General features: G+C 41.9%; 2 protein-coding genes across 3 annotated transcripts; one reads left to right on the top strand and one right to left on the bottom strand.

Moving 5' to 3' along the window:
- Positions 1-27,379: 27,379 nt before the first annotated feature.
- On the top strand, positions 27,380-34,541 carry mmadhcb (metabolism of cobalamin associated Db). The gene is made up of 8 exons (XM_024005263.2): positions 27,380-27,547; positions 30,130-30,178; positions 30,293-30,443; positions 30,591-30,811; positions 30,940-31,048; positions 32,690-32,820; positions 33,686-33,772; positions 33,983-34,541. The coding sequence occupies exons 2-8, from the start codon at positions 30,170-30,172 to the stop codon at positions 34,175-34,177; spliced, it is 903 nt and encodes a 300-aa protein (XP_023861031.1). The 5' UTR covers positions 27,380-27,547; positions 30,130-30,169; the 3' UTR covers positions 34,178-34,541.
- Positions 34,542-45,627: 11,086 nt separating this feature from the next.
- On the bottom strand, positions 45,628-71,187 carry lypd6 (LY6/PLAUR domain containing 6). Of its 2 annotated transcripts, none has more exons than XM_024005248.2 (5): positions 71,042-71,187; positions 50,940-51,113; positions 47,779-47,877; positions 46,903-47,033; positions 45,628-46,314 (listed from the first exon to the last, which is right to left on the bottom strand). In XM_024005248.2, exons 2-5 carry the CDS (start codon positions 51,055-51,057, stop codon positions 46,141-46,143), a joined length of 522 nt encoding a protein of 173 aa, XP_023861016.1. In that variant the 5' UTR covers positions 51,058-51,113; positions 71,042-71,187; the 3' UTR covers positions 45,628-46,140. The 2 variants fall into 2 exon arrangements, with proteins under 2 accessions (XP_023861016.1, XP_023861023.1); XM_024005255.2 differs by lacking the exon at positions 71,042-71,187 and adding an exon at positions 60,191-60,271.
- Between the last annotated feature and the right edge of the window lie 902 nt (positions 71,188-72,089).

Below are 72,089 nucleotides of genomic sequence, written 5' to 3'. Positions count from 1 at the left end.
CATTTTTTTTTTACTCGAAGTTAACTCTTGCTCACACAGGAATGAGGAAGGTGGGTGGTTAAATTACAGTTTAACAGAAATTGAAAATAATGTTTGGTTACTTTATAAAAGTGTTTGTTTCAACAGGGTCCCTGTTCCCAAGCTTTTGTGAATAATGACTACCAGTATTTCTCCACAGCAGAGACCCAGATATGTCAAGTACTGTCAATGTGAGCCATTGACCAAAAGTTCATTTTCTCGTAGCAGAATTCTCTCTCATTTCTCCCTGGGTGATTCTAAGTAGAGGGACTTGTCACATTGTGTAGGCATGAAGGATGTTTTCCCCTGGAGTCTGGTGCCTCTGTGGTGCCAGGACAGGGAGGTTTCCTAGGAGGGGCTGGATGCTGATAATGTCACAGCGACACAGGAGTGTATCAAGGGTGTCGAGGGACACGAGGTGAAGTCATCTAAAAGTGTCTGACACACTGGGATGCCTGACACCTCCCAGTTCTATGTTGGTTGAAAAATATGAACGAAAAGACGAATAAACAAACGATACAAAATCATCTGATCCACCTCTATAACGGATGAACCAAGCAAGTAGGCCTTATTCTTAGATGTGTATCCTTTTACCCCAGTTGCTCCAGACAGATACTGCTGCAGTGTTTAAGCCTGGGCTGGGAGAACACAGCGGTGTTGTTTGTGAATCTAATAATATATTTTGGACTGCCCTTGAAGTTTTGTTCTGTTTTTCTGCCAACGTACAGGCAATAAGACCAGAACCAGGAGAGATTGTATGTGTGTGTGTGCGTGCGTGTGTGCGTGTGCGTGTGCACGCATGTATGTGTGTGTGTGTGTGTGTGTGTGTGTGTGTGTGTGTGTGTGTTTTTCCTCTCCGACAGCTTGCAGGTCATATAACTGAGTAAACAAAGTTTTCAATGTAATTTTTTTTCACTCTTCTTTAACACCTTTTTCACTCTTTTTAACATGTGACATGAGAGGAAAACAAGGGATGTATATGTGGTATGGATATGGATATGGTATGGATATATGTGTGGTATGACATGGAAAACTAATCGATGCAATCTTAGGTCAATCTTTTCACGGTCAATTCAGAATTACTCCGAATGTATTCAAAAGTGTGCCAAAGTCTTTCAGATTTTAATCCAAAACACATCTGACTGAGTAGCAAATAACACAAGACCTGTGAGAAGGCAAAATGGAATGCAAAAATWAAATATTTACCCATGATTTTGCTACTGAAATCTGTGAGCCATAGACCTACTTTAGCAGCTTGGAAAATAAGAAAACATTTCCTGTCTTGTGTTGTGGTTTTCCRTCATACACATTTTGGGATTAACATAGATGAATAGGTGTATATTTTTCCAGTCTAGTAATATTCTTGGAACGTTTCAAGGACCAGTTTTTTGAGCTGTGTTCAAGTGCTTTGAGGCAGCAGGGATTTAGGAAAAGTTTCTCAGTGTTACCTAGTTGAAATGTAAACAATGCCTCGGGACAAGAAACACAGCAGGTGGATTTTTACCGACGTGCAGAACAGCTCAACACTGACTCCCACCCCAGGTCTTATTGTGAGCCTGCTAATTGACAGTTGCAAACAGTTCTCTTCTCATTTATTCACACACTATCCAGTGTGAACTAACCTAGGCCTTTGTAGTATTTTCAAGTAAGACTTTCCTTTTGTTCAACACATGGTTGACCTATTAACAACGCATTTGTTTAGTTTTTTAAAGAACAGGTGACAAGATCMCCAGAGAAAATGGGTCATTGCATACTGATATGAAAGCAAAACAAATCTTTATTGATGCTATCGCAGCCCAACACCAATGTCACACATTTATCKGATTTTTTATAGCGCACACCACACGTGCTCAACCCTTTGCCAATGTGTGCCACGGGGGTCCAGTGCTGCTCTAGGAATAACCTTTTTTTACAGCAGCAACATCATTTAATCCATGTGAGTCCTTTCCCCCTGAAGCAGCTGTCTTATCTGGAGATGAAAGACCAGTATCAGTGTAGACACTGCAGTGCTATCAAACCCATCAAACAGACACCACAAACAATAATTATGTGCTTTGCTGAAGTCATCTTTCCATTCCTTGTTTATGTGGAGGCAGGAACTCACTTTGGAAGCTCAGAAAGCAGGTAATGCCCACCGAGTGTGTCATCAGGCTAACCGCTTCAATGAGTGAAACACACCCTCAGGTGTTGACGCCCCTGCGGTCAACACTGTCTGTCGTGACACACACTAACACACACAACACGGTTTTCATATACTTGGAAACAAACTTACCTCAAAGCTCTGGGGCTGTTCTGGCAAACAGTACATATCACCATCCAAGCAGTGCATTCGGAAAGTATTCAGACCCAGGAAAGGGCTGAAAATAACCCTGCTTAGCCTTAGAAATAAGGTTCATGAAATCAATAACTTGTTAACATCAGATAATATTAATGTTTTAGCCATTTCTGAGACTCACTTAGATAATTAATTTAATGATACAGCAATACAAGGATATAACATCTATAGAAGAGACAGAAATGCTTATGGGGGAGGTGTTGCTGTATATTCAGAGCCATATCCCTGTAATGCTTAGAGAATATCTTATGTTATTGAAGTGTTATTGAAGTGTTGTGGTTGCAGGTTCACTTGGCACATCTAAAGCCTTTTCTTTTGGGGTGTTGCTATGGGCCACCAAATGCGAACAATCAGTATCTAAATAATATGTGAGAAATGCTTAATAATGTATGTGATGTAAACAAAGAGTTCTACTTTCTTGGGAACCTGAATATTGACTGGTTTTCATCAAGCTGTCTGCCCAAGAGGAAGCTTCTTACTGTAAACAGTGCCTGTAATCTGGTTCAGGTTATTAATCAACCTACCACGGTGTTTACAAACACCACAGGAACAACTTTACAGAAATATTTAAATAAAGGTTCAATCAAAAATACATTTAAAAAAACAAGATCATCCACATTTTTACTAATACTGTAGAACTTTGTTCCTAAACTGTATCCGTACCCATTGGATGCAGTGATCACAATATAGTGGCTATATCCAGGAAAGCCAAATTTCCAAAAGCTGGGCCTAAAATAGTATATAAGAGATCATACAAAAGATTTTGCTGTGACTCTTATGTGGATGATGTTAAAAAGATTTATCGGTCTTGTCATGACGTTGGCCTGGGGGTAGGTTTATGACAGTCATAAATACCTCTTTCCCCCCTCCCCCGTTCCTCTCCCTACTCTACTGATGTGACATTAGAAAGCCCCTTTGGTTAACATAGAGATTCTGGGAACATCAGAAGTTGGGGGGAAATGAACTATATTCTGGTAATCCGACCAACTGAACATATGCGGTGGTACTTAAGGTATATTATGTCCGTTCAGTTGCCCTCTGACACATTCTCATCAATGATAGAATGACATAAACTCTACTGTGGAAAGTCTAAACATCATAGATATCGGATTCACATGGAATTGTTGTTTAATTCAAATGTTTGAATATGAAATTATTTGTGAAGAGATGAAATGTAATTTTAGCTTCCAAATGAGAGATTTGGGTTTTCATAAGTTTGGGCCTCTGCTCAACCAGTGGCCCGCCCCTGTGAAGAGACATGGGTTATAAACTTTTCAGACACACCCCTCTCCCTCCACTACATAAGCCATTGACGAAAATATAACCTTCTGTTCCGAGGATATGAGGGTGACGATCCCATGTCAGAATGGTTCAGATAAAACTACAGGACTAAGCCAACATCAGCATGAGCTTTGGTTGTGAATGGTATGAACTTTGAACTCGTAATTCACTACAGAAGTGATACCTCCTAGCCGTTGAGTTAGCAACAGCTGCTACAAACGCAGGTTAGGAAGCACAGTCAGAGTATCCCGTCTACTACACAACGACGTTACTACAACATATCCAGTGACCACCAGAGACATTCTTCAAAAGGACAGAGGACTCGGTTTGGCAACACGGTCTTCCATCTACCACCAACCTACTGAAGCGCAGCTCAGAGTAAATATTTATTGCATTTTCCTTTTCCAAATGGGCGGTAATTTAGAATGCATAAGATACTGTATTTACGATAGCACAGCTTCGCCTCTGTTCCAGTCTCCAGCTCTTTCACTCAAACCCAGCCCCTTTTCCTTTGTGTAACAAGCTGTCATATCTGTTCCACCCGCTAGGGAAGTTTTCCTTTATGACGGCAATTTGTAATCAAGTTATGATTTAATTGTGTATGTGTGATTCTGTGTGATTTAGTTAGGTATTTAGTAAATAAATAATTAAACCCAATTTTGTATTGCTGATTCAACTTGTTAGCCAGGATTCTTGCAGATAACCAAGAATTTACAACTTTCAGAATATGAGACTGAAGTAAGATGACGATTAATATTGACTGCTATTGATGTAAAATATTACTAAATCTTTAAGAGTTTATTCGGAAGATAACAGCTCTATAAATATTATTTCGTGGTGTCCCTCTCTAGTTAATTACATTTACATGATTAGTTCAATCAGGTGATATTAATTACGGAGAAATTATTTTGTAGAATAGCATGTCATAGCAATTAATCCGGCATAGCCAAAGACACGACAGTCTGATGTGATTAATGAGGAGTATCCAGACTCTGCACTTGATGAATTTATGAAATTGCTTCTTCCAGTTATTGATGAACATGCACCTGTCAAGAAACTGACTGTTAGAACTGTTAAGGCTCCATGGATTGATGAGGAATTGAAAAACTGCATGGTTGAAAGAGATGGGGAAAAAGGAGTGGCTAATAAGTCTGGCTGCACATCAGACTGGCCGACTTACTGCAAATTGAAAAATTATGTGACTAAACTCAACAAAAAGAAGAACAAACTGTGTTATGAAGCCAAGATCAATGAAATAAAGAATGATGGAAAAAAACTTTGGAGACTTTAAATTAAATTATGGGCAGAAAGACAAATTCAATTCCATCTTTCATCGAATAGGATGGCTTATTCATCACAAAACTATTTGATGTTGCCAATTATTTTAATGATTACTTCATTGGCAAAGTGGGCAAACTTAGGCAGGAAATTACAACAACGAACAGTGAGCTATCGTATTCATGCATAAAAAAACAAATAATGAAAGAAAAGCATTGCACGTTTCAATTCTGTAAAGTTAGTGAGGGAGAGGTGGAAAAATTGTTGTTCAAATTAATGACAAACCTCCTGGCATTGACAACTTAGATGGAAAGCTACTGAGGATGGTAGCTGACTATATAGCCACTCCTATCTGTCATATCTTTAATCTGAGCCTAGAGGAAAGTCTTTGTCCTCAGGCCTGGAGGGAAGCCAATTAATTTTTATACCCAAGAGTGGTAAAGCGGCCTTTATTGGTTCTAACAGCAGACCTATAAGCTTGCTGCCAGCTCTTAGCAAACTGTTGTAAAAAATGGTGTTTGGCCAAATTCAATGCTGTTTCTCTGTAAATAAATTAACAACAGACTTTCAGCATGCTTATAGAGAAAGGCAGTCAACATGTACTGCACTGACACAAATGACTGATGATTGGTTGAAAGAAATTGGTAATAAGAAGATTGTGGGAGCTGTACTGTTAGATTTTAGTGCAGCCTTTGATATCATTGACCATAACCTGTTGTTGAAAAAATGTATGTGTTATGGCTCTTCAACCTCTGCCATATCGTGGATTCAGAGCTATCTATCTAATAGAACTCAAAGGGTTTTCTTTAATGGAAGCTTCTCTAATGTCAAACATATAAAGTGTGATGTACCGCAGGGCAGCTCTCTAAGCCCTCTACTCTTTTCTATTTTCACCAATGACCTGTCACTGGCATTAAACAAAGCATGTTGAGTCCATGTGTGCTGATGATTCAACCATATACGCATCAGCAACCACAGCTAATGAAGTCACTGAAACCCTTAAAGTTGCAGTCTGTTTTGGAATGGGTGGCCAGTAATAAACTGATCCTGAACATCTCTAAAACTAAGAGCAATTCATTCCTTAAGTTCTAGACCTCAGCTGAATCTGGTAATGAATGGTGTGGCTGTTGAACAAGTTGAGGAGACTAAATTACTTGGTGTTACCTTAGATTGTAAACTGTCATGGTCAAAACATATAGATGCAATGGTTGTAAAGATGGGGAGAGGTCTGTCTGTAATAAAGAGATGCTCTGCTTTTTTGACACCACATTCCAAAAAGCAAGTTCTGCAGGCTCTAGTTTTGTCTAATCTTGATTATTGTCCAGTCGTGTGGTCCAGTGCTGCAAGGAAAAAACGAGTTAAGCTGCAGCTGGCCCAGAACAGAGCGGCATGTCTTGTTCTTCAAAATCAGAGGGCTGATATAAATACTATGCCTGTCAGTCTCTCTTGGTTAAGATTTGTCGAGAGACTGATTGCATCACTTCTTTTTTTATAAGAAACATTAATGTGTTGAAAATCCCAAATTGTTTGCATAGTCAACATACACACAGCTCTGACACACACACGTACCCCACCAGACATGCCACCAGGGGTCTTTTCACAGTACCCAAATCAAGAACAAATTCAAGAAAGCGTACAGTATTATACAGAGCCATTATTGCATGGAACTCCATTTAATCTCATATTGCTCAAATAAATGGCAAACCTGGTTTCAAAAAACAGATAAAGCAACACCTCACAGCACAACGCCTCTCCCCTATTTGACCAATATAGTTTGTGTGTATGCATTGATATGTAGGCTACGTATTTAGTTCTGTCCTTGAGCTGTTCTTGTCTATTAATGTTCTGTATTATGTCATGTTTCATGTTTTGTGTGGACCCCAMGAAGAGTAGCTGCTGCTTTTGCAACAGCTAATGGGGATCCTAATAAAATACCCAAATACCAAATACCCCTTCACTTTTTCCACATTTTGTTACGTTACAGCCGTATTCTACAATGGATTAAATAAAATGTTTTGCTCGTTAATCTACACACTATACCCTATAATGACAAAATGAAAACAGGTTGAATTTTTTTTTGCAAGTGTAATACAAATTTAAAACAGAAATACCTTATTTACGTAAGTTATGATACTCGAAATTGAGCTCAGGTGCATCCTGTTTCCATTGACCATCCTTGAGATGTTTCTACAACTTGATTGGAGTCCATCTGTGGTTAACCTTAGTCAGGGAGGTGACCAAGAACCCGATGGTCACTCTGACAGAGCTCCAGAGGTCCTCTTTAGAGATGGGAGAACCTTCCAGAAGGACAACCATCTCTGCAGCACTCCATCAATCAGAACTTTATGCTAGAGTGGCCAGATGGAAGCCACTCCTCAGTACAAGGCACATGACAGCCCGTTTGGAGTTTGCCAAAAGGCACCTAAAGGACTCTCAGACCATGAGAAAAAGATTCTCTGGTCTGATGAAACCAAGATTTAACACTTTGGCCTAAATGCCAAACGTCTAGAGGAAACCTGGCACCATCCCTACGCTGATCCATGGTGGTGACAGCATCATGCTTTGGGGATGCTTTCAGTGCCAGGGACTGGGAGACTAGTCAGGATCGAGGGAAAGATGAATGGAGCAAAGTACAGAGAGATCCTTAATGAAAACCTGCTCCAGAGCGCTCAGGACCTCAGACTGGGGCGAAGGTTCACCTTCCAACAGGACAACGACCCTAAGCACACAGCAAAGACAACCCAGGGGTGGCTTTGGGACAAGTCTCTGAATGTCCTTGAGTGGCCCAGCCAGAGCCCGGGCTTGAAGCCGATCTAACATCTCTGGAGAGACCTGAAAACAGCTGTGCAGCGARGCTMCCCATCCAACCTMACAGAGCTTGAGAGGATCTGCAGAGAAGAATGGGAGAAACTCCCCAAATACAGTTGTGCCAAGCTTGTAGCATCATACCCAAGAAGACCCAAGGCTGTAATCACTGCCAAAGGTACTTCAACAAAGAACTAAGTAAAGGGTCTGAATACTTATGTAAAATTAATTTTTCCATTTTTTATTTTGGTTGGTTTCAGAGATACACAGGTCCCTCGGAACCTCTATTCTATTTCCAGAGTGGATGGGGGGAAGGAGGGAAGGAATTGGCTTGAAGTAATATTTATATCAAAGATGTATAGAGCTCATTAACAGAAAGCATAATTCCAGGGAACCCATAAGACACATATTGCCATATTTAAAACCAATATGGGGGTAAGTGACTTTGAGTCTCAAACATGCAAGGTTATTTATATCCCCTTAAAGTCAGATGAGTTGAATCCTCTCTGTGTAGGAGTAAGAAGTGGTTTCCTCTCTCTGGAGCTGCTGATTTGTCAGGATCTGGCATGTCCTATGAGGTCATGGGGACCAAATATTAAAGGAAGTAAGAAAGGAAGTGGAGCTTCATCACTTCCTGTCATTACCCTGGTCATACGTGCGATGAGACACAGTCTGTCCGTTGTCGCTCGCTAGAAGGGATGTCCTCCCTGTCCGGGACCACCTCTACTCTCTGATTAAACTGTAATCTAGCAATTCCTCTGTGTATAGCATGAAGCCAGAAAACATACCTTAATTTAAACAACGTTTCCATAATAACCCTCAGCAGTACCAAAATAGCCTGGAAGGAAATGACAACCAATTTTGTCCACCCATAAGCCACACACAGTATAAAGGTACTTACATAAGAAGGCATGGGAACTAATGGAGAGTGTTACAGGTTGCTGTGATGTGATGACCCGTCACACAGACATACCCTCGCTCTCTCCCTAACCTTAGAACCCTCTGTTTGGAACCGCTCAGCATGGGAGTGATGCTTCACAATAACAGGGTGAGCAGAGTGAGCYTGCTCCACAGCGACTGCTGTGACTTTGACCCTGGGAGGTCATTATTTCCAACACATCTGAATAACTGAGGATACCCGGGCTAGGCTGCTGCGAGAAACTCTGCTCTGAAGGCATGGAGTTGAAATAGAATAGTTCTTTATGAACCATTCTTTAACGTGAGATTTGGGGGTCATTGTGTTTTATTTGGGATTGGTTGAAGTCACAGGCCTAACTGGTTTGGCACTTCTGTTGCTGTGACTAAAATAGTATGCTGTGTAGTGTTCTCTATTATTGTTAGAGGTGCTGTCAGAGTTAGTTTGAGGTCAGTTACAGACTACTCTCATTATATCATCCCCCTGGCATCTTGGTGCTGTGTGTGATGCTATGATGGCTTCATTTTAATAAGGGGAACATTGGGTTTGCAACTCTGATAGCCTTGTCAACCACTTTAGACTATAGCTTTTCGGATCTCTTTCATCTGTGCTTGGACATTTCCATAGTTACATCACAGAATAAGTACTGTAAGTCTCAATGTCAGACCCAATGTATCCGTATAGGGGACACCCCCCCCCCCCACTCCCAAAAAAGGATATGGTTATAACTTGGAATATTATCCGAAGTGCTCCACTTAAACATTGTTTTCCTCCAAAAAGTTGGATTGAATTCCAAGTCAATTATGTTTTTGTGGCATAAAGAAACAATTTTACTGTGTATGTTTATTTGTTTATTAGGCCCATGTAGACTGTTTAAACAAGCTGACTCTCATTTGGAGCCATACGCAAAGTTATGAAATCCTCTTATTATTCATTCATGTTGCTATTATAATGAATAGGTTATTTGGACTAAATAAGAAACCACACCTCGCTGGAGGATTGCTGGCTTGCGAGTTCATTTTAATGGTACCTCCATCATATCTTCCAAAAACACATTTTAGTCATACTCTTTAATCCATCTTAGTGCAAATTCCTGAAAATGTCAAGTGCAGCAACTTACTAAAAAATGCAGGAATAGGCAGCAAATGCAAAAATATCACTGAACACACCCCAGGGAGAATCTCAATTGCATACTCCTCGTGTCCTTTCTCCTCGCCTCATCAAAACCCACAGGGTATTGAGAAGGAGGCGAGGAGAGAGGATGTGAGGAGTATGCAATTGAGATTCTCCTCCAATCGCCTCTTCACTATAGGAAAGGTTGGTGTACAGTATCCTGGCCCGGAACAATACAGTACAGTGCTACATTTACCTCAGAAAGAACAAACAAGGACTAAGATGAGGTGACATGATGTTAAAGGTTATTCAAATGTAGGCTTAACAGATCAAAGGTGAAAAAGACAAAAAAACATCTCCCTTTGCATGGGTTGCAATACAATTCTCTCAATTCTGAATCAGAAAAGCGCAGTTTTTTTTTTGTTTCCCACCACAAGTTGCATTGTCAACTGGGGTGGAAAACATTCTCCTGACTGGCTTCTTGAGTGTAATTCATCATGATTTTCCCTGCCTGAAATGGACCTGTTGGCATCATAGAGTACTACTATTCTTTGAAGAGCATCTTCTACCCCAAGCAAGAACATCTCCAACATCACTACTACATCACAAGATGGCTGACAAAAATATGTCAGAGTGCTGAAAAAAAGAGCACTGGGAACTCATCCTCGGGGTATTGCCATTGCCAGAGTCTTTGTGTACAACAGCCAGCTAGCATGCTCCATTAGTAGTTGCATTGTCTCTGTCCCTGGATTTTGTTGTCGGGGCTGTTGTCACAGATGAGAGCCCCTGTAGCTATGGTACATATGAGTCCTGTTGACATGAAGTCTTGAGGCCATTGATTGACTTGATGAACACGGTCTTGGTAATGGGATTCAGAGCCTCTGGGCAGGCTTCAATGTTCTGTTCTGAGTGTTTTTACCAGTCACATCAAGCTTTAAGTGGATATAAGAGCATTTATTGGTCAAATGGTACATTACCTTAAGCACATAATGTGCTTAAGGTGTAAGGCCTTTTTGTCTCAGGTCTTCTACTATTATTAGAAGATCTGAGACAAAGGTCTTACAACAGAAGAACATTTAATTGTGAAGACTAAAGCCACTCAGATGGCATGTAATATGTGTTTTATTCCCATACTGTAACAATCTGGTTGCCACTTCTGTATTCCATTTCCGTATAGTCTTTGCCAGACGTGACTGATGTCGTTGTTTAAGGGGTGTGGTGGACTGACTATCTGCTTGGTTGGTGGCTCTCACACCATTCAGTGGTTTCTACTGTTGACTTTGTGGGTAGAGCTCATGGGTAAACATGTCTACATTGAAAACACAACCAGATGCTCCACCACTGAATGACATACAACCTATTCACGTAGGAGTTCGCTTCTTGACTCACGCAAGGAGGAGATCATAATGGAAGTGTAAATAGTCTCCGCTGACCTCAGGTTTTTTTGAACGACAGTAAAGATCAGTTGTGAAAAGGGTAAATATGCTTTTCTGATTACACCCAGTTGGTATTGTTTCCTTTGAGTTGTTACACCAATGTCCCTTCTGTGTCCCACCAACCAGTCTTCATACTCATACCCCTTCATTATAGATACTGTATAGTTTTATTCTCAGATAAAATACAGATTTAGTATATTCTCAGGAAAGATAGGATTATTGTCAGTGTTAGACAACCAGATAGATCACAAAGAATAAATGGCCCAAAAACGAAGGCAAAAGTATGTAAAATATTACAGTGGGTTAAGCAGGAAATAAGGGCACCAAGGGAGGCTCCTCTGAGGAGGAAGGGGAGGACCATCCTCCACAGTCAATTTCATAAAAATAATGAAACATTAAATGATTATCCTTTTTAGATAAAACTATACTAAATATATTCACGTCACCAAATACCTGAATAAAACAGACTTGGAATTCTCCTCTAGGTACATTGGCTTCAATACAAAACCTAGGAGGCTCATGTTTCTCACCCCCTTCCATAAACTTATACAGTAATTATGACAGCTCCTATCAGAGCTCTTGTTTCATGAACTGACATGTTGTCCACCCAATCAAAGGATCAGAGAATAAATCTAGTACTGAAACCATAAACTATAGCTAGCTAGTACTGAAGTGCATAAAATGTGTTGAGTAGTTGACTCAAAGAGAGAGAAAGACAATAGTTGAACAGTTTTAAGTAAATACATTTATTCAGAAATGAAGGAGAAGCAAGAGATTATATATGGATTATAGAGGTATATTTTGTTGAGTTTTTTTTCACTTCACTTTCACTTACTTAGCTAGTGAATGCACATAGCTAGTTTAGCATACTCAAACACCCGGCTCAAACAGAGAGGGATGCTATGTTAGCTATCTGGCTATGGCTATCCAACACTGAAACTCTTCCAAGTCAAGGTAAGCTTTTGGTTTTATTAATTTATTGCCACCAGGGCCCACTGGTGTAACTGCTAAACTGCTTGCTGACTGTACACTGCACTGAATGATTGTAGCGGGTTTATACTACCGCGTTAGTTATCGTAGCTATGTTGACTATGACGTTAGCAAATATGATGACAATGATGTAGGCTGTGTGTAGCAGTTAGCGGTTAAGATGGTTTGGCTTGGAAAGGTTTTTTCGCCTGGTCACAGACAGCTGATGTGTTGTGTAATGAGGTCCACATGTGAAGGGAAAAGGTGAGAGGAGGAGAGCTCGTAGATGCGAAAAAGAATACAATGAGCAAAGTGATCATGCTGTTTGTATGTGGCTGCTATGAAAGTGAACTGTGTTTGCATGTGATCAGAGGTGCATTCATTCCGCCGATTCTGTTGAAAAACGTTTTTTAACATAACGAAACGAGGATAAACATACCTGAATTTGTCCAATAGAAACTGAATTTGTCCAATACACCCTAGATCAGCTGGAGTGTGCAAGGCAGTATTGAATATGTCACTGTCTATCACCTTGATTACAAAAACATATCTCTACGTTGTAAACTTTCATTCGTAGGCTAGGTTGTAGCAACCTCATGATGGGTATAGGGAAAATTTGAGTATCATGTAGTAGCCTAAACGTATCGATGTAAAATTGAGCTGGGTGAATGGAATATGAATGACAGTCATCCAATATGTTTTAATAGAAATACAAATAATCGTACTCCCTCATCTTAAATGGCACCGACCGCCACTGAAGTGCACTCACTCACAGACACATTACGATAGGTCATGCTAAGCCGCTGGGTATCCCTGCCCTATATTTTTGAGGAGAGAGAAATATACACACTCTTTGGGGGTTGGCTGGTCATGGTTGTGGTTTTACATTCCCTGCTTCTTGAGGCAGTGCCAACCCTGTAGGTCAGTGGTGCCAACACTATTGGCAACAAACTAAGGCCATTAAAAATATAGACAATGATACCATCGATTGGCATTCACAGCTTCCAGACAAGAGTTAAGAGACAGGAAGATGGACTGCCAGACACTGGGTGCCAACCAGGGGAGGTGTTGGCATGGTCCCCAACTGAAGGGCCACTAGGGAGAGAGGGGACCAGATGGGTCTAGAGAAAGAAGACAGAGCCTTTAGGTATGAGCACAGTGCAGCCTGAGGACCCAGCATATGGAGAGAGGAGATGAGAGAAGAGAGCAGAGGGACAGAGGGACAGAGCCAAGCTACACACAGAGCATGGATGAGATGTGGAAACTGCTTGACAGAGGTGGACAGACAACTGAAAAGACTACATGGGGCTCACTGTTTGTGGCTCGGTAGTTAGGTATTCATTGGAAAATCTCACTAGCAAAGGTTCTGGACTCTGGTGACCCACCACATCGTAGAAGCTTTGTGAAGTGTCTCCATCACATGTCCCTGTTTATAGAGTGATAAATGTGCAATCAACTTCAAATTAGCACCTCCAGTTTAGGCTACAGGACGTGTAGGTAATCACAAGAAGAAAATCACATTAAAGACCGATCATACTTGGTCCTCTAGTGTAAAGTGATTGCTACTTAAAGAGCTCAACAGGACAATGTTTTACCTCACTAGACATGCTTATATTCATGCCGTTCTAGAGTATACCTCAAGTGTCTCATGCAATTACAGTCAAGCTGTACTCTAATGTTTAAAAGGGAAATATGCTCTCAGTACAGTCAGAACAATATACAAAACATAATTCCTGCTCTCTAGCTCAGACCAAATGTCTGATTCAATTATGACTGAATTAAACAATGGAAAGAACAACATGCCTGAGGTTTTAGTAATTATTCACATTCCAAAAGAAAGTGTTTACTTGACTATGATTTTCTCTGTAAAGGGAATTGTGTAACATGTCACAAACATGTCACTTGTGCTGGGTTGAAACACAAACTGGATTTGACTGGATATGACAATTCAGAGGACAGAGACAGTTGAACATTTTTCAATTATATTTCTGATTAACATGACTTTATTTTTTGTAATGTATACAAAGGGAGTCAGGAAACAGGTGCAGAAGGTGAGTTTAATAATCCTCATCATCATCATCATCATCATCATGGATGGAGCCACGTACTGAACGTAACCAAAACCAATACTGCCTGATGGCTGAGGCTTACTGAGGCCTATATGAATGGTGGTGATGAAGTCCAGGTGTGCTTAACGATGTGGAGCAGGTGTGCGCAATGTTGGTTTGCCAGAAGTGCACAATGTGGGTTGCCAGGACCGGTGGTTAGTAGACCGGAAACGTTGAACGCTGGAATGGGGGAGCAGGCGTAGAGGTGACATTTTTTTAAGACCAACTACCTGCCATGCACTTTTAAAGCTCTTAACACTGAGCAACTGGTATCTTTAAAGGCAACAATCTATTATTTAATTAAATATTCTTCAAACAGACAGTTGAGAAGGTTGGGGATAGCAGAGGTGTCATGCCCATAGGGGGCACAAGGGTACGTGCCCCCTCAGATTTGTCCTGTTAAAAAAAAAAAATGACACAAAAAAAGTGTTTGTTTTTGTTGTTTCTCTGTAATATTACTAGTCATCTAGCAATTTCATGAAGTTGTCTTTCGCTAGCCCAGTTAGGCTCCCAGTCTCCCCGCCTAGCTACCAAGAAGCCATTTCAGGCTATCAATCAAGTTAGAGTAGCTAGCGTGTCTAACTATCTTAAAAGCTCAGACACACGATAATGTGTTGGAGGAAACACCGTGCACATGGCGACCGTGTCAGCGTGCGCTGCACCCGGCCTGCTACAGGAGTCGCTAGTGCGCGATGGGACAAGGACATCCCTGCCGGCCAAACCCTCCCCTAACCAGGACGACACTGGGCCAATTGTGCACCGCCCCATGGGTCTCCCGGTCGCGGCCGGCTGCGACAGAGCCTGGACTCAAACCCAGAATCTCTAGTGGCACAGCTAGCACTGCGATGCAGTGCCTTAGACCACAGCGCCACTCGGGAGGCCAGTCTTAGCACATCTGAACAGTGTCGGCAGTCAATCTCTTTTGTGTTCACACAGCAAAGATCTTGGAAGTACTCCAAACCAGAAGGTGGCAGTAGCGTTGTTTGTCAATGCATCTCCGTGGTTATTGCTTATGGTCTAGATTACAAGCTATCTGCGCTAATGTTACTATTTTGTTAAAAGCTCTTGTTAATACTAGCCAGAGGGCCACAGCTAGGTAACTACCTAGCAAGATGACGAAGAAACAATTTAATTCACTCTTCATAATCCCATAGTGCCAGTGCCACCCCATAGCCAAATGTTTAGCTAGCTACCTAATGTTAGCATATTCGTTAGCTAGCACAACATAGCTAGCTAGCTAGCTAAGAACACTACACTAACTCAGCAGCTAAACCAGGCAGCTGTTTTATGGAAACTAGCTAATCCATTGGGATTAAAAGTCCTTAAGAGTCTATATCTATTTGACATCATTAAAAAATCCCCATCAAAATCTGTCAGTTTAAGCATCTGCCTATGCCTATCTTCAAGGTATATTCTTGGAGGTGCTTGTTACCATGGGGAGAACCCAATTGAAAATGCCTTCAGGGAAGGTTATTCTTCTAGAAGCCATAATAATTATTTGATGAATCATACCTCAAAGGAACAGCTACACGTTGATGGGAAAATGATCCAAACACGGGCACAGACATCAGTTCAATGTCTATTATTTATATGCGTTTGGTTGAGTTGTCAACTAACGTGAATTTCACGTGAAATCAACATAAAATGTTACCATGTCATTCGATTTATGTTAAAAGTTTGGTGAAAAAGAGACAACATTTCCGTATGTTGATGACAGTTTTCTATGTTGATTCAATGTCATCARGTTGATATTTTTTGTTGAAATTACATGGAAACAATGTTGATTCAACCAGTTTTTGCCCAGTAGGAATTCTCTCATGGGCAAAAACAACAACATATTCCCCTGGAGGGATGTTGTATGTCAACACGCTAGCATCTATTGACATAATTGTGAAACAAAGAAAATGGCTCAGAATGTGCTGCTGTGGTAAAGCTCAAATAGGAACATGTTTGGGATAAATAACTGCTCCGATAAACATGTTTTCTTTTACACATTTTGTTTGCTGGACTTACCTGTAAGATGTCTCTTGCTCTGCAGGGAGTGCCAGTTACCATTGGCAGAGGGGGTGATGAGTTATGGAGAAGTTTCCACCTGAGAAGCAAAAGATAAAATATTAGATGTTGGGTACTGGCAGTGGAGCAATCAATGCTTATGGCTTACAGTAAATGTTACATATTAGAGCACCCTCAACAGGCCAGATAAAAAAGTATAGCCTCTGCCTATACAAAGAGGTTTCCTGAAATTGAAGGTCACGTTGTAATTCTATGGACTTCAATGTATGGAAATGACTCATGGATAAATTGTGTTTCAAATTGCAAATTGCAAATTGCAGCCATCGCTATACAATGCTAATGAACCAATTAACCTCAGCAGTTTCCACATTGTGTCAAAGCAAGCCAAACAATTGAATGCATGCCAATTGAAAATGGTTTTGAATTGATTCCTATTTTGCTTGTATGATCTTTATTCATTACTCTTAAGATAATGAGTTCCATTGTCACGTGGCTTGAGTGTTTTGTTTAATGTGAACTCTCTCTGTTTTTATCTCCTGATATATCAGGCCTATTTCCTATATTAATTACTTTTACCAATACTTTAGAGGTCATCAATGAAATCTAAATGCAGGCCCATCAAATCAGGAATTAAACCCAGACACAGACTATTGATTCAGTCAATCCCAACAGAATCTCCAGAGCTAATATTCTGGGTTTTATTCTTAGCTGATTGATGTGTGTTAATACTGCAACCCTATCAGCCATGGAGAGATATACTGTGTTATCTGCTTAATTGCCTGTGGCTTTTACAGCCATCTATTTTCTAATTGCCTGGAATAGCAAATCCATTCCAGTGACTATCTGGTATATGACTAACTGGTATTCAAACCATCTTTCCATCGGAATATTATTGACCTTTGAAAAATGACCCATGACTGAAAGACGTAGATCTTCAACATCTCTCCAAATACCTTTTATATTCTCATACATTTCATGTCAACGCAGTTTTATCCTGCGTGTGTTCTGACGAACTGGTGACAGCCATTAATGTCACACTCCTATCCAGTGTAATGGATGACACATGTTCCTCCTTCATGAATACATCCATGTGGGGGTTTTCATTCCCCAGCAACAAGCCAGACCAGTCATTTCCCCGTCATGCCTCACGGATCCCAAACGAGCCTATCAAAATAAATACAACAGGTATGGGCCTAAAGAGAGCTGTTGAGTGAGAGGTTAGATAAGACATCACTCAGTCAAAAACACATCTGCTGCTCTGAGGGGATTTTTCTCCCACAGCATGGAAAAACACTGAACTGATAACTGGTTGCCTTTCAAAAGAAAGGTCCAGAAGGACAGTATTTTCCAACTTTCTGTTAGATCTAGACATGGTTTTTCCAATTCATGTAATCTCTCTAGATGCTTAGAGACAGGGGCCTACAGTTCTGTTGAATATTATCAGACAGTCACTGAAGCATCATCATTTTGCACTACTGAGCTTCAATTCAAAGGTGTGCAAATGCAGCTGTCATTAATAATATGAAACCAGTACATGGTTATTTAGCATAAAGATTAAGCTTGCATGTAGGAGCAACGGGACTTACTATAAATTAACCCACCAAGTCCTCAAAGAGACATCAGAATGCTCACAGCATTTTGGAATCTTTTTACAAGCTCTTTCTTAGCTGAAACCCTAAAAAATAAATCATAGCAACAGCGCCTGCTAGGCTACTCCATCCATCGATGTGTAAAATGTGCTGAGATGTTAGTCTTGAGCTTCAACAGCCTGCTCTGACTGCCTCCCTCATCTGTGTGTTCCAGAGTGTTAAATGTCGGTCAGTGTGAGACGAGAGAGCTTACTCATTTGAAATAAAAAGCGATCAACTGGCTAAAAAGGGAATGCGCTGGAATGTTTAGCAATACTTCAGGGCATGCTGCTGTAGGCCCTACTACAACATAAACTCAGCAAAAAAGAAACATCAATTTCTCAGGACCCTGTCTTTCAWAGATAATTCGTAAAAATCCAAATAACTTTGGATCCACAGATCCACAGATATTCATTATAAAGGATTTAGACACTGTTTCCCATGCTTGTTTAAGGAACCATAAACATTTAATGAACATGCACCTGTGGAACGGTTGTTAAGACACTAACAGATTACAGACGGTAGGCAATTAAGGTCACATTTATGAAAATTTAGGACACTAAAGAGGACGTTCTACTGACTCTGAAAAACACCAAAATAAAGATGCCCAGGGCCCCTTCTCATCTGTGTGAACATGACTTAGGCATGCTGCAAGGAGGCATGAGGACTGCAGATGTGCCCAGGGCAATAAATTGCAATGTCCGTACTGTGAGACGCCTAAGACAGTGCTACAGGGAGACAGGACYGACAGCTGATCGTCCTCGCAGTGGCAGACCACATGTAACAACACCTGCACAGGATTGGTACATCTGAACWTRACACCTGCGGGACAGGTACAGAATGGCAACAACAACTGCCCGAGTTACACCAGGAATGCACAATCCCACCATTAGTGCTCAGACTGTCCGCAATAGGCTGAGAGAGGCTGGACTGAGGGCTTGTAGGCCTGTTGTAAGGCAGGTCCTCACCAGACATCACTGGCAACAACGTCGCCTATGGGCACAAACCCAGTGTCGCTGGACAAGACAGGACTGGCAAAAAGTGCTCTTCACTGACGAAGCGCGGTTTTGTCTCACCAGGGGTTATGGTCAGATTCGAGTTTATCGTCAAAGGAATGAGCGTTACACCGAGGCCTGTACTCTGGAGCGGGATCAATTTGGAGGTGGAGGGTCCGTCATGGTCTGGGGCGGTGTGTCACAGCATCATCGGACTGAACTTGTTGTCATTGCAGACAATCTCAACGCTGTGCGTTACAGAGAAGACATCCTCCTCCCTCATGTGGTACCCTTCCTGCAGGCTCATCCTGACATGACCCTCCAGCATGACAATGCCACCAGCCGTACTGCTCGCTCTGTGCGTGATTTCCTGCAGGACAGGAATGTCTGTGTTCTGCCATGGCCAGCGAAGAGCCCGGATCTCAATCCCATTGAGCACGTCTGGGACCTGTTGGATCGGAGGGTGAGGGCTAGGGCCATTCCCTCCAGAAATGTCCGGGGACTTGCAGGTGCCTTGGTGGAAGAGTAGGGTAACATCTCACAGCAAGAACTGGCAAATCTGGTGCATTATTCCATTTCTGTCAGTCACATGTCTGTGGAACTTGTTCAGTTTATGTCTCAGTTGTTGAATCTTGTTATGTTCATACAAATATTTACACGTTAATTAAGTTTGCTGAAAATAAACGCAGTTGACAGTGAGAGGACGTTTCTTTTTTTGATGAGTTTATATGAGCAGTCAGGAATATGTTTAATTTCAAGCAATTAAAAAAAAAAATTTATGAAGATTCTTTAACAGTAACAGATTGTAAAGCATCTTTTGGGATGCAGTGAGTTTCACACCTCCTGCAAAACACCTAGTTTAATGACAGCCAATTTACAAACACCATATTTTTATCACTCCATAGAGCTGAATAAAGGTACAAAAGCATCTTGCTGCTGCGATTCAGGCTTTAACGGTGACATTCAGCAAAGGCCAATAAAGTGTAATTGTGTGAACAGAGAGACGTAATAAGCGGAGCATTTTCTCCACCTACTCTCTTGCATGCAGTTTGCCTGGTGTTCAGCTGATAAGTCTCAAATGGAAATTATACTAAGCTTATATACAGTTGAAGTCGGAGGTTTACATACACTTAAGTTGGAGTCATTAAAACTCGTTTTTCAACCACTCCACAAATTTCTTGTTAACAAACTATAGTTTTGGCAAGTCGGTCAGGACATCTACTTTGTGCATGACACAAGWCATTTTTCCAACAATTGTTTACAGACAGATTATTTCACTTATAATTCACTGTATCACAATTCCAGTGGGTCAGAAGTTTACATACACTTGTTGACTGTGCCTTTAAACAGATTGAAATATTCCAGAAAATTATGTCATGGCTTTAGAAGCTTCTGATAGGCTAATTGACATAATTTGAGTCAATTGGAGGTATACCTGTGGATGTATTTCAAGGCATACCTTCAAATTCACTGCCTCTTTGCTTGACATCATGGGAAAATCAAAAATAAATCAGCCAAGACCTCAGAAAAAAAATTGTACGTTCATCTGTACAAACAATAGTGCGCAAGTATAAACACCATGGGACCACGCAGCCGTCATACCGCTCAGGAAGGAGACGCGTTCTGTCTCCTAGAGATGAACGTACTTCGGTGCGAAAAGTGTAAGTCAATCCCAGAACAACAGCAAAGGAGCTTGTGAAGATGCTGGAGGAAACAGGTACGAAAGTATCTATATCCACAGTAAAACGAGTCCTATATCGACATAACCTGAAAGGCCGCTCAGCAAGGAAGAAGCCACTGCTCCAAAACCGCCATAAAAAAGACAGACTACGGTTTGCAACTGCACATGGAGACAAAGATTGTACTTTTTGGAGAAATGTCCTCTGATCTGATAAAACAAAAATAGAACTGTTTGGCCATAATTGTAACGATCTTCGTCTGGAGAAAGAGAGGAGGACCAAAGCGCAGCGTGGTAAGTGTTCATGATGAAACTTTAATAGAACAAACTGAACACTGAAATACAAAACAATAAATTGAACGAAAACCGAAACAGTTCCGTGTGGAACACACAGACACGGAAGACAACCACCCACAAAACACAACAGAAAACAGGCTACCTAAATATGGTTCCCAATCAGAGACAATGACTAACACCTGCCTCTGTTTGAGAACCATATCAGGCCAAAAGAAAAACCCAACATAGAAACACAAAACATAGATAACCCACCCAACTCACGCCCTGACCATACTAAAACAAAGAAAATACAAAAGAACTAAGGTCAGAACGTGACAGTACCCCCCCAAGGTGCGGACTCCGGCCGCAAAACCTGAACCTATAGGGGAGGGTCTGGGTGGGCATCTGTCCGCGGTGGCGGCTCTGGCACTGGACTTGGACCCCACTACACCATAGTCTTATTCCGCTTTAGTAGCGTCCTTTGAGCGGCGACCCTCGCCGCCAACCTAGGACTGGCAACCCTACTAAAGGGCCCCACTGGACTGAGGGGCAGCTCCGGACGGAGGGGCAGCTCCGGACGGAGGGGCAGCTCCGGACTGAGGGGCAGCTCCGGACTGAGGGGCAGCTCCGGACTGAAGGGCAGCTCCGGACTGAAGGGCAGCTCTGGACTGAAGGGCAGCTCCGGACTGAGAGGCAGGCAACTTATTGTGGAAGGCTACCTAAAACGTTTCACCCAAGTTAAACAATTTAAAGGCAACGCTACCAAATACTAATTGAGTGTATGTAAACTTCTGACSCACTGGGAATGTGATGAAAMAAATAAAAGCTGAAATAAATCATTATCTCTACTATTATTCTGACATTTCACATTCTTAAAATAAAGTGGTGATCCTAACTGACCTAAGACAGGGAATTTTTTACAAGGATTAAATGTCAGGAATTGTGAAAAACTGAGTTTAAATGTATTTGGCTAAGGTGTATGTAAACTTCCGACTTCAACTCTCAGTACAACAACAACAATCTAGCTTTCTTTTCATATGTATTCACAGCATATATTTAAACAGTATATATAACAACAGCATGAGTTGTTTTAAACTACATCTATTTAATTAATTAGTATGACCAAAATGGCACGGTACATCCATGTCACTTTCTCTCTGCTCAGTCAGAGGGAGAGCATGGTGAGTGAATGCAGGTGAATGGATGTCATCTCCTTTCAMGTTCAGACCCTCAGTGAGTTTTCAACAGGTGAGGCAAAACCAGAGACCAGTAGATTGAATGAGTCAAATCTAAATCTAATTCAAACACATACAAACTGCACAAAACAGGCTACGTTACATTATACTGACACTGCCAGTTTCCTGTTTTGGGAGGGCTCCTCATATTCACACCTACTGTGGTCTTTACCAAGACATTTGAGAACACTAAAGCCCTCGTGTGTATTTCAATTGTATTCTGCATATTTTTGTGGCAGAGTATTGAATTATATAGTGAAGAAAGGCTGATTTTATGATCAGGGGTCTAGGGCTGTTATAAGGCACAATCAATAAATCAAAATGATCACATAACTGGAACATTATTATGAATAATAAAACGCAAGGTTAATAATGTCAGTACTTATTATTTCTTAGGCTACCTCAGTATACAGCTAGTAAAATGTGCATCTGGTTGATTGGCTATTTGGCCTGGATGCTAGCAATACTGACAATGACATTATGGATCTGCGAAATATTAGGTTTACAAAGATGACAGTCAATTCCCAGCTATCACATAACGTTCTGAGAACCATATGTTTCTTAGAGCTTGGTAAGAGTGTGCCCTATGGTTATTTTACATACAACCTTCCCACAACATTCTGGGATTGGTGCAGGATATCGAGCTAGCACATATCGTGCTGATAACCATATGTTTCGTAGGTGGGAATTACAGTACTTCAGCATAATGTTTTCATCAGGTTTCCTCATGGTTCTATTTAAAGTCATGTTCTTAGAACTTTAAGAAAACATTCCATAAAAAACACAAGAAAACATTAGTAACGTTCAAAGAAGGTTCTAAGAATGTTCTAAGAATGTTATACATTTACATGGTACGCTAGTGGAGGCAGTGGAGGCTTTTCAGAGGAAGAAGGGAAGGGGAGGAACATCCCCCTCAGTGAATTTKATAAAAATAGCATTTGCTACTTAGCTAGCAAATGCAGCTAGCTAGTTTAGCCTACTCAAAAACCAGGCTCAAACAGTGAGGGATGCCATGTTAGCTAGCTGGCTATGGCTATACAACACTGGAACTTTTCCAAGTCAAGGTAAGCTTTTGGTTTTATTAAATTATTGCTACCGGGGCCCGCCAGTGTAACTGCTAAACTGCTTGCTGTCTGTACACTGCACTGCATGATTGTAGCGGGTTTATACTAACGCGTTAGTTATTGTAGCTTTGGTGACTTTGACGTTAGCAAATATGGTGACAATTATGTAGGCTGTGTATAGAGGTTAGCGGTTATGATATGAAGGTTTGGCTTTGAAAGGTTTTTTAGCCTGGTCACAGACAGCTGATGTGTTGTGCACTGAAGTACACAAGCGAAGGGAAAAGGTGAGGAGGAGAGTGGGTAGATGCAAGAAGGAATTAACGAGCAAAGTGATCCTGCTGTTTGTATGTGGCTGCTATGAAAGTGAACTGTGTTTGCATGTGATCAGGGGTGTATTCATTCCGCCGATTCTGTTGAAAACATTTCTTAAAAGAAAGCAAACGGATCAAAACTGGGATAAACATGTTTGTTTTTGTCCAATAGAAACTCTRGTTTGCAACTGTTGGACTAATGATTACACCCTAGATCAGCTAGATGCAGGCAAGAGTGTGCATGGCGGTATTGAATGTGTCACTGTCTGTCACCTTGATTGTTCCTCATTTTCCTGGGACCTGTGCATCTACGTTGTAAACTTTAATTCATAAGCTAGGTTGTAGCAACCTCATGACTGGTTTAGGGAACATTTTAGTATCATGTAACCTAAACCTATAGATGTTTAAATTAGCTGGGGGGGTGGGGGGGGGGGGGGGGGGGTGAATATGACAGTAATCCAATATGCTTTAATAGAAATAAGGTCATGCTCATAAAAAAAGTATCATCCTCAATCATCTAAAACGGCACTGACTGCCACTGATTTCCATGTGTCCTATCTGTGCTTGGAGTTCAAAACAGTTAACCTAAGCTAGCAGTGTTGTTAAAAGTCTTACTGAAACATGTTCTCAGAACATTATTTAATTACCTTCAAATTACCATATAATTTCATTCTCACAAAGTTGATAAAAAACCTCCCAGAAACGCTCAGGGGACCATAGTAAAACGTTTTCAGAACTGTCCAGCAACCTAAACATGTACATTCCCAGAACAGGGATTCCCAGGTTCACTTCCATTCTCAGAACGTTTAACAAACTTTCTGTTTTACCGGTCAGGAATCTTACAATTGTTTTTACTTCATATTCATCATCCCGAACCAAACCAACATCGACATATGTGAAAATGGCGCATTTCTATTGGTTTTTTTTGTAAAAAAGATAGAGGGAAGATAAGTGTTTCCAATGACATCATTAACCAATCAGCACACAATTAGTAGGCAATTTAACTGTAAACATAGAAACGCACACATTTTCACATATGTTGATGTAACAGTATAACTTTGAAACCGTCCCTCGCCCCGACACGGCGCGAACCAGGGACCTTCTGCACACATCAACAACTGACACCCACGAAGCGTCGTTACCATCGCTCCACAAAAGCGCGGCCCTTGCAGAGCAAGGTGCAACACTACTTCTAGGTTTCAGAGCAAGTGACGTAACTGATTGAAACGCTAGTAGCGCGTACCCGCTAACTAGCTAGCCATTTCACATCCGTTACATTGACGTTAGGGTGGTGCTGGAGTTGATGAACATGAAGTTGAACATTTTAAAAATGTCCCTTTAATGCTTTGTTTCCAGACCATTACTCCATAACATCGTGACCCCTCTGACACAGAGGGAGGAGACCAGCCTTTCAATTAACTTCCAACTCTTCAGCGGCTGAATGACAAGCAAGTTAATTTCACAGTGTAGCTTGTTATGGTTTCAGAGGACGTGGGGGACAGGGTGAGGGGGTAGAGGTCAGCTTTGGCATCATGCAGCAGTTTTGTTTCAGTTTACTTCATATCAAGCTCTTGATATCTGTTATAAACGTTCTTCATTACTTGCACATTGTGAATAATATTCTCAGATGCAAACGGCTTCATCTTCKAGGCTGAGTAGATATTAGATATTTTATATATATATACAGTTTCATTCAAAAGTTTAGACACACCTATTCATTCAAGGGTTTTTCTTTATTTTGACTATTTTCTACATTGTAGAATAATAGTGAAGACATCAAAACTATGAAATAACACATATGGAATCATGTAGTAACCAAAAAAGTGTTAAACAAATCAAAACATATTTTAGATTCTTCAAAGTTGCCACCCTTTGCCTTGATGACAGCTTTGCACACACTTGGCATTCTCTCAACCAGCTTCACCCGGAATGCTTTTTCAACAGTCTTGAAGGAGTTTCCACATATGCTGAGCACTTGTTGGCTGATTTTCCTCCACTCTGAGATCCAACTCATCCCAAACCATCTCAATTGGMTTTAGGTCGGGTGATTGTGGAGGTCATCTGATGCAGCACTCCAACACTCTCCTTATTGGTCAAATAGCTCTTACACAGCGTGGAGGTGTGTTTTGGGTCATTATCCTGTTGTTTTTTTTCAAATTATTTTTTTAGCCCCTTTTTTCTCCCCAATTACGTGGTATCCAATTTGTAGTAGTTACAGTCTTGTCTCATCGCTGCAACTCCCGTACGGACTCGGGAGAGGCGAAGGTCGAGAGCCATGCGTCCTCCGAAACACAACCCAACCTAGCCGCACTGCTTCTTGACACAATGCACATCCAACCCAGAAGCCAGCCGCACCAATGTGTCGGAGGAAACACCGTGCACCTGGCGACCTGGTCAGCGTGCACTGCGCCTGGCCCAACACAGGAGTTGCTAGTGCGCGATGAGACAAGGATATCCCTGCCGGCCAAACCCTCCCTAATCCGGATGACGCTAGGCCAATTGTGCGTCGCCCCATGGACCTCCCGGTCGCGGCCGGCTGCGACAGAGCCTGGGCTTGAACCCAGAACCTCTGGTGGCACGGCTAGCACTGCGATGCAGTGAGCCTTAGACCACTGCGCCACCCGGGAGTTCGGGTCATTGTCCTGTTGAAAATCAAATGATAGTCCCACTAACCGAAAACCAGATAGGATGGCATATCGCTGCAGAATGCTGTGGTAGCCATGCTGGTTAAGTGTGCCTTGAATTCTAAATAAATCACTGACAGTGTCACCAGCAAAGCACCCCCACACCATCACACCTCCTCCTCCATGCTTCACTGTGGGAACCACACACATGGATATCATCCYTTCACCTACTCTGCGTCTCACAAAGACACAACGGTTGGACCCAAAAATCTCAAATTTGGACKATAGGACAGATTTCCACTGTTCTAATGTCCATTGCTCGTGTTTCTTGGCCCAAGGAAGTCTCTTCTTCTTATTGGTGTCCTTTATTAGTGGTTTCATTGCAGAAATTCGACCATGAATGCCTTATTCGTGCAGTCTTCTCTGAACAGTTGATGTTGAACTGTGTCTGTACTTGAACTCTGTGAAGCATTTATTTGGGCTGCAATCTCAGGTGCAGTTATTCTAATGAATTTATCCTCTGCAGCAGAGGTATCTCTGGGMSTTCCTATCCTGTGGCGGTCCTCATGAGAGCCAGTTTCATAATAGCGCTTGAAYGTTTATGCGACTGCACTTCAAGAACAAACATTTGTTCTCAACAGACTGGTCCACAGAACGGTTGCACTCAAATAAATACATTGAGGGAGTTTGATTAACGGGCGTGAACAGGCAAAAGTGGTGAGAGACCGCCCTTCTCAAATCAGAACGTTCCAAAATTTATGTTAACCCGGTTCATTAATCGAATGCCCTCATTAGCACAGCAACCTCTATATTTTACCTATATTTAACTAGGCAGGTCAGTTAAGAACAAATTCTTATTTACAATGACGGCCTACCCCTGCCAAATCCTAACCTGCACGACACTGGGCCAATTGTGCGCCGCCCTATGGTACTCCCAATCATGGACGGTTGTGAAACAGCCTAGAATCGAACCAGGGTCAGTAGGGGCACCTCTAGCACTGCTCTTCAGGTACAAAGCTCTCATCTGAACGGGAGTTTGAGGATTATTTTATACATTATACAGGTTAGCCACTAATTACAGTGCCACAAGAAACACTGACGAAAACTTTCACATTCATTTTTGTCTGAAACTCTCCTTAGAATTGCCTTTGCAGGGATCAATCTGTAGGTACATGCTGCCACTCATGGATAGGGATATAACGACATCTAGTGTGCAAACATGATTCTGCATTTTGATGTTATTTATTTTTTGCAACCTTGTTACGTCAAGCCATTTTGGTCGCTCGTAGGGTCCCGTCATTTACTCACGTAAGCGCGCATGTGCACAACGAAAGGTGAAGCAGATAGATGGRAGGCGAGCTAAAGTTAGGTCAAGGATAAACACAGATAAGACTTATACTTTTCAACGTATTGTATTGATTTATGTTTGCAAGAAGGGGATATTCTTCAACGAATTTATTTAAGGTAAATATATTACATTTATTGTCAGAGCCTAAACTAATATAAATCGGCTAACGTAGAGCTAGCTAGTACGTTAGCTGTGTTGTCTTGCACCTCATTAAATTTGGTTTTACTTTCGATATTCGGAGTTTTCTCGTCAATAGCTCTCAGACGGAGTCATAGGATGATGATAGGATATATCGAGAATCAGATGATGTTAGAGAGCACTTTCCTTAACAGAGAAGGAGGCATTATGCTGATTTCTGGCGCTCAGGTGGTTTAGGGACAGTCGTAAAAGTGCAATATTGGGGATTGAATGTAAACAAAATATACGTTTTTACATTCCCTTTCAGGAGGGTTAGACCTATATGCAGATTACACACTACATAGGGCCTCATTTTAATTACTTAGCTCTAACTACTAAGACCCATTTTTTAAAAGTATTTAACCTTTATTTAATTAGGCAAGTCAGTTAAAACCTCTTGGCGCACGGATCCCTTTAGCGGGATAATTGTCATCAACAACCGCTGAATTGCAGAGCGCCAAATTCCCCAAAAATTGCTACAAATATTTATATTCATGAAATCACAAGTTTAGCTTGTTGTTAATCCACCCGTCGTGTCAGATTTTGAAAATATGCTTTACAGCGAAAGCAATCCAAGCGTTTGTGTGAGTTTATCGATCACTAGACAAAACATTACGAACACCTAGCAGCAATGTAGATTGGTCACGAAAGTCAGAAAAGCAATAAAATGAATTGCTTACCTTTGATGATCTTCGGATGTTTGCACTCACGAGACTCCCAMTTACACAATAAATGTTCCTTTTGTTCGATAAAGATGATTTTTATATCCAAAAACCTCCATTTGGTTTGCGCGTTATGTTCAGTAATCCACAGGCTCGTGCCGGTCTTGAAGGGCAGACGAAAATTCCAAATAGTATCCGTAAAGTTCGTAGAAACATGTCAAACGTTTTTATAATCAATCTTCAGGTTGTTTTTAACATAAATAATCAATAATATTTCAACCGGAGGGTAAAGTAATTCAATACAAGACAGAAATAAAATGTCGAGCTACAACTTTCGCGCGCAAGAACTAATCAAGGACACTGATGAGCGAGATTTGATAAATCTCGCTCATTTTTCAGAATAAAAGCTTGAAACTATGTCTAAAGACTGTTCACAACCTGTGGAAGCCATTGGAATCTGGTTGARATCCCTTTAAATGGAGGATAGGCAGGCAATGGAACAGGGATTTTTCAAAATAAGAGGCACTTCCGTGTTGGATTTCCTCAGGTTTTCGCCTGCAAAATCAGTTCTGTTATACTCACAGACAATATTTTAACAGTTTTGGAAACTTTAGAGTGTTTTCTATCCTAATCTGTCAATTATATGTATATTCTAGCATCTGGGCCTGAGAAATAGGCCGTTTACATTGGGAACGTTATTTTTTCAAACGTAAACATTCTGCCTCCTAGCGTCAAGAAGTTAACATTTTAAAATGTAATTGTTCTGTGAATACCAGATTTGGCTGATCGCACTTTTAAGATGATCCCTTAGCAGCCAGCACATAAGTCACTTTTTGTAAACAAAACTGAGGGGAAAAAGGCTGTATTTTGTGCTCTATTGTTATCTGATTCCAGATATACCACCCGTCAATTGGCGCTCAGGTGGTTTAGGGACAGTCGTAGAGTTATTGATGAGCAAACTCCAAATATCAAACCAATTTTTAAAATTATTTTATTTAACCTTTATTTAACTAGGTAAGTCAGCTAAGAACAAATTCTTATTTACAATGACGGCCTATCGGGGAACACTGGGTTAACTGCTTTGTTCAGGGGCAGAACGACAGATTTTTACCTTGTCAGCTCTAACCACTAGGCTACCTGCCGTCCCTATGTAAACTGAAAATATATGTACTGCAGTTTAGCGAGCAGGGGTGTATTCATTAGTTGMATTCTGTTGCAAAACATTTGGGCTGTTGGGAAACGAAGGTGGAAGGAACCCTGTGGACTTCACTCCACTTTAGAGCATGGAAGAATGTATAATTTATAGTTGTGAAGCTTGTGCCAAACACTTCACAGACTATTCAGATTGGAATGGTCAGGAAACCATACAGTACTTACTGTCTTTGCCATAACATTAAAATGAACTACAAATTCCATTTAAGAACCCAACATCTTTTACGTCATGTTGCAAGAGCATTTGGAGTAAACGGTTTCTGTTGCAAAACATTTTGCAACAGAATCTGACCAATGAATACACCACAGCTCTCACTTTTTAGTTAGCTAACATTAGCTGGCTAGCTAGCTAACATTCCCTACAGTCCTGCTGTACCCTGTTATGTAATGTTGTGGCAGCTATGTCGTCTGAAATAGTTGTCAATGAGCACTAAGTGACGGTACTACGGGGTAAGGATATTCTGAATTGTGATTCAAATTATTTGTAGCCAGCAAGTTAGCCTGTTGACAGTCAACTGCTGTTTGTTTTGAGCTATTTAGCTTGATGATAATCAGTTTATGCACCTACTTTCAGTGTTTTGTGTCTAATGAGATTTATCTCAATGAGATTTATGCAGTTGGTTAATTTATTACTTTGTCTTTTGCAGTTTTGCAAGTGAATAACAGAAGAGGGAGAGGCCCAACAGGATGGCCAGTGTAAGTCTATTTGACAGAGACTTCCAGATTTGATCAGAATCCAACGTCACACACACACACTTAATGCTTGTGTCGTGTGTGTCCTGATGGGGATGTTCCTTCTCTGTTCCTCAGGTGCTCTGTAGCAGAGCCAGGCTGGTGACTTACCTGCCAGGGCTTCATGTACTGGTCCGGCGGATTGCTGGAACCAACCAGAGAACATTCTCTGGTGCTGGATCATCTGGCTCTGATGAGCCTTGTGTAGCAGTCACACCCCCTGACCTTGGTAAGTGCAGACCTCTAATCACAATGATGATACTGAAGTTGCCTGAATGTGAACGTCATATACCAACTGTCTGTTATTCAGAAGGTATGTGAATCAATTGGKTCAATAATTGGATCAACTTCTTGTTAAATTATGTCTCATTGTCAGGACCCAGGACAGTTTGGCCAGATGATAGTATGGGTCCGTTCGGGCCTCAGGACCAGCGCTTCCAACTGCCAGGTAACTCAGGCTTTGACTGCCACCTGGAAGGCACAGCAGAACAGAAGATTAAAGGCCCAGTCCACCGGACAGTTCCCGACGTGCTGACTGTTCCCTCCAGCAGCGAGAGGCATGAGTTCATCCTTGCCCAATTTGTCGGCGAGTTCCAAGTAAGTGTGGTTGGTTTCACTATTGACATACATTTCTTCTGGTGATAATGAAGCATATGCATATTATGCAGTGTAATATTCAGGGATGTTTGGTTTTCTGAGCAACGTTCCATGATTGTTTGTCTTAGGGGAAAGAGGCTGATCCCCCTGAACAAATAGTCAACCGAGCAGAACAGTACTTTGATAACTCCAATGTAGAGTGTGCGATACAGTCTTGCCCTGAGCTGCTGAAGAAAGGTACATATATGATTGTTTTCCTTTCACCAAACAGATATAGCCCTATGTGAGCAGTCTTACTTTCTGTAAAAATGCACAAAATACAGTGCATTCAGAAAGTATTCAGACCCATTCTGTTTTTCCACATATCCTCATTCTAAAATGTATTAAATGCATGTTTTTCCTCATCAATCTACACACAATACCCCATAATGACAAAGCAAAAACAGTTTTTATACATTTTTGAAAATTGATTAAAACGAATAAAAACAGAAATACCTTATTTACGTAAGTATTCAGACCCTTTGCTATGAGACTCGAAAGTGCTCCATTGATCATTCTTGAGATGTTTCTTCAACTTGATTGGAGTCCACCTGTGGTAAATTCAATTGATTGTAAATGTTTTGGAAAGGCACACACCTGACTATATAAGATCCCACAGTTGACAGTGTATGTCAGAGCAAAAACAAGCCATGAGGTCAAAGGAATTGTCCGTAGAGCTCCGAGATAGTATTTCATTAAGGCACAGATCTGTGGAAGGGTACCAAAAAATGTCGGCAGCGTTGAAGGTCCCCAAGAACAGTYGCCTCCATCATTCTTAAATTGAAGAAATTTGGAACCACCAAGACTCTTCCTAGAGCTGGCCTCCCGGCCAAACTGAGCAATTGGGGGAGAAGGGGCCTTAGTCAGGGAGGTGACCAAGAACCCGATGATCATTTTGACATCTTCCAGAAGGACAACCATCTCTGCAGCACTCCACCAAACAGGCCTTTATGGTAGAGTGGCCAGACCTCAATTAAAGGCACATGGCAGCCCGCTTGGAGTTTGCCAAAAGGCACCTAAAGGACTCTGACCATGAAAAACAAGATTGTCTGGTCTAATGATGCCAAGATTGAACTCTTTGGCCTGGCACCATCCCTACGCTGATCRATGGTGGTGACAGCATCATGCTTTGGGGATGCTTTCAGTGCCAGGGACTGGGAGACTAGTCAGGATCGAGGAAAAGATGAACGGAGCAAAGTACAGAGAGATCCTTGATGAAAACCTGCTCCAGAGCACTCAGGAATTCAGACTGGGGCGAAGGTTCACCTTCCAACAGGACAAAGACCCTAAGCACACAGCCAAGACAATGCAGGAGTGGCTTCGGGACAAGTRTCTGAATGTCCTTGAGTGGCCCAGCCAGAGCCCGAACTTGAACCCGATCAAACATCTCTGGAGAGACCTGAAAATACCTGTGCAGAGACGCTATCCATCCAACCTGACGGAGCTTGAGAGGATCTGCAGAGAATAATTTGATCAACCCCTAAAATACAGCTGTGCAAGATGTGGAAAAAGTCAAGGGGTCTGAATACTTTCCAAATGCACTGTAAAAGCAGACACTGATCATGCTACACACATTTTCTGGCACATTGTTATACTTTCAAACTTGTTGATATACTTTGTCTATGTGTTTATTTTTTCCACATCTTAAATGGGGAATGGATAGGGAAAAAGAGGTGAAAGTGTTTACCTCTTCYGTGTTTGTGAGATTGATGTTGAGATTCTACATGTATCCAGTAGAGGGGGCTCAAACACTAAAGGAATGTACATCAAGCATAATAACTCTTGGTGTGATGGTCATGTATAGTTTTTGACCATGCATGTCTCCCCATGTGTTTGCAGATTTTGAGTCAATGTTCCCTGAGGCCCCTAACAACGCCATGACGGTTGTCACGGTGACCCAGAAGACTCAGAACGACATGACAGCGTGGTGTGAGGAGGTGGACAAAGAGAGGGAGTTGATGCTAGACAAAGTGAGTTGGTGTCACAACACCGTGGGTAGTTTTACCCATAGCATATGAACAACATGAACTGTCTATCAGAACCACTGAGGAAATTTTTWTWTTTATTTTTTTACTGTCTGAAGTTGTAGGGAGTTATGAGTTGCTGGTGTATGGCAAACACATGTATATTTTAACCCAGTCTGTTTTCCTCTGAGAACTACATTTAAGGAATTGAAAGGATTCAACTGTACATAGTCTTTCAGACTCAATGCCTCTAAGTATTAGCAAGTACCTATTTGTAGCAAGTACTCTTTTGTTTATGATAATGTGGTTGTGCATTACATATTCCCAATCTCAGCATTACAATAGAAGACTTCTGTTAGTAGTCGTGTGTGTGTGTGTGCGTGTGCGTGTGCGTGTGCGTGTGTGTGTGTGTGTGTGAGGGCAGTGCGTTTTAGAGCAGGGCTTGTTTGTGACAATGTGCGTTATTCACCGTCTGGTTAACATGCCCTTGGTTGAGAATCGCTCTAATTGTGCCGCTGACCCCCTTGACTGCACTCATTTACTACACCCTGACACGCACCCTCCTCCCATCCCAGCAATAGGCTAGATCTCTACAACAGCACTTGTTGCGTGTTGCCATCTTTGATGGTGATATGATTACCAATAACAATGTGTTTGAACAGATGGTCTCTTTTGTATCTGAAAAAAATATATATACATATAGCAAGCAGGTCATGTAGGTTCCTCCACACGTTTGTAGTTAACAACACAATCAGAATGTTGGTCACTATTACARATGTTTGTATCAGTACAAAATTGGAATGCTTGAATGGAAAATCAAAATCAAATCAATTGTCGAAGGTAAATTTGTTGTTGCATTGTTCTGTTGCAGTTTGTTGCCGGTGCCAAGGAAATCTGTTATGCCCTGAGGACAGAAGGCTTCTGGGCTGACTTCATAGACCCATCCTCAGGCCTGGCAGTAAGAAGTGACTAAAATGGCTGCTTAAGGATTAGTACTATGCTACAGGAATAGATCTTTCTGTAATATTTTATGAACAGTACAGTTCGTGAGACAGGGATGGCAGTTGTGTGGTCTTCTTGACGATTTGAAATGGATTTATATTGTTCAACTTAAATCTTTCAAAACAAGCAGTATTCAGATCTTTTCCCATGTGTTTGTTTCCTCCAGTTCTTTGGGTCGTACACCAACAACACACTGTTTGAGACAGATGAGAGGTACCGTAACCTGGGCTTTAGCATCGAGGACCTGGGCTGCTGCAAAGTCATCCGCCACGCATTGTGGGGGACGCATGTTTTCGTGGGGACAGTTTTCACCAGCGCACCTCCCCATAGCCTTATCATGAAAAAGCTGCAAGGGAACTAAACCTGAATGATGGGAGAGTGTCTGGTATGTGGTTGCTATTAAACCTTGACGTGTCAAGGCTCTTTACACAGCCCTTAACTACTATTTGCTTTTTATTTGTACTTCACATTTGTATAGAAACCTTCAAAATAGTAGTATGGTACACCGATATTGTGAAATACCCACAACCATGATCCRTGACAGTTTTACCATTATAATATATTTATTTTCAGCATCTCTGTCTGTTCCTTTAGTGTATTGTGGTTGGCCTGATTGAAAAGGGTCTCTCTTGCGAAATAGATTTTATCTCAATGAGATTTATCTGTATAAATAAAAGTTACATTGAATGTGAAATAGAAGGTGGAGGAAAAATCCACTCAAATTGTCTTTGGGTATTTTTTTATTTTCGTGATGTGGTAAGTGACACTTTGCTTCTTCAAAGTCCAATATCTTGAACTTGACTGCTGACATATAAAACATTTTGGGACTGTATTAACAGTGGACAAAAAATATATATAGTTTGAGTGGATTTCCCCGTTAAGGGTGGCTTGACTCTGCCCAGATGAGATTTTCATAGTAGAATCAATCCTGCAGCTAGATAAGAAAAACATGGGGACCTGCTGCTGCCCTTGACTTGGGTTGATAAACCCCTATTTTTATCAAAAGGTAAGAATTGAGCTTTTCTGATGTCATGAGGTTAATCTCAAGAGCTCTTATTTGATCCGTGTTGCCTTCAGAATAGAGACCTCATGTCTTGTTCACAGGTCCTGAGATCCAGTTAACCATTGAATCCTTGAATATTGTACTTGTGACAGTAATCAATGCACTTGTCTAGAAGAGAGGGGCAGCACTTGTCTCTCTCTGTCACTTTACAAGATGAACTGTTTTTAAAAGGGTCTGTGATTCTTGTGGCAGCTTTTGTCCTGAGGTCCACACATTAAATGCAATAAAACACATCACCTTGTCAGTGGTCAGTTCTTTCTGGGAGAAGGGAAGCAGGGATTGTTGAAGTGACCTTCATATAAATGGATAAATCYGTGTTGTGAGGGGAGATATGAAATAAACATGTAAAAAAATTACATTTGAAATGATTTGACCTGATGACCCACATCTCTCCTTGACTGTAGCAGGCATGTGTTTGAACTTGATAAGCTAAAATGAGCATGTCTCAGTTCAGGCTATTGTATAGGGAGTCACCAGTGGTAGAAGTGAATGTCTCTGGGGTACTGTTTAACATGTATTMTATTATCCTCTACTGTGCCAGGTAAAGCTCAGCAGATGGGTCTCCTGTCACAGTATCTCAAATTAATTGTAGTTGTACCTTTTGGAAATTATGCTGATAGATTCTCTATCCTCATTCTTGGAGTACAAATGTTGTGCCAGAAAACCGAYCCCTACCAAACAGGCTATTCCACAAAATGCACTTGATCATCTTTTTAGGGATATTTACAAACACTCAACATGGGCGTGACACTGTAAGTAGGCCTAAGATGAGTGAACATGACCTAGTTCAACTGAATTCTCACACTTCCTCGACAATGATGAGGTCACACAGGGTTTAGAGTTCACCAGCTTCTCTTTACACTGAGCATGTAGATACATGGATGAGACCATTCATTCCTGCTCTACTTAGCCCTACTGCTGTACCTTTCCATGCATGCAGTGCTATAGTGCATATTTATTCAGTTTGTCCTGTAGAGACGGTGTCTTGGTGAAAAATATGGTACCTATCAGATAAAGACCCATAAAAGAAGCTCTAACATGTCTAATCATTTAAATATTTCCCACTCACTTTCCTCAGCAGCACTTTTAGATAAATGGTAGTAAAAAGAAGTTGTAAATCTGTTACACTGTAAGCTATTCTCTATGATGAGCTGGCAAGCAAGATCATATGGTAAGATTACCTCGACATCAAGTCAGTAACTGGGAAACACATATTTAGTACAGTTTACAATGTCCTTAGAGAGGGGTTAAATAGGACTAGTGCACTAATAGTGCCAAGGCATGCAAGAGTTGTTGAGACTGAATAAGAGGGCACTGCTCCAACCAGTGGTCTCTGTGGTATTTATCACAGCAGGGTACAAACTCTGTTGGCCAACACCCTGTGTTCTTATAAGACCGACAAGGTCAAGGGCTGCGGTGCTGTGACCTGGACATAATGTACTTGTCACATGGGTTAACACCATAGACTAGATTTCCTTTTGTTCTATAGTAAAATATATATATTGTTAAGGAACTGGGCATTTATAACAAAATCACTGTGTTTTATTTAACTCTTATTGTCTCCCAGATACAGTACTTAGTGATTTCACAAAGGGTTTGTTGTCTGGAAAGCTCAGGGGTGAATGTTCATAGAGTTTGTGTGTGTTGTACAATACGTTCAAACAGATGTTAATATAAACAGGCTCTGTGAACTGTACACAATGTACAGCCATCAAACAGCAAGGGGAATATTAGTGTCTAATAATGTAAGCAATAGAAAGATTCAAGACTAAACATTTAGAAAAGGCTGAGAAAATSTGTACAATGTAGGTTTATAAATCACTTTAAAGTCCCATATTTCCCAGCCAGTTTAATCTAACCAAATCAAACCATTCACTCCAAAGACAAGCACCATATGCATTGCATTACCACAAAGGTCAGGGAATAGTCACAATGTCTACTGAACTCAGATACTTATAAACCCCAGTATAGTGTGTTGTGTGACCTAATCGGGGTGGATGTGATTGTGTGTGTGAGATATGGTTCCAGAACAAGGGGCTTTACTAATCAGGCTATCCAGGCTAGACATCGTGGCAGGGGGGCTGCCTCAGCATCAAACAACGGTGCSTGTGACCGTCACGAGTGGAGAGAGACCAGACAACAGCCTGGAAGCATTGAGTCTGTCTGGAATCTGCTTGCATGTTGGAGGTATCATTTGAGCCTCTTTACATGTTTGGGATCTTGGGTCATGCCTCAGTGACCGCTGATTGACATGGCTCTCTATTGGCTCTAATTGGATCTGAATGAACAAGATGTTTTTCTGTGTTACATTTACATGGTCGCTACAGACAATTGTTGAAACTTCTGCAACAAAGAACCCTTTTGTTAGATTTTTCTCCTTGGAGAAAAGGGATGTCTATCCCAAATTATTGCATCTTCTGTGGATACAGACGATTTGTTTGTATATGCAATAGAAAAATATTGGAATGATATTGTTGATATTTCTTGGGACCCCTGCACCCTGGCTAATGCTTAAAATGCGGTAAACCAATTGGCTTAGAAACACACAGTCAACTTATTGTCTCTGTAACAGGTGTTACATCCTGGGTATAAAGCCACGCCTGGGTGTGGACACCAGACTCCACACAACTGTGAAAAGGATTACAGGAGAACATCCTAAAAAGTGCAGAAATGTTCTGGAACTGATTACTAGTACTAATTCCAGAATTATGGAAGTAACCATCACCTCATGGGCCGAGTTCTTGGGTTGGTTTATCTCAGATCAGCCAGTGAAGGGTTAACTGTTGAAGCAGGGCCCCATGCTGCTGACAGATAAGGCTGTACACAACAATTAGCTAACATCCCAGGCAGGCTGCAAGACAAAGATGTGGAGATGGCAGGCCAGCGTCAGACAGCAAACAAGTTAATCTAGTTGGACAATTCACATCACTCAACTAATAAAAAGTCTGTTGCTTTTGAAAGGTCTCAAACCAACGCCTCAGAGGTTTTTCTCTCACATTCTCATCCCTATGTAGGCCTACCCACTGTGGTTTGTGTCTGTCAGTCTAACAGATACGTCTAGGTTCAAATACATGTTTTTTCCACCTTCTGCTTCCAGCTCTAATGCTAGCCAAGGTTTTGCATGTCAACTTTTTTTTCTCTCCTTTTTTGTTGTTTTGAGGACTGCTGCTATTGTCTTGAAGGAATATTGCTAATTAAGTCTTTGATGTATAGTGAGTCAGTCAATATGTATTTACATTACCTTTCCCCACCACTGAGACTCACTCACTGTAACCAAGGGGTCAGTGTGAATATTATACATGTGGATGAGAACTGTATTGAAAGTTTTGGTCTCAGTTTCCTGTCTGAAGAATGGAGGTTGAGTTGTGAGTGATAAGAGGGCGTTATTATAATTTCCTAAAGTTTGACTCCCTCCTTGGAATTACTTTATTAAGGAAATATGAAAGACAGACAGACAGACAGACAGACAGACAGACAGACAGACAGACAGACAGACAGACAGACAGACAGACAGACAGACAGACAGACAGACAGACAGACCGACAGACCAGACAGCCGACAGCAGGCTGTCTGTCGGTCTTGATATGAGCTGATCTGAATTGCTCCTGTCGACAACAAGACTGATCTGAAACTGTAAATATGTGGGGGTTTAAGCACATGCTGGCAGAATTTATCACAATAATTAATATTGTAAGGGGGAAGTTAGCAGCATTAATATTTAATTAAGGTTGATATCTAGGTCAGACTGGTTACTTGTTAGTTTGCATAAAGAATGAATAATTAACATCAAACCTGACTCCAAAAGAAATGGTCCTTTCTTCAAGGAATTTCATTAATTCAATTCCGACATTCAATTGAAATGATCACAGAAATCTATAGCCTATTTAGGACACCATTAATCAACTCACGCAAACTAAAATTCAACACATGGGCTCTGTACACACAGATTGTACAACTGATCTACAATGTATTGGCACAACGGTTGTGATACAAAATATTTTTTCTGCACAAAAATAATGACACAAACATTGTGGAAATAACATAGGCTGTGTAACCATTTTTGTGTGGACAAACTCTATGTTGTATCAAAAACATATCAGTTGTATCCAGGGATTGGCACTGGTTCAAGGAACAGAACCGAAAACCGGGAAAATAACGCAATTTTTAGAGGAACAGAAACAGAACCAGGAACGAGCATGGGAACCGGTTAATAACATTCTTTTACATTCCAGGCATTTTTTTGGTGTCCCACAAAAAATGCAACAAAGTGCCTATGCAAAGTCCTCACTCTGTCACTCAGAAACGTATCCCAGTGCCTGCCAGCCAGCCTGCCTGCCAGCCTGCCTGCCTGCCAGCTGAAAATCTTCCAGTGTGTATGTAGGCTACCTGCCCCTTCCCCTCTGAAGTATAGTTTACTGTAGCCTACTGACATTATGATTCCGAAATTAGGGAGAAAGATGTTTTATTAGAAAAGAATGTATAAAAWTTTTAATTGCTATTTAAGGATACTAAAGTTATCACGTTTCATATTGGATTTGTTAACAACAATAAGACATGTTTTATTTAAATTCTGGTGCCGCTGTGCACACACAAGCTTGTTAGCTAGCTAGATAGCTAACTCTGGTCTAACGTTAAGCCAACTCTCTGAAGTTCAAAGACATTCAAAAGGACTTTTCACACTGCATTGTTCTTAGCCCCAGGCTATCTTATCCCTAGGCTAAGACTGGCCTTGGTCTAGTTTATCCTGTGTTCACACAAGCATTTGTTAACCCTGGGCTAAAGTGCGGTGTGAACGCGCCTAAAATTCCTTCATAGAAGCTGCTCCTCCGTAGGTATAATTATGTATGGGCCTAATTCAGATAATYCATGTCATAACAACAATATGCCCAGTGCTTCAAGCCAAGCCTCCTCCTACACCCTCTCTACCTCTCTCCCCACCCACAAAATTGTGACAAACAGGCGCCAAGGACCACTTGCAAAAACACACAGCATGCAGTCAGTCATAAGACATCAGAGCTTGCTGAATATATTGTTTCCAGTTTACTGAGTCAGGGTGAGTGCTCAGCCAGGTCAGGAGGATGTACCTGATTGCAGGGAGTGGGAAAGCTGTGTCACAAAGTCTGTCCACTTAAAACAACAATGGAGAACAAAACTATCCACAACACATCATTTCCTGTTTTATTAACTGTCTGAACTAGACTGCATTCATTCAAATTGTCCTGAATCCATTTTAAAATCTATACCGGTACCTCATCTGCATTATACTAATGTACAATAGCAGATCTTTCATTCACATCCCCAGAACCAGTAATCCTGTTCCAGGTTCCAAAACCCTAACCCTACGTCACGCCCACAGACGTTCATTTCTTCTCTGCAATGAGTCTGGATCTGAGTACCTCCCCAACCCTTCACCGAATGCAAACACATTCGGGCCGCCTGATTGGTCCAGAAACCGATGGGTTGGGCCAGAGCCAGAACACACGTGGGTAAAGCTACAGTTTGAAAATGTGTCACTGGCTTTGATACTCTGATTTGTTAGAGACGATCCAATCGACTAATGTTTTGTGCAACACCCCCCCCCGTGTCCCTCGTCACCACAAACGACTTCAATGATGGCAGTTTCAGACTAAAGTATGTAACGAACGATAGAGCAGCGGAAGAATTTAGTGTGAGTCGTCAGGCTACCTAACCCTAGCTTCATGGCCACATCGTAACTCTATCCTAACCCTAGCCTCAACCCTAACCCTAACCCCAGACCAAATTCCAGACAGAGACCTACTAGTGGTCCCAGTCAGACAAAGTGTAGCCAGTGATAGCAACCTGCTACTACCCTCAATCAGCCACATTGTAGCCAGAGCAGTCCCAGAGCTGACCAAGGCCAGGACTGGTGCTCTGTCTTTTCATTCACATCACCACAACCACGTAATCATGTTAGTCCTACACGCCAGGATTTTCATGAAATGGAGACACAGATTAGCACAGGGATTTGTAATGAACATGACTTTGTCTTGGGCAGACAAAAGCAAACACAACTTACACAACATACAGAAAGGGTGCTTCTGGGAAAGCTGCGGTGCGGGAGTCGTGGGTATAGACTAGAGTGCTTTGCTCCATGGGACATAGTTGGATCAGTAGAGCAAAGGTGTGTGTTGCCAAATGGGAGGAAAGGCATGAAAAGTAAATCTATTTTTGTGATTCCCTTCCATACCAACCAGTCTTCTCTTTTTCTTTTCTGAGAATCAGGTGTTGAAAGTTAGCTCTGTCCTTTCCCTTTACTGTAAAGGGGCCGGGGAACACCATCCGTCTTTCAGGCTAGCTCTTCAACAACTTGTCATGACTCAGAATCCCCATAACGCATCTAAAACAGTTACACCTCCTGGATCACCTCCAAACCAGAAACAACTTCCATAAATATATTGGGGTTTTGCACAACATGCTTCCTTATTGTCAGTGTCTTCCTCTGGAGAAGAGCTCACACTTACATCAATATCCACTGATTGTTTCCGCGGTTACGCCCAGCAACATCTATTGCTGTCCTCTTTTACCCTGTTCCCACGGTCATGTCTTCGTTTATAGAAGTTCTTCAAAACGGTCAATCTTTTGACATCTTATACTGGTAGCCTACACTACACTAATGCTTCCTATATGGTAAGTAGTATTCACAGGGACAAATCAGGGTGTTATATCTTTAGGGCCTGGGCTGTTCACTCATAATTCTAACATGCACCACATTCATTCTTTGATTTAAACATTTGATTAGCCAGACTTATGAAACAATTCAATGTTTTCATTTATKTTTTTATATGTTCCTTTTATCAGTTGTCTGATCTGTAACAGTGCTAGGGGCGTTACTACAGACCAGGGTTCATTGCCGGGCTGTGCCAAACCCGCCCGTGGCCAGGAGTCCTATAGGGCGGCGCACAATTGGCTCAGCGTCGTCCGGGTTAGAGGAGGGTTTGGCCGGGGGGGGGGGGGGGTTTCTTGGCTAATCACGCCCTAGCGACTCCTTGTGGCGGGCCGGGTGCCTGCAGGCTGACCCCATCGTCAGTTGAACAGTGTTTCCTCCAACACATTGGTGCGGCTGGCTTCCGGGTTAAGCTGGCGGGTGTTAAGGAGCACGGTTAGGCGTCATGTTTCAGAGGACGCATGACTCCATCTTCGCCTCTCCCGAGCCCGTTGAGGAGTTGCAGCGATGACACAAGATCGAAATTGGGGAGAAAATAAATAAGATGTCAGATTGAGCTGGTAATGACATCAATTATATAAATATGAGAAGGAGTTGGAGGAAACCCCGTGGTGACCTAGGAGCATGTCAATCACTGCTGGTGGTGTTTGCTTTAATAAATGTTTCTTGTAATGCAATGCGGTCCTCTGATGCTTCATGAGTAGACCACACACAGATCACACTTTTTTTCTATATAAAACTATGTCTGCAGAAAATCTAGCACACACTCACAAACGCACGCTCACACACGCATAGCAATTGTATCAAATGAACATTCATACAAGGTAGTATCCTTAAACTCTGTCCATTTTCAGAATCACAAGCACTGTGCCTAGCTCCACTATCACCCTCTTACCAGGTTATGCCATGTGTAGGCTACTTTATCAGTGACCATTACCAATGGCAACCACTTGTTTCAATGTACAGGAATCCACAGAGAGCCTATGCTGGGTTGTGTTCCCTGCAGTGAGAGGACTTGATGTGTTTGCAGATACTGTACCTCTTCCTTGAGAGTCCTCTGTAAGGGTAATTACAATCTCAGCCGGTCGAAGCTGAACAGGATATGCAGCCATGCCCTCATACAATGAGGGTCATTCTTCAAACCCTGCCTTCGCCAGCCAGGCATTCAACAACCAGGCCTGAAACTGCACTCAATCGCAATCACTAAAAACATGTTACGGCTCATCTGCAAAGTTAGCTTTGCTGGTGATGACAGGTTACTTTTTCGGTTTGAGCTATGTTTTGAGGATTGACATATTCTAGGTTTTTGCTGTTGTTGCACAACAGGCATCTTCAATCTAAGAGTTCAACCTCTCTGTGAAGGACACGTATATCTGAGTACTGAAACAAAAAGCCAAATAGAGAAACGCCTTTCCCACACACTCTCTCACAGGTCACCTTTAAATTACCACCCCACAGATCCTGAGGTAAAAGAGAGAGGCTAATCCCTTTGGATGAAAAGGATTGGAAATTACACTGTAGGGTCTAAAGCCTGAGAATGCTATTGCTGTTTTGGCTGCCCTGAGAGGAGAAGCCAAAAAGACAAAAAAGAACAATACATTTTTCTCCCACTGACTGCCATGGATTAGGTTGTTTCAAGATTTTTCCTATGAACCCAGCTACCACAGACGCCACTTCTGAGTGAAACCGAAAACCTTTACAACTACAACAAAGTCGACTTCATTTTCACTGCAGAGTCCATCTGTGACACAGAGCGGACAAACGGCCCAGGATATTAACCTCTGACCCTCCTAGAGTTCTATCCAACTGGGGTCATGTTCCCAATTTACGTCCCACTATGGGAGCGGTCTGAGGCCACTGGAACAAGACCATAAATTACCATGAAGGACATCACCCAGTCCAAACAGACTTTACTGTTGTATTGTATTTGGGAACTTGTTTAGACTGTTTTCTCAAGTGGATCAACATAATGGCCATTCCTCAAGCAGGGGGCATAAGCGCTGTCCAGACTGAAGGGTCGTTTGTTTGCTTTTCCACCCTTAAGTATTAGAACGGGGCATCATGGGCCCCTACAACAACTCTCCAAGGATGGCCTATCAGGAACCGCTGCTGATTCTACAGATGACACAGGTCTGCTCAGTTCAGATGAGTCATCCTCAGACGTCACCGCTGCTGAAAGGTCGACGGGTAGAAAAACACAGCAGATTTATAGGCGTCACGCTAGGGTTTGGGCTGCAGTTTCTGGAAACTCTGCAATCTGTGGAAAAAGTACGACTGGAAAACAGGGGAATAACGGTGAAATGTTTTTGTGGGACCTAAATAGTAATGGCATGCAGCAGCATTATAAAAAATGTAACATCTATCAAATGATCCTGACAAAGGAATCACCCACTGATTCCTACTATGGTGAGAGCGAAGCATTTAACTGTTTAACTTCAGTGAAATAACGTGCTGATTCTCTTGTCTGATAGTATAAACAAAAATGGGTATTCAGGCCTAGTTTGGTCAGACCATTGGTTGAATATGGTATCCAGCATCACAGTAGTATTTTTGAGTCACTCAAATAACATTTATCTCATACACCATTGGCTAAGTGGTCATGTCTTCATCTTTAATATGAAGTTACAAAGTCCTTCACATCTATATATACAATTATGTACAAAGACATTGCATATACAAACGGAGATGATATTTACATAACGTCAATTGGCACAACATGACTAGATAAGATCATGCACAAGCACTTCTTCCATGAATTGTACAGCATTTATTTAGAATGAGTTAAGGCAACATCTGGCATGATATGTTGGCATTCAGGTCACAGTACAAAAGTCCCGGCAAAATATTTAAAAGGGAAAATCTAGTATTGCCTGATTGGTTTAAAGGGACACAACATGTTTTAGCCCTTATGTTACCCCATAAAAAATTAAATGTAATTTATAAAATGTTAACAGAGCAAACTACAGTAGGTAAAAATGTTTGCTTTCTGTAAATCATGCTTCACTGTTTTCCTTTTGCTGTTTGGCTGGAGTCCTACTGAACAGACAGTGTGGTAGGGAGGGAGGAGGGCAGACCTGGGTTCAGATACTATTTGAAATCTTTCAAATACTTTGATCGTTTGCTTTAGTCTGCCTGAAGTACTATGTGAGCATGGTTTGCCATTTTGGGACTATTCTATTGGTCCATTAAGCCAAACGATGATTTAAAATAGTAAATGAACCCAGGTCTGGAGGGGGAAGTGACTAGTCTCCTTTATGTCTCGGGCGGTCAGCCTAAATAAATCAGAAATCCTGGAGAACAATAACACTGTATTTGCTAACTCTYCATTTTTCTCGCCTGGCCAGGCGACCACACCGCCAACAGAGAGTGATGGATGAGAAACATGTCACAGAACAGAGCACAGTACAAACATCAGAGGGACATGTCACAAGAACGTACAAAAACATTAAAACACTTGTGAGAAAAAGTCTCCTGAAGAGCACGTAGTGTCAGTAATTAATTGTGTGCGCACAAAGCAAATCATTTATTGTTGCCTCTCACTAAAACTGAAATGACGAGACATAAAAACATGCTATTTGTCCTACAGTTACAGTACAGCTTCCAAAGCCTAGGCCAAACAAAGTGCTGCACTGAGGTATGTGGGTAGCTGTATCATGTGGCAAGTCAGATTTATTTTTCATCATTGGTAAATTTTGAAGCTAAAATAGACCTGTAATTAACTTTGATTCTTTTTTAGGTTTTGAGGAAATAGTCTTCCCACAACAGAAACACCAAAGGGTTAAGTGTTTGTTTGATAAGCGCCCGGCTCTCTTTCCATGTCGGTAAAAATACTTTCTGCATACTAGACGTAAAAGGATGAGCAGCGCCTATGTCACCTGTTCCTGCTGGAAAATAAAATATGTAGTCTACACTTACATGCTATTATATAAACCTACCGGCGTAACGTTTCACACAGACATATTCACCTTCTAACAACAATGTTCCATAAAAAAATAAATACTATGTATATGTACATATGTGTCAAACATACAACATGGGGTACTGACTCACAAATGTGAAAATGTAAAAACATAAAAACATTACACCAGACAAATCCTCATAGAAGCTGAAGCTGTTCTTCAATTCTTCCTCATCGCTGGAAAATGTTGAAACTCTTACAGTATATAGCCTACTGACGAATCCAAACATGCCACAACACATTTCAAGGTTTACAGTTTCCCCTCCTTCTGTCCCTGTGCAGAAGACTAGTAGGGGGAGAATTATGTCATTTCATACTGGGATGTTTATTATGTTTTATCCTTCAAGATTGACAGCCATATTGCCTGTGTTTTAGAAGCAGTATCAGTGTCCAGTTCTAAGTGCACATTTTATTGAAACCAACCATAATGATGAAAGGGAATCAAAACTGGATTCCTTTTTAATTAAAAGGAAAATAAAATGTCAAAAACTGCAGTGAGTACTATTTCCATAGGGTGTAGATTGAATCCATTAACAGTTGGATCGGAATACATTAACAGTTGGATCAGGCCTTCAACTGGTAAAGAAAATTGTATATGTCAGTATCTCTCTCCACTTCTCAAACATAGCTGGAGATGAGGAGGGTGAGGAAAAGGAGGCAGGATATTAGTCTGTAGCTCTGTGGGATTCCTGTGGTGCCGCTGAGAGGTGAGGTGGTGGCGAACACGGCCTCCGTCTCATTCCAGGGGAGAGGAAGGTTACAGATATTGCCCTCACAGCACGCTGTACAGACCTAAAGGAGAAAAGTTGAAACATTAGATACAACACTCGCTTGCGTCTTCTCTGTTCTCTCTCTCTCTATCTCTCTCTCTCTCTATCTCTGTATGTCTCTCTCTCTGTGTCTCTCAATGGGGAATAATGCAGACTTCCGAGGTAGTGAAGACACACAGCTTTCACCGGGGATTAGAATGACAGCCTACTGAGAGAGAGCAGTTTCAACCCTTCTCTTTATCTTATCTGGAGCGAGCACTTTGGAGGATCTCCGGATTAACTCAAAAGCACAGTTAAGTGGTGGTGACTGGGACAGGGCCGTAATATAAAGTGCCCTGTTCACGTTGCCTGACCCTGGCTCTGACCCCAGTCCAGAGTTGACCACCACCATAGCCTGAGATCCAACCATAAACTTTACCCTGTTGGCAGCAGTTTGGCTACAACACCATCTACCTCGGTCTACGTCATGACTGAAAAATTCCAAGTCAGAAAAATGCTATGCCCAAAGTCAACTAGAATAATTACGCCAGAGAAACCCTCACCCCACGTCATGCCATTCTAACCTCCCAACACTAGGCTCAACACTATTCCCCTTGTTCCCACTCCTCACCTTGTTTCCTTCATGGTCTTCTTCAGAGCATCCAGTAGAGAGGCAGTCCTCCAGAGCCACACAACGCTTTGTCACGGAAACACTGTCCCCCTCCACGTCCATCTTGTGAAGCGTGTAACAATATCTGGTCTCTGTTGAGAAAAAAGATAGTAAATAAGACATATTGACCTCTTGCTGTAGCTGCCACATTTTGGTTAGCATGGACGGATATTGAGTTAAGTTAGAATTGAGAGAAAAGCTGTACTTTTCTGCTCATAGGTCGTGGGGAAAAACACTATAGGCTACCTACATCTGACCCTTTCCTGCATTGAAGCCTCTGCCATACGGTATCTGATATACTCCAAAGCTATACATGACTGTATGTCACTTTTAGTATCAAACCCATAAAACCTGGAGGAAAGCCAATCATACCACGTCACAGAGAGCATTCCAGGGAGTTTTGGTCAAGTAGTGCATGTCTCTATCCAACGATCTATGAGGCTATTATTTATACAAAGAACGTGTATTTTTTGGGCTCGACCAAGAGTAACTTATTAGTCTTTAAGAGCAAGCTGTAAATCTGTCCGATAGAGGTCGAGCCAAGCTAACTCACTAGCTATTTATGAGCTAAACATGTCAACAGCAGGGTGACATATACTTAATAATACACCGAGGCCTCCATTGAAGGAACAGAGCGGTAATTTACAACTTTGTGGCAGCAATCAGAGAAGGAAAGAATGCCTAATCTAAATACAAAGTAAGAGTAGGTCCTATCTGAAAGCAGAAGGAGTAAATAATTAACATATTATTATTACTTAATGAGTAGGGCTTGAAATCATACTGTTGGTATCAACGGTGCTGAAAAGAAAATTGGTTTGCCCTAGTGGTTTGACTCACCTTGTGGGCAGTACAGGTCTGGCGCCCAGCGATTACACTCGTAGTTGTCAGGTGCCTCCTCACATGTGAAGCACTTGAACCCGCCTGGGAACGGAGTGGCTGTAGAAACATACACACACACTTATTCCACACACTGATTAAGAGTCATGCCCAGGGCACTGGGACATGCATAGCCAGTCACACAGCCATAGCCAACATACACTTAGCCTAAGTGAACAGAAGTCCTGAAACATTGAATAAGATTAGCACGCTTATACTAAAAGCTGGGTTAATAATAGTATTAGTTTATGAAATCTGTCCAATAAAAGATTGAACTTTTTGATAAATAAGTTTGGAATGCATGGAACGCGTTATTTTGGATTAGTAAAACAAAAATCACTCTTACAACATGGACTTTAGGGAGGGGAACTCAGTCCTTGCACCAACATACAGTATACTGTACATAGTTTATGACTAGTAGTAATCTACATCTCTCTCACACACACACTTGTTCTGATAAAGACTTATATTGCCAAGTGCAGTTTACCCCATGCACTCTGTTAATTCAGTGAAACACTAAGACTAATACCAGGCAGCACAGTTGCTGCCTCCCTTCTCAATGCATTGTCCCCAGAGGATGGAAAATGTCCATGGTGGGCCATCTGTTGTGATCAAAGGGACGAAGAATTTGTTAGTCTTTCCAGTTTCACACCATTACATTAATCTGATTGGCCACTCCGTCCACACCGTTCCCCAATGATAGCTGCAGGTCTGCAGGTCAGGCAAACTTCATTCAGAACACAAAGCTTGTTGCCAATCACCATGGCTACATCTCAAATGGCACCCTATTCCCTATACAGTGCACTATGTAGCCCATAGGACTCTGGTCAAAAGTTGTGCAGTATATCGGGAATAGGGTGCGATTTGGGACGCAGACCCTGATCCCGCCTTGCCTCGCCACTGCTAGCTAGACCATGACCCCTCCCTCCATCTCCCAGGATGTCTGGTTAGTTACCGCTCCCTAGCAGCCCTCCCACACCCACACACAAAGACATACACACAACTACGCAAACACCCTGTCACGTGCTCACATATGTACATAGACACGGACACATGCGCGCACACGCGCACACACACACAATCTACCAAATCCCCACTGGGACTAGAGGGGTGGCCTCGAGCTGACACGGATATCTCCCGCAGTATCCCAGGAAAGCCGGCACAGTGTTAACCTGATCCCGGGAGTTCTGCCTCTCTGTGATGAAAGAGTCACAGATCTTAAGAGATTTGCTCTCTGGCTACACGGGGACCTGTTTCTGAGACGTGGGAGGGCTGACCTCTAACAGGTCCGCTTCCTGGGGAGAGTTGGGGTTGTTTCAGACCCTAATCTGGGAGCTTATACCTAGCATATGCCCCTTTACAGAAGCCTATAGTGCCCTAGTCTGTTTGTTGCACACTGACTGGGGTAAGTGGACTGTAGGGGGTCTGAAAAAATGGGAAAAGACTGTTGTACAGAGGCCATGTCGAGGCAACTTAGCTTATCTACTGAGCTAACAAACTAGGAAAAAGTCCTTTAAGAGGACTTGAGGTGCGGAGCAGCAATTTACCAGCTGTAATGTGACTTACATGACTTGTAGTTATTTACCATTGGCCCTATACTGGCACGGGTACACATTGAGTTAAGACAGTGAGGAAAGGTGGGAGAGAGAGAAGAGGAGAGAGAGAACAAGTTGAGAGTACTATGTTATGGAAAGCAACCATTCCTGTGGCTCGGGAACATGATCTAATTGACACTGAGGACCAATTAGTGAGTGTCCACATTCTGCCCATGCCCGGAACATTCTGTCCCGAGTCACAGGGACAGCCAAAGGACAACAATCAATCAGTTACCCTCAGCTGAGTCTAGTTGGTCATCACTGTGACGACTTGGTTCAGACCACTAGAATTCTAATTAAGATAACAGTCCCTCTGTATAAGCATTCCTTTGATTTATTGATAATGTGTTTCATTGTTTCAATCTGAGATATAAGATAAGATATCTATGCCATTTGCCGTTGGTCTTACAGTTACGGTGTAGTGTCTCTATTGGGGGGGGCTGAGTGGAAATATTGCTGCGCTAATGTGTGGATGAGACAAAAGAAGGCAGAGGGCAGAAGGCAGTGACAACATGGGTGACTGTGGGGCGTCTGACTGTGCCGGGTAGCTATGCATGGAGTCACATGACCCCATACCTCAGATCAAAGAGCCTGGACTGGTGGTGGAGAGGGGAGGGAGCAGGCAGTTGCTGTGCCAGCTGTAGATCTGTCTGGTTTGGCTTGGGATCACAACCTCACTGGATATACACCCCTAACAGCTATTCCTGAGTAGCATAGCCTCTGACTGACTTTTTCATAACTCTTAAGGGTCAGTCAAAATTGGAATAGAGCAGTCTATTAAGGTTTGGGATAAGCAGCAGTTATAAGGGGTGTAATAAGCAAAGGGGACTCATCTAACAAAATAGTTTCATCACAAGACAGTAAAAGTGTGAATGTGTGTGTGAGAAAGAGAAKGGGAGAGAGACATAGAGAAAGAGAGAGCGAGCGAGAGACAGAGAGACAGAGGGGCCTCTCCTCCATTAGAGATGGCCTGTAATAACAGACTCAGTCTAATGACAGCTTTTACAGGAGACTGAGGGGCTGAAGGTCTCCCCCTAGCCCTAGTTTATAAGGCTTACACGTTCTCAGAGAGAAAGGGCTGGGCTACATGAATACATGGACGTGGCTTGGCCAGTTGATTAACAGTTAAGGCCAATAGCGGTGACTGATTGACCGTCTCAATTTTATCACACCCAGTCACTGGGATAATAGCAGCCCGGTCACATCATTGATGATGTTAGCAGAAGTMGGATCTCTGAGTGCAATAACAGGTGCTGACTGATCTACAAGGCATCCATATCGCAGACCAAACCCTGGGCATTTTCATAGCTTGTCTGAATAATTTAATACATTTAGTCCAACACAAACGCCAATTCCATGCAAGTCAGCTGCATTTTGGACATAGTGAAATAGGTTACAAGTAATTTACAGCGCTTTCATGCTATTAGTATTGGATGTCTAGAAGCATATCACTCTCATCTTGGAAATTGGGACACCATCCCTCTATTAAATGCTTTTGGTCATGAAATAATAAAGTCTGATTCTTACTTGAGGGATGGAGGTAGATGATGTCCTGTTCTGTAAAGTCCTTTGATTGGGCAGTTTTCAGCCAATCAGCGATGACCGTCAGCAGTAGGACCCAGGCCACTGCAGGCCAGGGTTCCATTGCTGGCCGCGGCTTCACACATGCAGGTCTCTGATTGGACAATCACACGAGGACACCTGCAGAGGAAAGAGAGCACACATTTAACCCCTTTCTTAGTTACATTACCTTTTTTTAGCCTATGTGATAGCATGTTCCACTTTGCACAATTTACTTTGTTTCATTTCAAAGGGGYAAAAAGCATATTTTTAAAAATATGCTTTTTGGATTTGGATTTCTGATCAAAGCATCCTGACTGCCTATCCTAACTACATGGTACAGTGACCATGGGAGTCACCAGCCCTTTTGGAAAAGACAAAGGAAAGCCCTGAAACCCTGGACATCCTCCAATCAGCCACCAGACCAGAAACAACAGAGCAGTGTTCATCATTAGGGCTGCATCCAAAATGGCACCCTATGTGGTGCACTACTTTTGACCCCGGTCAGGCCGTGTTCCCATTTGGGACACAGATTGCATCTATTATCCTCCAGTCAAACATCTTCTCATTAGATCAATGACACCAGTCAGTCTGCCAGGGACCAGACTCTCATGCATCATCAGCCCTCATGCTGTCTTGATTCTGGTCCAGCTCAGTCTTTATGCAGTGAGAAACGAGTAACAGAGTMAGGCATAAACAAACAGTTGGGATAGTAATAAACAGTTACTTCTGTGTGAAGCATCCAAATCAATTGAATAATTACATCCAAATGTATATGCTGGTGGTCTGCCCAAAGTCTTACCTGCTCACAAAATGATTCTCGAACGGCTCTCAGCTCTAACTCTAATCATACTCTATCCTGGTTGCGTAGATCAAAAAAAGACTGTTCAAGGGTACAATGTCATATTGGACAAATCTACTATGTTTGAAGATCGACCAATACTTGAGGATTGAATGTCCGAATAAATGCACTTCAACCATACATCTATCTGGTCCTCTCTAACCTGTCAGTGGAAGAGAGTGGAGAGTACTACTGTATTGTTTAGTCATAGCTGAAGGGGTAGATGAAAGGCTGTGTGTACCAATTAGGCACTCYAACCTTCGTAATTCATGAGGAGAAAGACCAGGCTCCTCAGAAGACCAGGAGGGTAGCAGCCCAGCCTCCTGGACAACAGAACAGCAGAGTCGAGGAGGAGAGTGGCTGCATGTCGGTGAGGAATGACTCAAAACTCCAACATGTAGTACCTGTAAAGTGTTATGTTTCTAACTACGTAATGGATATTAGAGTAAATTTTCTTTCAATCATTTACATGTTCCTTGGGTGGAAACTGGAAAGGTGTGGTATTTTTGTTTGTTTTATAAGTGTGTCTTGTTGTTTGCTGTTTATGATATAAAAATTAAGAAAATAAAAAGTACAACTTTATTATATTATTATTATTTACTTATTGATTAGTTGAATTTATTCTTTATAGGAATACATCTTTTTTTTTACCAATGTATCAACTTCTCCAGGGCTCTATAAATGAAAAACKTATGCAGTAAATTATAATAGGTATTTTCTGTAAACTCTGCTTTTACCACAAATAAAGAAACAGTCTTCACTGAAATATTATTGGTTTGRTATTTGTTTCTAAACTAAATCCTTATACACTTGTCACCACAAGACATGAGAGGGAAATATGATTTAATCCAAAGTTATTCKGGATCACTTATAGAATCACTGTGGCTGTCTGTCTTCAAAGCCTGAGGGATAGTGATGTTGGGTGACTGCCATTGGATTGATGTGTCACCATCACTATCGCAACAAAGGGAATTACGCTTAGCCTACAGTTTCAGACTTAACAGTGACAAAACATAGGATTCCCTGGCAACATTAGAGGGGGAAGGATGAAATGATTACATTAATATTGTACTCGTATGCCTTTAATGGAATGCCTGTGTCCTTGTGTCTGTGTGAGCAAGGTTAAGACATGTTGTTTTATTATTACGTGAGGACCTCCCTTGACTTTCCCAGACAAGATTGCTTAACGGTCTGACCAATTCTCTCTGAAGAAATACCCAGTAACCCACAACATGCCCAATACAGACAAACCAGCCTTACCCAGACACAATATTGTGACATTCATTYGGTTCAGCAATTCCTCAGCAGAAGGAGGCGGTGGTCTAGTCTAGTCTCACCACCAAGGCCCATGTTGTTGACCCACTTAGGGATTCTGGGTAGATGTTGACTTCTCTGAAAGTCTGAATAACCACAGTCACATTGGAGGAGAGTTCCAAAACTCTTGTTTTCACCACAGAATGGTGAAATGGCCCTGACCTTCCAGAGAATGGTAGAATAGCCTGACTTCCATTCAGTGTCCTTTTCCTAGTCTCCCAAACAGGTCCGAGGTAGCCAGGGTAGATGGGGCCTCTGTCCCTTGGGAAAATCTCATTCCAGAGCCTAGAGCACGGGACACAGCCTGAGAGCTGGGAGACAAGGCTCGTCCATCAACCCTGGGAGAAATGTAGTGGTTGGCTATAGTGTAATTGTGTTCTCCTCACCCTGAGAAAGACCTTGGCCCATTCTGTCAGAGCGAGCTGACAGGGACACAGAAGAGTGCCTGGCCACGGGACAAGGGATAGCCCTGTGGTTGGTTGTTGTATTCTTTAAAGAAAAATTTGAGCCATTTACACATTTGTCACATACACTTGACTCAAGCAATTTGTGTGGCACAACAAGACACAGAGAAGGGTGCAAAGCAAACTGATTATGGAATTGCATTTGAGTAAGATGTCTCACTCCTAAGATCAATGCAAGCAAGAAACAACAACAAATTCCTCCAAAGTTCACACTTAGTTCATTTTCATCTGGTAATATCTGACACCCCCAGTCAAACTGATACTTATTGGCATTAGAGGATTTACCTCTGAGACTCACTAAGTCATTTTAGGATTAGCTCTCAAAGTCAGCTGACTCAAACTGATTAGTGTGAATGTACTCACAGTGCTCCATCGAACCAAATCAAATATTGCTCACAAATAGCAGCATCGCCTTGAGACTTTAAACTTTGAAGTCTCCTGTAAGCCATCTTTTGTACGGACCGTTGCCTCTTAAATCAGCCGGTGATGTCTTTAAAAGGTCCAATGCAGCCATTTTTATCCTAATATCAAATCATTTCTGGGTAACAATTAAGTACCTTAATGTGATTGTTTTCAATTAAAATGGTCAAAAAGAAACAAAAATTGCTTCTTAGCAAAGAGCAATTTCTCAAGCAAGAATTTTGCTAGGACTGTCAGAGTGGTCTGAGTGGGGAGAGAGAACTTAAAACTAGCTGTTATTGGCAGAGAGGTTTGGAACTTTCTTTCTTATTGGTCTATTAACTAATTTACCGCCTGGTGATGTCYCCAGACAGGTCAAAACTCCATCCCACCATAACAGGCTGGTCTTTTCAAACAGCTCTTACACTAAAAGGGGATTATCATAATTTTCACAATTTCACAGTATTATTCCAACCTCACAGTGTGGAAATAAATATAAAACACACGTTTTTGACTGCACTGTGCCTTTAAGGACAGGTGTACAAGGCCATTAGAGTTCTGTCACCCTGGGCTACCAGGGTGGTTGGGGAGTGATAAAGCACTTTAATGCATTTAACCAACCAGCAATATCTCAGACCACAGCCACACCACAACCTTTTACTCTGAATTTCCACACCTTAATTATCAAACAAAGCTGCTCTACCATGTTTAGTGATGATRGGGATTTGTGTTGTTTATGAACCTTGAGGCAGGTAGCTAAAGGTATTGTAACACGGGCCAAAGAAATCTAAAAGACTGAGCAAATAATCTTTATCTCAGGGTGTGGCTACACTGACACACTGTTGGATTTTCAGTGCACCAAAACAAAACATCTTTCATTTTCTGGGCTCTGGCTCATACAGTAAGTACTGTGTGTATGCTTTCTCTTCTTTGCTGCACACTGCTGTTGAAGAGATAAACACAATTATCTTATCTTACCATGTTAAGTCAGCTTCTTTTGTTAACTAATGACCCTGAGCAAATATTTTCAGTCACTATAGTCTGAGCTATTAGCAGGGTACCTGATTTATGAAAACAATATAATTGTTTGGTGTGGGGATTGTTCTGTGATAGAATCGATAGGACAATGTTGTGATTGTGCTCTAGCTTTGCATATGAAATTAAGTAAACCATCAGATAATGATGAAACAATCTTAATACCCAATGTAAGTGTGCAATTATTGATGTGATTTGAATAGAATAAGCAATAATGAAGAGTACAACACGCTGCAACAGAGCCATCGTGACGAGAACAAGTGTGTTGAGTCACCTGATATAGGCCTAGACAAAGTACAGATKTTTTTTTATTTTTTTCCTGTTGAAAAACGATATTCCACAAGTATAGATACAGTAAAGTACACTAATAGAGCAGAATAGGGTTTTGTAAGACACAATTGCAAAATTAAAGGGTTTTAGGCAATTCAAAGAGTTGTCTGATGGTTCACTCTGATGTCATCTGCCTCCCCCCTTGCTTGCGGGAACAATATYGGAGCAATAGAGGACAAAAGAGGAAAGCCCCCCCCCCGCTTGTGCCATGTCATGAGGATACCTGAACCGCCTAATTGAGATGTGCCTTTTGTTAAGTAAATCAGGTGATAAATGAGGTGCTAGGGAACTGGAGTGGATATTTAATACTACAAGACAAAACTCTAACATAGGTTGTCAAAGCTGTCAGGAAAAAAAGAGAATTTAAAAAATGTGCTGAATTTGCTGAACTGTGGAAATCGAGCCTGAACTTCACTCTTGACCTAATCTCTACAACCACACTCTCCCCTTAAGCAGCACACTAACCTGTGGATGACTGGAGTGAACCCTGTATGGTCATCTGTTAAGGAAAAGTGCTTCAAGGTCCAGACCATAACATCCCATCCGGTTTGGCCATAATAATGCATCTAAAACACGTTGATGGCTGTGTTACAGTAACTGTAAATAGGATAACATGAACATTGGCAACGCCCCACTGCAAAGTGCAAAGGGAAATCACGAGGGGTTGGTCACGGGTAGGGGGATTGTTTTATTATAATTTGTTATATTCAACACCTGAATCAATGTCTCTCAACTTCTTTCAAGTACACTTGTTCATTACGGCTCTCATGTACACACATAATACTTGCAATTTGTACCTTCAATGTGATGCCAGGAAAACCACAACCACTAACACAAAACACAACATATGTCCAGAAGCTGTGCAGAGTCATGGCCCCTTGTAATGCTCTACCTTCTGACCCCCTGGACAAGGCGCTGTGGCACTCTGTAGCCATGGTGGACTGCATTGAGTTTCCTCCCAGAGATTGTTATCATGGCAAAAGGTCCACAGTGTATTCAGGGAGAGACCAAAAGAGAGAGGTGTACATATCAACCAGCAGGAACCCTGACCCATTTCCTGTTTCCTTTTCCTGCTACTGTAACAGGTAGAGAGACAAATACATGAAACAAACAAATACATGAAGACTATTCTTGGATGGACCAAGAATGATAATCTGCAATGCTAGGATAACTTTGACAGGCCTGTTGTATAAAATACTGCACTAATACATCATGTATAAACAGGTCAAACGGGCATCCTTTATACAAATATTTTTAGACCTTTTATTTAGAAAAATTCCGCAATTCCAGGATTCACCAGTTTTGGAGTGTTCAATAATTTATTAATTCCATTATTTTCACAGATGGAACCACTTTCTCAGTAGCACATTAAGTCCTTAAGAGGACTGTTGAACTGCTAAAACCATCCACAAAAACTATTGACTGKTCACAGGGCTGATGAGGCAGATCAGATGAGTGTTTCTGATATTCACCAGACTAACCTCTGCCTCAACCTTTACTCTGGGGATTGCAAAATAATAGCTTTTGTATGAATGGGGAGAAAGCTAAAGGACACAAACAGACAGGTATCCTATTGACATTGGGAGTGGGGACAACGGTCTTATTTCAACTCTGCAGGTGTCAACACAGAAGCTAAAGGACATCTTATTTGCCTTAATCTCTCTGTGAGGATTCGTATTTAACATGCTAAGGTACCTCTATCTCTCTGTGAGGAGTCTACTATTACATGTTACATGCTAAGCCATGTGTCAGCAGGTGCCTCACTTGACTTTGTAGGAAACAAATGGACAAGACTGACAGAAATGGAGGATGATCGAGAAAGAGTGTGACTGCTCTAAAATAGTTTATCTACAGACGTCAAAGGGATAATCAAATTACAAAGGAATCGCCTACAAAATCAGGGTCAAATTTAACACTAGCTAAAAACTTCCCACAACCTGTGCCATGATTGAAGAAAATAGATTTCACATGATATTTCTCCCCATGTCTTCATCTGTGTTGGAATAAGCACTTGGAATTTCTTTACAGTGACAGCTTCCTCTTTGATCCATGCATTAATAACGTGAGATAAGCATCAATCCTTGGTCAGACAGAGTTCATAGAAAAACGTTAAAATGTTTCTCATATTTTTTTTCATAAGACAATAATTAATGGTTGGTTCAGAAAGGCAACCTTCCAATGCATGTCAACCTTTCAGTCAGGAAATGCTTGGAGTGGAACAACTTCAATCGTACCAGCCTCTCTAAACCTCTGCCAGGATGTCTGCCATAAGCTACACCTGTCGTCAAAGCCTTCATGCCTTTTGGCGCGCTGTGCAAATGGAAGCTGTAGTCTTTTGTTTGTATTTAGAATCTTCTCTTTTGTTTAACAGGTCTGAAGGGAGGGCTGATAGACTGTTGTTTGGCAGTTGGCACAGCCATAGAGGTAATCACTGTTGAAGGAGAAGAGGAGGAACCTAGACAGAATCCATATTTTCTCTTTTTCTAACACCACGTGACTGTTTCATTCTTTTGTTTGTCTCTCCTTACTTATTTGTCTGTGTAATATTTTTCACTCTCTCTTGCTATCAATTCCACAAGATGGGGAATCTCACTCTGAGGTGACAGGTTAAATGGAAAAGCATCACTCCAGCCTTTAATGAATTTGAAAATGGTCCCATTTTCCAAACCCCTCCCTTTCAGTTTGACAAAATAGCAGGTCGTGGCAACCGACCACTGATTCAGGATTGTGGCTTTAAATGCAAACGCAAAGGGTGTGTGTCTGGGTGTGCTTAAGTTTAATTAGCCAGGAAGTGTCTGTGTGTGTGTGCCTGCTGTGAGAGAGGTCAATGGGGTAGTAATGAAGAAAAGCAGCATTTATTACTCGTAAGATCACTTTCAGTGCCCCACATGGCCCCAGGTGAGTAATGAATAGCTCCACATGGAGCTTGTGGATATCGGAGGAGGGAAAAATGATTACCATTCATAAACCCTATCCATCATACTGTACAACAGCACTGCTTCAACTGGATATTGGAGGAGCGAAAACGAACCCCATTCATCACACAACAACACTGCTTCAACTGGTATCGGAGGGCGTCGAAAACGAACCCCATTCATCACAAACAACACTGCTTCAACTGTATATCGGAGGAGGGAAACGAACCCATTCATCACACAACAACACTGCTTCAACTGGATATCGGAGGAAAACGAACCCCATTCATCACACAACAACACTGCTTCAACTGGTATTGGAGGGGAAAACGAACCCCATTCATCACACAAAACACTGGCTTCAACTGGGTATGGAGGAGGAAACAACCCCATTCATCAACAACAACACTGCTTCAACTGGATATCGGAGGGGAAAACGAACCCCATTCATCACACAACAACACTGCTTCAACTGGGTATCGGAGGGGGGAAACGAACCCCATTCATCACACAACAACACTGCTTCAACTGGTATCGGAGGGGGGAAACGAACCCCATTCATCACACAACAACACTGCTTCAACTGGATATGGAGAGGGGAAAACGAACCCCATTCACACACAACAACACTGCTTCAACTGGATATCGGAGGGGGGAAACGAACCCCATTCATCACACAACACACTGCTTCAACTGGGTATCGGAGGGGGAAACGAACCCCATTCATCACACAACAACACTGCTTCAACTGATATCGGAGAGGGAAACGAACCCCATTCATCACACAACAACACTGCTTCAACTGGATATCAGAGGAAAACGAACCCCATTCATCACACAACAACACTGCTCAACTGGATATGAGGAGGAAAACGAACCCCATCATCACACAACAACACTGCTTCAACTGGGATTGGAGGAGGAAAACAACCCCATTCATCACACAACAACACTGCTTCAACTGGATATCGGGAGGGAAAACGAACCCCATTCATCACACAACAACACTGCTTCAACTGGGTATCAGGGGGGAAAACGAACCCCATTCACACACAACAACACTGCTTCAACTGGGTATCGGAGGGGGAAACGAACCCCATTCATCACACAACAACACTGCTTCAACTGGTATCGGAGGGGGAAAACGAACCCCATTCATCACACAACAACACTGCTTCAACTGGATATCGGAGGAGGAAAACGAACCCCATTCATCACACAACAACACTGCTTCAACTGGGTATCGGAGGAGGAAAAACAACCCCATTCATCACACAACAACACTGCTTCAACTGGGTATCGGAGGAGGGAAAACGAACCCCATTCATCACACAACAACACTGCTTCAACTGGATATTGGAGGGGGAAAACAAACCCATTCATCACACAACAACACTGCTTCAACTGGTATCGGAGGGGGGGAAAACGAACCCCATTCATCACACAACAACACTGCTTCAACTGGTATCGGAGGAGGGGAAAACGAAACCCCATTCATCACACAACAACACTGCTTCAACTGGATATCGGAGGAGGGAAAACGAACCCCATTCATCACACAACAACACTGCTTCAACTGGATATCGGAGGGGGAAAACGAACCCCATTCATCACACAACAACACTGCTTCAAACCTCTCCACGTGTGACTCTCAATGAATCAAAGAACTACCGGTTCTTACTACTAGCATGTTTATCATCCTTTACCAAATTCTATAAAGTTGGTGACATATTATCCAATCTACAGAAAAGTTTGTGGTCATACGCACATCCTTAAAAACATAGGTGCTGGGCTAATAAAGAAGACTAGAAACAACAATATTATCCAGTCTTACCAATGTTTCATTTCAGTACAGATGCACATAAATTAAGAACAGAATTAAATCTGCCTTGCCTCTCTACAAATGGCTGCATAGTATACCTTGTTGTCTCGAGGGAGGATGACGCAAAGTCATCCCATCCCAATCTTCTTTCAGGTCAGTGCCAAAGTCAGACCTAATGTTCATATTACTCTAAAGCCCAAACCAAAATGCTTGGGCCTGAGCCTTCTTGTGGGTGAGAGCAGCAGGAGTCCCTCTTGGAGAGGATGCCAGCAGGGTAAGGCAATCTGTGGCCCGCAACACAATCTCCTGGGCTGAGCAATGACCTGTGAATAATGGTTCCTCCCTTCTGAGAGGAAGAGAAATGCAAATCACCAGCAGTCTAGTGACTCTGAGAACTGGTCTGACCAGATTCAGAAAAAGAGGGAGGGAGAATTGGTTGGACAGGGGGGAAGAGAGGTAGGGAGGGGAGAGTGGTGAGCAGGGTTGGGTAGTTTATTCTCGAAATGTTACCTGTTACAGTTACTAGTTACCGTCCAAAATTGTAATCAGTAACGTAATTTTTGGATTACCCAAACTCAATAACGTAATCTGATTACTTTCAGTTACTTTTGGATTACATTCCCTTAAGAGGCATTAGAAGAAGAGAAAAATGATTCATTTTGTGTGTCATCATAGTGGTCACTGACTTGTGGTCAGACTCGCTCAGGTGGAACAAATATGCACTTGCACCTTTTTTTCAACACTGAATTMAATGTCATTGGAAAAAACAAAAGGTGTCATAATGTCTCTTTCTTTTTTTAAAACACCCTTTCTGAATTTAAAAGTAATCCAATAAGTAATCATTTTGTTTTTCAAAAGTACCAGTAATCTGATTACAATATTTTTAGCTGGTAATGTAACTGATGTAACAACAGTTCCTTTTTTTAAATATATAATCATATTGAGGTTCTTGCTGCAAGCTATTCTTTCTGTGCTGTGGGCCTTTAACAGTTGTGCACATTTCAACAGCTTTGTACCTGGGCAGCAGAGTGGTATAAAATATTATACTAGCTATTATAAACTGGGTGGTTCGAGCCCTGAATGCTGATTGGCTGACAGCCGTGGTATATCACGGGTATGACAAAACAGTTATTTTTACTGATCTATTTACATTGGTAAACAGTTTATAATAGCAATAAAGCACCTCTGGGATTTGTGATATAGGACCAATATACCACGGCTAAGGACTGTGTCCAGGCACTCCGCATTGTGTTGTGATTATGAACAGCCCTTAGCTGTGGTTTATTGGCCATATACCACACCCCCTCTGGCCTTATTGCTTAAATATAACATAGTATGCTACAGTATGCTACAGTAGGAGAGGTTTGTCGGAACTTGCCTGCACAACTGAAAAAAAGCTTGACAAATCTATACAGTATGCATACCTTTTGTCCCTTAACAAATCCAATTATGCCATTCTTTCAGGACGATTCAGAGAAACAAAGTAAAGCTGATTAAATGCAGGGCTGACAACCACAGTCGAGACAAAGCCCAAGCCTCCCATTGATTCAAAAGTGCCAAAACAAAACGAGACAATGGTTCATCAACATGGACTGTCCGCTCTTGTTATTTGCCATATGGCAGCAGCCAACGATGCCCCTGGCCCTCTGGTAGTCTATCCCACAAAACCTGTCGTTACATCTCAAATTGCACCCTATTCCCTATATAGTGCACTACTTTTGACCAGGGCCCACAGTGCACAGGTCAAAAGTAGTGCACTATGTAGAGGATAGGGTATCATTTGGGACTTTCCCTGGGACTTGGGAGTCGGAGTCAAATCGGATCAGAATCACTGGCTGGCTAATTGAAATCCTACATGCGACCAGCACAACCCTAATCCAGCAGTTTTCTTTTGAAGTGCTCCAAGTCAGCTGTATAATTTTTTAATCCCCAATCTCGAAGGTTTGGCGCATACGAAAATCCAGAGGATTATCCATGTAGCTGGTACTCACGGGGGGAACAGGCTGCTGGCTACTGCCAGAAAATGCCATGGTCAGGAATAAAAGGGCGTCCACTGTACAATAATAAAGCAGTGGAATGTTGCCTGTGCAGATAGAAAATGTATTGTACTTTGCCTTGGCCTTAACATGACACGGGATCTGACTATTAGTCCATTTTGAGGTTGGTTTGGTACTAAACAATAATCAGATTTTTCGATTTCGGTTTTGATTATTTTGGTTGAATGTTGTAGCAACACAGAATAAAACGATTAATAAGTCACATGATGGTAGTGACTGCCCATTACTGATTATCACTTATTAACCAGTCATTTATTCACATTATTTTATTTTAATAAAATATTTCAGACGTGTCTATTACAATTGTTTCATTTGAGGATTATATTATTTAATTCCAAGTCATCATCTCGTCTCTATAGAGCTGCTGTTTATGCCGTCTGACAAAATCACTATAGTTCGTCAAAGTTCTTGTAGTTCTTCAAAGTAAATAAGGCATACTTTTATGACTGCTGAACACCAACTATCAATCACTTAGATCATGTATATTCAGGTAGAGATACATTGCGAAGCAACAGCTCCTCTCTATATCCCTTCACGATCACACATTCTTCTGTCTTTTCAGTAGCAGGCGTAAAATAAACACTAGACTGGACAAGTAGATGCGCAATGGATTATGGTCATTGTAGTTAATTACCATGTTTTATGCACTAAACTATGTAGAATATTGGCCTGTTAGAAACTAAAACTCCCTACTACATCACACAGCTCAGGCTGGATCTGATTTGTCTTTAGAGAAACTGTGCAATGTGTGCATTGAGCTCACAGAAGAAAAACGTACGAAATGGAATTCAAATAATTGAACCGACGTCAGTCAATTCGTTTTTTTTACACTACCTCAGACTGCAGTCACACTTATGATAGACATAAACTACGGGATAGCGCAGATTTGCACAGTAGTTTGAAGTAGTCTGGGACTGTAATAATATAACAGCAGGAAAGAGAAGCTGGATCAAATGAAGACTCAATGGACTGTATGCCTCAACAGCTATAGTCATTATAGTCAATGTTTATTTGTGTGGCTGTATTTGCCACTATGTGCCATTCAATTGCTAGCGCGTGGGCTAGTTATTTACTTTAGATATAGGAAACCACTCTATTTAAAGGAGCAGGGAACATTCAAATGTGTCCCAAAGTTATAGTCTTACTGCAAGGGATTGGTCCAAGTGCAATGTGATTAAAGCTTCATTTCCTTTCAACTTTATCCCATTAAAACGAATGCATTAAAGTATTTAGGCCTACATTATTCACATTAACTCAAACCCTGTCATGACATCATGTAACAAATACCAAGCGAGCAATTGTCATAATTACTGTGTAATTTTCCACATTTCAGAATAATTACCTTTCTCCCAACATTCTGTGGTTTCTGGCCTGTAGCTGTAGTTTTTTTCCCAAACAAAGCTTGTCAATTTGCCGGCATTTATTCACGACAAAACATGGCTTGTGTTGAGTCCAAATAAAAGAAATGTGGGTGTGCTTTAGTATTGAATTATGTCTACGACATACACATAGCCTATAAATATGAATACAATAAATAAAAGATCATAAAGTGATCACCAAAAAAGCCTTTCATTTCAAAGTAAATATGAGCAAAGGTTTATAGGAATGCCAACATTGAAACAGAAGCCGTCATAACACCTCATGTGGTACATGCTGTTTGTGTACCGTAAACCACACAATGTAGGGTGGCTACCAAGCAAACAGGAAAAGCTCCCTGGGAGGTCAATACAACTCACAATGGAGCTCTCCATCTACTGTACAAACTGGACCACTTGACTTTAACTGTACCACTTTAAGGATCACAATGAGACCCTCCCTTTCATCTTCCCTCCCTCCCTCCACTATTCTACACAGTGCTCAACTCCCCCCTCTCTTACAACATTTTACATGTACATGGGCCTTGCCTATCGATCAGTCAGTGAGACAGGCATCCATGTTTGCGTCCCAGTGTGATGTGACGTACAAGTGCTCCTATTCTACACATAATGCTTTAGCAGGGGGCTTAGGAGAGGCGCAGTCAGCCCGTCGCCCCCCTCCTCTGGGACATACCAGCTCTCCCACATTGTTTGGCTGGCCTGTGAAGGGGCTAAAGCCCCTGCATGAGAAACAGAGGGCGCAGTACACCAAATCTCTTTGAAGGGTGGCTAAGACGTGTGAAGTTTTTGATACGGGACCGGGTCCACGAGGAGAAGAGGAGTGGAGGGGTGACTGTGACTGAGGTATGATTGGGATCAGAGGGGCTGACGGGGGGATAATGTACCCCGTGACAGCTGCAGAGGGTTCAGACTCAGAGAGAGGGGCTGCAGGGGTGGATCTGATCCCCTTGAACTTGAGGGTGACATGAAGCCGTGGGTCCAGTTGAAAGGCAACATGGGAGCTAATTGGGATTTTGGAGGTGACTGTTTTATTTTTTCTCCTTTTTGTCTTAATAGAGGTACTAGGGACGGCACAAACCACCCTGGCTCAAAACTTTTCACACCACATACACAGGGAGGGCATGGACTGCTGACTTTAAAGGTTGAATTAGGTACCCCTTCTTTGGTGAACCCCAGGAGAATGAAGAAAGAAGAATGAAGAAATGAGTTCATAGTTGAACTCATTTAAGAATGAGTTCAACTATGAGAAGCTGGTTTTGATTGTCTACGTTTGAGCTTGATTGAACTTTAGAGACCAACAATGGTAGGACTGGGTCTGGTAAGAAGAGTGGATAGAAGACAGGACCAGCATAAACCACCAGTCAACGGACTATAAAAGACAGGAAGGCTGAACCTTTCCAACCAGAACTCAACAAGTCTCTGGTTCTCTGATTTACTCCCTAGCAGGCTGTTGAAGTGACCGTGTATGTAGTTACAGGAGACCTTACATCGCTGATCTTACCTGTCTTATCTTACAGAGAACTCATTTCCCTCAGGAAATATGAGTGGTTTAGGACCACATTTTTGTCCTTTCTTCCCAACACCAAAGTCTGTCAAAAAAACACACAATTAGACACGGTGCATAAAGCTTTAAATGCTATGCTCTGTACAGGTTCGACTTCAAAGTCAGAATGACTGGCCGCTTCGTTTTGAAGACAATGACCATGTAACCTGAGGAAAATTGGACTGATCGATTCACAGTCAGGAAAAACAGCTTCAAGCAGTCAATTGAAGATGGGCTTAAGTTTAAGAGATTGAAATCCCCTAAAATCGGACCTTTGGTTATTGGCAATACTGAGGTCATGGAAGGGAATTAGTATTTTACTCCAGAGATACATAACTGTGATTATTGAAGTATATGCAGGCTTAGGAATTTATTAAACAGAATATAATACAGACAATTGCTTTATAGAAAGGAAATGAATGATAATCGTAATTATTTGATTTTACTGCCCTTTGTGTGGCAGAACATTTTTACAGTTACGTTGCAGAAGAAATAAAACATGGATTTCACTACTACAAAGCATGAATTATGCATAAGACACTATCCAATCACATTCATGGACTAAAAGTGCTGAACTTCAAAGAAAGATCATCAAAAGACATTATCTCGAGGGACATGGTGAGTGTATCTCTGGTTGTAGATAGTAAAACCGTGCCCCTTTACGCTCTCGATCCATTCAAAGTGTTGAGCAGGGTGACGACGTTGTCTGCATACTAAAATAGAGGTTAACCAACCATAGCCCTAGCCTAGATGCTGTCTCTGTTCAGCTATTACATACCACTCCTCATTTACTAGAGACTGGCCTTTCATTAATGAGCTCGAGGAGATCAGAGGATTTCATCCTAATTCTTTGGCAAATGACAGGAGTGGCAGGAAGTGGAATGTTCGCTCAAAAGACTGGTAACCAGACTACCATAGCCCCATAACATGGGAGGGACTACAGTATATATATCACAATGTGTGAATCAAGGAAGGTGAATATGACAGTGGATTTTTCTGCTTTCCTCAAGAAGCTCTGACTTATTTTGTAGGCTACATTTGAGTCTCAGATTTCCTTGGGGAAAACATTTAGTTCAAAGTGTTCCCCAAATGAAACATTTCGCCCTGTTCTCTACTCCGCGTGTAGATATGTTATTCTCCCTCTTTGCTTTCATCTGTATTTTTAGTCCTTGAAATCTCAGCCATGAGTGCTTCTTCCTCATATTTCACTGCAATTTAAATTCACTTATTCTATCTACACTCTTTGATTAGAAAATGAACAGCATGAAATCCAAACACAGAACATTTAAATCAATTGAAAATGTAGGTTGTGTCACTCACAGTTGCAGCAGATTATGGTAATCAAGCACTTAACCCCAATATAACAGGACAAAAAAGAGACAGCAGGTTCAGCCCAGGATGCAAGCTTCTTCCAGGCACACAGTGGCGTGAGGGAGGCTAGAAGGAGGCGGTGTGGACAAATCGAATACATCTGATCACTAAACCATTAGGAAAGATACCAAGCGGTGATTAGAATCCAAATAAATCTGAAACTGAACTGAATTCTGCAAGGCCACACCCCTCTGCGGCCATGGAAAATCATTCCAGTAGTTTCCTACAGCCTGCCAGGGAACAGTGGGTGAACTGTCTTGTTCAGGGGCAGAACGACAGATTTTTACCTAGTCAGCTCGGGGATTCGATCCAGCAACCTTTCGGTTACTGGCCCAATGCGCTAACCACTGCCACCACAGGGACTAAAAAAAGTTTGGGAACCACTACTCTCGGTTAGAAGGGTTTCTGACTTAGACAACTCAGTGGTGCAGTCACCGAACATAAAGGTCTGGTAGTAAAAGTCATCCATGCGTTTAAGCTTCCACAAACTTTGCTGAATAATTCACAGAGAGCAGCATTAGCAGTATGTCAGAGACGGGGATATACGGTAGCAAGAGGGAACCAGATAACCTACAGTAACCCTTGTTTAACACATTTCCAGGCTACAAGTATTGTCCTTGAAAAGACAATACTCAAATGTTATGTACTTGAAATTAACATTACAGTATACATAAGGGGCTCCCGAGTGGCGCAGCGGTCAAGCCTTCTCATCTCTGACCCTGTCCCTGATCCATCCCTGTCCCTGATCCATCCCTGTCCCTGATCCTATTGACAGCTTCTCCTCAGTGACACCCTGACTAGAGAGTGGAGAGAGTACCCCGCTACAGGCCCAGTCTCTGAGGTACTGGAGACAGAAAGCCACCAGGATCCTCTCTCTGCTGTGCAAAGGCTGGCTGAAGGGTTAATACTGGTTTAAACATCATAGCTCAGAACTAGTCCACCACTAACCTCTGCTATGCTGTGACCCACTTGAACATCACGGCGATGACAAGTGTGCAATAGTGATTTGCGAGGGCAGCTGAGAAGTTCCTGAGTCTCCTTATAAAATGTGGAGTATTTCCGTTTAATGTCTTTAACAGTCCAAAGAGCCAGACATACAGACAGAGGGACAGAGAGAGGGACAGAGAGAGGGACAGAGAGAGGGACAGAGAGAGGGACAGAGAAGAGGCTGACCGATGAGATGCGGAAAAAAGAGAGGGACAGAGAGAGGGACAGAGAGAGGGACAGAGAGAGGGACAGAGAGAGGAGAGAGAAAAACAGAGTAGTCTAAAACAGGAAGAGATAGCTTATATACAATGTGGACATTAACCCTAAAAAGGATGTGTGACCAAGGAGTTCTCTTCATGAAGTGAAATACAAATATCATAAGCCACATGTCTGTCAGTAAAAATCACAGGAAACTTTTTCTCACAAAAAGCTCTTTCTTTATCTACATGCTCTGGTCTGGCATCCAGGTCTACACCGGGAAACAGGGGTGGCATGTTCCACAATGACTCCCTGTGTGTGTGTGTGCGCGTGCATGTAAGAGAGAGAGATGCAGCACTATCACCATTCTTCTCCTGTTTTTTTCCAACAGCATTTTGCCACTGAGGGTAAATTACTGCAGGTAACTCAGATACTGTAAATGGTAGGGAGAGACAATTTGAACAGAAAACAGAAAACAGCCAACAGCGCATTCTGGCAAGACCAACACAGAGTTGAGCGCACCTTGACAGGCCTTATTTGTCATGTCATGTTCGCATGCAAAAAGGGACGGACCAAGGACCAAAGGCACGTTACACAAGCCATCCATCAACCTAGTGGGGAGGCTCAGCAGTAGGGCTGACTGTACCAGTACATGACTGAGGGAGGGTTCCCATAGCAGCCATTCGCCTCCACCATACCTGTATAATCCAGGTAACAACCCCCATCCCCCATACTCTGTCTGCACCTACTGAGGATAATGACCCATATACTTGCATCCCCTGTCTCCACATCCTTGTTATTACCCACATCTCAAATTATACCCGTGTGTCTCCCCATACCCCCATCTCCATCCCCAGGCGTCACACACCACTATGGCCCCTGCAGGTGTCCCTACCTACATCTGTCTTTGCCCAGCCGTAGAGCCACGTCACTAGTACCGGTGGTGTCACTCAGGGTCATTGGACCAGCGGCAGTCACAGATCTGACCGGGAGCACTTTCAATCAGAACACCACATAATGGAATGTGTCCAAGCTAATGAGGAGGAACAGAGCGTTCCCCACCTGACATGATGACAGTACATTTCTCAACCTAGTCAGGGGATACCTCACTAATCCATCACACAGCAGGGTCGATCGGGTTGTAGATCTATCCATCAATGACACAGCGGTAGTGCAATGTTAATATAGATTTTAATGATGGTGCATACATAAGCTGTAGGAGAGAGTGCATTAAACTGACCCAAAGTGTAGATGTTCTGTGTGATAGATGGACTGTTAAACAAATCAATCTGAAACATGTTGATCCTATAAGTCTTGCTAAATGTATTAATCCAAACATCTAACGTACAGTAAGTAGTATGCCATTACACTGAATCTCATCATACATTTGACAATTGCATTCCTGAAAAGTACACAAAAATAATGTATCAAGTTATTATGCTCTTTCAATACATTTGTGTTTCTCAGTCATGATTTAAAAATGAATATTCATCTCAATCCTGCGAGTGTTCCGCAGCTCCAGCAGCAAGTGATTTCTGTTGAGAGCAAGGCGGGCGGCCCATACATACAATCCCCCTGAAATGGGGCCCAGGGGACCCCATGCCTGTTCCTGCCACGCGTGGGCATCAGGCATCAGCCTAGCGCTGCAGAGGACTCTGCAGCCCACAGAAACACACAGTTTACAGGAGGACTCAATTCTTTCATCTCAAAAACTCATTTCTCATGCTCTATTGTTATGCTGATGGCCTCCTAACAAAAGCAGGCATTGCCCCAACGCACACGCCACCCGATTATCAATGAGCCAGACTACAGATGGAGCTGCACACCAAATCAAATCAAAAATCAAATCAAATATTATTGGTCACATACACATGGTTAGCAGATGCTATTGTTAGTGTAGCGAAATGCTTATTGCAAAATGTTTAAATTGAACCAACTCTTCCCTTATTCAGATCAAATATCAGTTTCCTCCTTTATTTTGATCACATACAGCATATGCATCAGTTCATAGATTAGGATCTAATTTATTTATTTCAATTGACTGATTTCCTTCTATGAACTGTAACACAGTAAAATATTTTTAATTGTTGCACGTTGCGTTTATATTTTTTGTTCAGTATAGTTAACACACAGATGAAATCTCAAGGAAATAGAGGTTGCAGAAAACACGGTGAATGCCTTATTGCATAAGGATCAAAACAGGGTGATAACTATGTCTATGTAACAGTAGGGGGGAACCTCTGGTCATCACCAGTTATTTTCTCTGACCACCAGATTTTAGTGGCACCCATACATGGAATATGAAGSGGTAGAGCACAGCAAGGTGATCTAAGCCAAACTGACAGAGCTACCACACCACAAGCGCAGAGAGGAGCAGCCTAGCAGGAGACTAGGGCAAATCTTTGCCCCCCAGCAACCTCTGCTCTACAGAGTATGGAGCGATGAGACAGACCACTCCCAAACAGATGCACTAAAATCCACATAGCAACAGCAGGAAGCCCCCCGTGAACAATGCCCCCACCTCTCCACTACTGAGGCGGTTACAGCCAACCTCAAACCTCTGGCTTCCATAGATGCGTCTGTCCGGGGGTAGGGAAAACACTGTACATCGACAAGGGTATGGGAGCCTCCATGCACCTGCTAGTCTACATTCACATCCATTGCAATACTGAGTTCCTTTTCCACAGTGGATCAGGACCCTGGTCTGTAATACTGTCCAAATGTGTGAAATTAAACCTGCATGGCATTTAGTACAATCTGGCAGAGGTGTGGTCCAAATGGAGCTCATAGTTTCTATTCCTTGAATACCCCAACCTCTTGATTTAGTAACATAAAATGTGCAAAATGTTATTGGATTCAATAGAAACTAGGTAATAATTGTGTAATAATAACGTAACTAATCTGTAGCCTGGCAACTATATTGTGGACAATCAGACAGTCCTTTGTTGTTCTGGGAGTGTAATTTATTAATGTCAAACAAACAAAAACAGCCTTTCAAATATATTTCATGTTAGTCAAATAGAATTTGTCACATTTATATTTTACTCAAATGACAGGATACATTTTCTCCATCCATAAAGTAAGTATTATTCATGCATGGATATTCTGGTCTCTATTCTGGTCATCATGTTATGGTCTTGACACAGGAGAATGGGGGTCAAAGTGGGTCTACAAGAAGAGCTTAAATACAACACAAAAACAGTGCGCACTGGATACAGTTTCATAGTCTATTGCACTTGGCTTTTCTATTATTTTCCATTCTTGTTATATTCATTTTCTTTCTCAAATAATAAATAATGTATCCAATTCTTTCTTGGGGGGCTCTGTTTACCCCTGTCACCGCACAGCCACTCTATTGTCGCTTATTGATCCCATGGAGTATTTGTAGTTACTAAATAAACAAAACACTTCACTTACTAGGAATTCCTCCTGTAGCAGTCAAACTTCACCCCAGGTCCCAGTTTTTGAATAGTCCACGACTCTAAAACAAATGTACACTCCTCCGTGTGTTGCCTTTGCGGATTATTGCACGTCGGTAGGTCGGTGTATTGGCTCTGTGACTCTTTGACGTCTTGGAAATGGAATACATTAGTTGACGACGGGTGGCGGGAGGCGTGTTCAATTCCGACTGGGACGGTCCCAATAGGCTGCGCATCTCGATAGTAGGTTCACATTCAAATTAGGAACACAGACAGACACCACACTTTCACTTAGCCATTCCCTTATTCCTCCATTTGATTAGAAATAATATTGCAGTTGTCCTTTGAATGCAAAAATAGGAATCCTTAAAACTAGAGACGGATAATCAATATTCCATATTTTTCTGGGCACCGTCAGAGCTGGAGTCTGTTCTGAAATGGTTCCGATGTTAAGGCTACATAGTGTTAATTTTAGTTCTTATTCTTTATTTTAATAATGAATAGCCTAAAACGTTTGATGACTCATTATTCTGCAGATCAACGCCCTCCACTGGTCACACTTTAATTACTAGGGGTGCAAACAAACAACATTCATGCATTACTTATTACACAGTATGTATACGTATTTCGTGTGTGGTGTGTGTATGTCAACTGTTGAATTACATTATATAATCACAGTAAACTACAGTACCAAAATGTAGTCCTACATGTGTATTGTCTCTCTGTATCTCTTGTACAAATCTAGCACCTCTCACTGACAATATAACACTATCCTTTGCAGAAACTAAGGGGGGGGGGGGGGGGGGGGGGGGGGGGGGGGGACGGGGGGGGGGCTGCTTGCTCTTTATAAATAAATAAATAATCAAGGACACATAAAAATGGTCTGCCTAAAGATACACTTCAGAAGAATAATGCCGCAGTTGTATTTTAAGTCTGGATGTTGAGTTTGATTTGTGTTGTGTGGATGTAAGAGTCAGAAGAACGAAACTGCTTGTGTATGAAAGTTATGTTATTTGAGTGAAGTGGAGAGAGAGAGAGAGAGAGAG

The sequence above is a fragment of the Salvelinus sp. IW2-2015 genome, linkage group LG2, assembly GCF_002910315.2.
Source record: "Salvelinus sp. IW2-2015 linkage group LG2, ASM291031v2, whole genome shotgun sequence".
NCBI classification, from domain to species: Eukaryota; Metazoa; Chordata; class Actinopteri; order Salmoniformes; family Salmonidae; genus Salvelinus; species Salvelinus sp. IW2-2015.
Note: the sequence above shows the minus strand (reverse complement) of the source record. Positions and strands in the feature narration are given on the sequence as shown.

What these genes read in the sequence shown, in the direction of transcription:
- mmadhcb (XM_024005263.2), top strand. An exon ending in AATTTGTCGGCGAGTTCCAA is followed by an intron (nt 30,812 to 30,939) that starts GTAAGTGTGGTT and finishes TGTTTGTCTTAG; the next exon opens with GGGAAAGAGGCTGATCCCCC. An exon ending in CCCTGAGCTGCTGAAGAAAG is followed by an intron (nt 31,049 to 32,689) that starts GTACATATATGA and finishes ATGTGTTTGCAG; the next exon opens with ATTTTGAGTCAATGTTCCCT.
- lypd6 (XM_024005248.2), bottom strand. Translation starts at nt 51,057, where the DNA reads ATGGAACCCTGGCCTGCAGTGGCCTGGGTCCTACTGCTGACGGTCATC. An exon ending in CATCTACCTCCATCCCTCAA is followed by an intron (nt 47,878 to 50,939) that starts GTAAGAATCAGA and finishes ATGTTTCTACAG; the next exon opens with CCACTCCGTTCCCAGGCGGG. An exon ending in AAGACCATGAAGGAAACAAG is followed by an intron (nt 46,315 to 46,902) that starts GTGAGGAGTGGG and finishes TTTCTCCTTTAG; the next exon opens with GTCTGTACAGCGTGCTGTGA.